The 72,089-nt window shown below is 45.7% G+C and overlaps 1 non-coding gene across 1 annotated transcript; it reads left to right on the top strand.

The window, feature by feature from the left end:
* Positions 1-41,362: 41,362 nt before the first annotated feature.
* Positions 41,363-41,434, top strand: Trnad-guc. The gene has a single exon. It is a non-coding gene; the product is annotated as a tRNA-Asp (tRNA).
* Positions 41,435-72,089: the final 30,655 nt, after the last annotated feature.

The following is a 72,089-nucleotide window of genomic DNA, read 5'->3' on the forward strand; positions in this document are numbered from 1 at the left end:
CACTCCCTGCACCAAGTGCCTATCCGCTGCAGATCTTCCTGCATTTCGCTGCAATTTTCTAATGCTGCAACTTCTCTGCATACTACAGCATCATCCGCGAAAAGCCGCACGGAACTTCCGACACTATCTACTAGGTCATTTATATATATTGTGAAAAGTAATGGTCCCATAACACTCCCCTGTGGCACGCCAGAGGTTACTTTAACGTCTGTAGACGTCTCTCCATTGAGAACAACATGCTGTGTTCTGTTTGCTAAAAACTCTTCAATCCAGCCACATAGCTAGTCTGATATTCCGTATGCTCTTACTTCGTTTTATCAGGCGACAATGTGGAACTGAATCGAGCGCCTTCCGGAAGTCAAGGAAAGTGGCATCTATCTGGGAGCCTGTATCTAATATTTTCTGGGTCTCACGAACAAATAAAGCGAGTCGGGTCTCACACGGTCGCTGTTTCCGGAATCCATGTTGATTCCTACAGAGTAGATTCTGGGTTTCCAGAAACGACATGATACGCGAGGAAAAAACATGTTCTAAAATTCTACATCAGATCGATGTCAGAGATATGGGCCTATAGTTTTGCGCATCTGCTCGACGACCCTTCTTGAAAACTGGAACTACCTGTGCTCTTTTCCAATCATCTGGAACCTTCCGTTCCTCTAGAGACTTGCGGTACACGGCTGTTAGAAGGGGGCAAGTTCTTTCGCGTACTCTGTGTAGAATCGAATTGGTATCCTGTCAGGTCCAGTGGACTTTCCTCTGTGTAAATCATGTCAAGCCTTCTTTAAAATAACAACAAAATAAGACTGTAACATTTGGAGAGGAGGCTACGACCCGCCGCGTGTCCAGTACTGGTTCTCAGCAGCACTGGCTTTCGCTGACTACGTGGGCGCCCTCTGTCGTGGCAACGAAACAGGAATGGCTCACATGACTCAGGTGCAAGGCAGCTCCTGGTACAACCGGAACAGAATTCACGCGTAGCTGCGCGGATAACCAAGAACATCGCAATGTCGTCGCCGTCTCTAGCTACCGTACAGAAAGTCGACTGCGCTCCTACAGTCGCCAGGATACTTTGTACTCGGGCGACTACAGCAACAATTTGTCCAGAACGGTCAATATCAATGGCTTAAACAATAGCCGCTATTGCTAAATGGCTTAACCGGTGTACGATACATAGATTCAGTTCCAGAATGCCTATCTAATGGCTTGCACGGGAACAAATATTTGATTTTCACTATTTAATACGATTACTGACCGAATTTAAACATTTAAAATACAGTCATAATCTACTCATTACGAGGTATAAACTTACATTAAAGGTACAAAACACGACAACTCAGGTACTAAGGTTAGGAAGTATCTCTACGAGCTACGTTCAAGAAGTCTTTCGTCAGTCTTGGAGGTGATTACACGTGTTTCCTTACTAGCGGCGATTATGGATTTCTTTTAAAAATGGATGTTACCATTAAATTTTAAAATGTGACTTGTAAGTACTGCATCTCTTTCCAGTCAGTACAAACTTTAATTTTATTAATATATTATATAGCTAATATGTTTTAGAACAGTTAATTTAATTCTGAAGACGACGCTCTTAGTAGCGTCGAAATCTGGTCAATTTTGACTTAATATTTGGACCGAGGGCTTATTTGTTCTAATATAATTAAATTTTACTATAAAAATAGAATAAAACGTAAAAAAACTTGTAAATGTTGACTGTTGATTTTGGTGAGTCTGTTAGAAGTAAAACAATGGTTTACGAATGGTACAAGCGTTTCCAAGATGACCCTAAAGACGTTAAGATGACGAAGGTTCTGAACGCCCCCGGCACATCAGCAACCGATGAAAACGTGGAAAAAGTGAAATGAATGATCATGAACGATCGCTGAATCACAATCAAAATAGTTGTTGATGATACTGTTGTATCAACTGGCTCATGCCATGCAAGATTTTCGGATGTTGTCGGTATGAAACCTGTGATAGCGAAATGTGTGCCAAAGGTGTTGAATTTTGAGCAAAAAAGAGTGGCGAATGGAAGTTGCTCGCGAGTCGCCAAATGAAGTCAACAACGATGCAGAACTACTGAAACGTGTCATAATAGGTGACGAAACATCGGTGTCCGGGTATGACGTCGAAAGAAGGACCTGTCACCCCAGAGGAGGTATTTTGGATCGCCAAGACCGACATAAATATGAAGATTCTGCTTAGTTTTCTTCGATTTTAACGCCATAGTGCATCATGGGTCCTTGACAAAAGGTCAGACAATCAATAAGGAGTACTATCGACGGGCCTGTCGAGATCTGGTGTGCCAGCCAGCCTGTGGATGGTTTTTAAGGCGGTTTTCCATCTGCCTCGGAGAAAGCGGGCTGGTTCCCCTTATTCCGCCTCAGACTATGCGGCGATTGCTGCGCAAACACTATCTCCACGTACGCGTACACCATAATTACTCTACCACGCAAACATTGGGGTTACACTCATCTGGTCTGAGACGTTCCGGGAGGTGGGGGGGGGGGGGGGGGGAGGGGGGCAGTGGGGGCCGAACCGCACAATAACCCTGAGTTCGGTGTGGGGCGGCGTTGGGTGGGTGGACTGCTGTGACCTGTTTTGGGGTTGTGAACCACTGAGGGCTACGGCGGGACGAAGCCTCTCCATCGTTTCTAGGTCCCCAGTTCCATACATACGTACGTACATACATACATCTACAAGCTTGCGGGAAGCAATCGAAAAAAAAAAAGCGGCGGGATTTGTGTCGAAACAGTTCATGGGTTTTACACCACTATAAAACGTCTATTCACACTTCATTGCTTATTCGTAAATTTTTGACGAAAAACAACATGGTAATGATGCCCCATCCTCCATATTCGCCAGATATGGCCCCGTGTGACTTTTTTATGTTTCCAGACATAAAGAGAACCTTAAAGGGCAGTCGTTTTACAACCTTACGTGAGATTAAAAGCGCATACCTGAAAGAGCTAATTGCTATCCTAAATACCGAGGTTCAGAAGTGTTTAGGGGATTGGAAGAAGCGCTGGCATAGGTGTATAATATCTAACGGGGGCGATTTCGAAGGAGACAACATTAATGTACAGTAATAAATAAAATTACTTCCAAAAAATGAAAATTCTCGAAGCTTTTTAAACACATCTCGTATGTATTGAGGCAATGTAACCCGAGCCGCGCAAAATACCCGCACTATATTCAACCAGCATTTCAAAATGAGATCACTTAGAGCCTTCCAAACAAACTTTATACATAATTTCAAACCTTTACGAAACTCTTTGCTCGTTGGTACCCCCCACAAAATGATGAAAGGAAAAACAAATACGTCGCTTACTAAATTTTCGCTGTTTATGTACTAAAATTTCAGCGCCGGGCATGACTTTTAATGTACGGGGTGATTATAATTAAACTTTCGAAACGCTGGTCAGGATGACGTCTAATTGCAACGGAATATTGTCGGAGCAGGGGCAAAACGTATGGTAGAACAAAAAATAGTGTGAAAACTGATCAGCAGATGGCGCTGTACGTGTCAGAATGCGTAAATGAAAACACGTGTCACGCGCACGGGCCGTTGCAGCTGGTATAAACACGCCGGGTTCACGGCTTTTCCTCCTTTCGCGTCTGCGACGTTCGCCATGACTGTCTCAATGCAGGATTACAGCTGTATCACAAGAATGACGTCAGTGCACACGTCGCTCTGCAGAAGTTGCGGTCACTCGAGGGCTTCAAAATCGGCGTTCATCCGATAACTGCCGTGGGTCTGGAGAAAACAATTCGGAAATTCGAAAAGACGGGTGCTTTTAGTATGCAACCTGGTAGAGGGAGGAAACGAATTGATTCGGCGTCAGTGGAAGCAGTGGCCACAGAAATACAGGAGGAGACGAGTGGTGGTGTGCAAACGTGTAGTGCACCGAACACTGGACATACCCGTGAGCAAGGCACGTAAAATCCTACGAAACATCCTTCTTTGCTATCCATTCAAAATTATCCGTGTGCACAAGTTGCTTACTGTTAATCTCCCAGCAAGAGAGACCTTTGCTTTAGAATTTCTTGCTCTCATGGAAGTGGACAATGATGGGCCGTGGAAGATCTTGTGGACAGACGAAGCCCACTTGCATCTGACAATACACAGAATTGTCGAATATGGGCAACGGAAAATCCACACGCAAATCAGCCAGTACCACTTCAACCTGAAAAGGTCACTGAGTGGTGCGGGTTTACGGCATCACTTAACATACGGCCACATTTTTTCGAAGAGACAGGTGCTTCCGGTCCTGTTACCTCTACCGTCACTGGTAAGCGCTATGAGTGTCTTTTTCCGCAACCACGCCATTCCAGCTCTCCAAACAGCGTGGATGTGTGGATGGGATCATTTTTATGCGAGATGGCGCACCTCTGCACATTGCAAATCCAGTTAAGCAGCTGCTGAAGCGCCATTTCGGAAATGCTAGAATTGTCAGCCGCCATTTCCCTACAGCCTGGCCGTCCCGATCACCTGATCTTACTCTGTGTGACTCTTGGCTGTGGGGCTATTTGAAAGATGTTGTGTTGAGTAATCCGATTACAAACTTAGCTGCATTGAAGGCACGCATTGCGTAACACATTCTGAACGTGGCCTCGGAAACACTTCGGTCAGTTGTGGAGCATGCTGTTTCTCGATTTCAGCTTGTTGCAGAAAACGGTGGACAGCATATTGAACATGTTTTGGGCCAGTCACACGGAAATGAATAATCCGATTTGATTTTGATTGATGCTTTTTATGCCGTTTTTGGCCTCAGGACAATTAAAAACCGATTTTTCCCATCCGATGTGATATGACCTTGCCGTGGTGGATGGGCTTACGTAACTAACAGTATCACACTTGTACACCCATGCACACTGAGCAGTACAGTTTGTATACCGTCAAACGTACACCTTAGGGATTGTTGTATGATTCATTTCTCATTTCTAGTCGACCACTATTAAATTATGATGCTTACAGCGCCACCTGGAACGTCTGAAGATGCGAGCAGCGTCACAGGTTGTGAAGTACGTCTTCATCTCGCTCGGCGTACTGCGAACTGGCGTTTTCGTCCGCTAAATTTGTAGGGATCAACGCCTATGGCGATGGGCAGAATTGTGGTGAAATTTTGTGCCACTGAGAAATCACGAAATCACCTTGCACGTCGCACGAACTTCTGACCTGTGGTATGTTTTTCGCACGTCACGTGTCGACACATTCCCGCTTAGAGTGTCGACGATCCAGAGGTCGACGTCGCAGGGCGCCACGCTTTGGCACCACCACAGGGGAAGACCTCCAGTCAGTACCTTAGAGCCAAATTTACAATTGCGCATCACGGTGGGAGACAATTACGCTCTTTCAATGTGTGTGAAATCTTATGGGACTTAACTGCTGAGGTCATCACTCCCTAAGCTTACACGCAACTTAGCCTAAATTATCCTAAGGACAAACACACACACACCCATGCCCGAGGGAGGACTCGAACCTCCGCCGGGACCAGCCTCACGGTCAATGACTGCAGCGCCCCAGACCGCTCGGCTAATTCCGCGCGGCTACGCTGTTTCAAAAAAGTGATCCTTTGCTTCTACTGCACGGTGTAGATAACTACAACATAGGTGCCACAACAATGGAGAGGTATCTGTGGGGAAGCGAGACTAACGTGTGGTTTCCGCACAGTGGCAGCAGGCCTCTCAGTAGCCGCAGGGGCAACGGCCTGGATGGTTAACTGATATGGCCGCGACATTATAAACTGCTTAGCTGTGATGGTACTGGGAATGGTTGAATGTAATGGGAAACTACAGCCACTACTTTTCCACGGACATGCAGGTCTACTGTATGACTCACTGATTATGGGATCCAAAAAAATGGTTCAAATGGCTCTGAGCACTATGGGACTCAACTGCTGAGGTCATTAGTCCCCTAGAACTTAGAACTACTTAAAAATGGTTCAAATGGCTCTGAGCACTATGGGACTCAACTGCTGGGGTTATCAGTCCCCTAGAACTTAGAACTACTTAAACCTAACTAACCTAAGGATATCAGACACATCCATGCCCGAGGCAGGATTCGAACCTGCGACCGTAGCAGTCGCACGGTTCCGGACTGCGCGCCTAGAACCACGAGACCACCGCGGCCGGCTAGAACTACTTAAACCTAACTAAGATAAGGACATCACAAACATCCATGCCCGAGGCAGGATTCGAACCTGCGACCGTTCCGGTCCTGCGGTTCCAGACTGCAGCGCCTTTAACCGCACGGCCACTTCGGCCGGCCAATTATGGGATCCTTTTGGGTGAAATATTCCAGAAGTAAACTAGCGCCCCATTCGAGTCAGCAACTGGGGACTACTCGAGAGAATGCCGTCATCAGCAAAAAGTTATTGGTAGTGTACGAGTACATGTAATTCTTATATATACTGCATCATAATTTCGGTATCAATGTTTGTATAGTGCTAGTCCCTGTATTTTATATCTCTTGACTGTTGGTCACCTGGTGTTAGGAAAGTTTGTAGAGTTTAAAACGTCCCAGAATTGTTTATAACAAAGTACAGTGTCTAGTACATAAACCAAACCAGTATGCACATAAAGTGTGCAAGACATTTATGATGCCCTTCAAAAAATACAGGCGAAGCAGGTATGGCATCATAAAATTGGTATTATTCGCTTGGAGATAGACGGATATAATCTGAAAATTATCAACATAATACACCTTCTCTGTTAGCTTATAATCGAAACGGACAATATTCGCCGCCTACGAAATAGCGCTGTCTGATGACAGATAAGAGTAGCAGACAGTACTCACACGTCAGCAAGACAGGTACCGCAAACGGTGACCCACCACCTCCGTCTCTGCTCCTGAAAGCAGAAGGCAAACTGAAGTAATCGGGAGCGCAGATAGCAGCAATGCTAGTGCATTAACACACACTGTCACAACGGTCGACGTATCAAATGAATACGAAATACTGAAGACAATAGATGTAAAAAATTTTAATAAAATGGACATATTGTGTTGTTTATGCCACTTTACGGTCTATGATTTGTCTTATCGTATAGAGCTGCATAGGCTGTTGCAGCGATGCAAGCCGGTGGAAAAGACAGGACACCCATTCCACAAGTCGCAAGATGGCTACGCAGTATGGACCGGGAATGTACACACATCAAAAAAAGTTTTGCATCACCCCGGTTCCCAGAACTCCTGAACATAGACGTTGACTATGGATACTGTACCACAGACATAATTCCTTTGACTATTCAGAGATGTCACTAAACCCGCACAAATCTGTAAACAACCATGCATGAGCAGCGCCTATCAGACGAAAGGGGTCCGACAGCCGATCAGTTCCAGTCATTCCACCAGGAAGGAGGTACACAGCTCGTGTTGTCTGCAGTTCAACCATGCCTAGACGTTCAACGACGCGGTTCGATCGCAGTCCGCATTGTTACTTTGTGCCAGGAAGGGCTCTCAGCAAGGGAAGTGTCCAGGCGTCTCGGAGTGAACCAAAGCGATGTAGTTCAGACATGGAGGAGATACAGAGAGACATGCCTCGCTCAGGCAGTGGATGACCGCTACCTACGGATTATGGCTCGGAGGAACCCTGACAGCAACGCCACCATGTTGAATAATGCTTTTCGTGCAGCCACAGGACGTCGTGTTACGACTCAAACTATGAGCACTATGCTGCATGATGCGCAAGTTCACTCCCGACGTCCATGGCGAGGTCCATCTCTGCAACCACGACACCACGCAGCGCAGTATATAGATGGGCCCAACAACATGCCGAATAAACCGATGAGGATTGGCTTCAAATCGTTCAAATGGCTCTGAGCCCTATGGGACTCAACGTCTGAGGTCATCAGTCCCCTAGAACTTAGGACTACTTAAACCTAACTAACCTACGGACGTCACACACATCCATGCCCGAGGCAGGATTCGAACCTGCGACCGTAGCAGTCACGCGGTTCCGGACTGAAGTGCCTAGAACCGCACGGCCACCGCGGCCGGCTTGAGGATTGGCATCACGTTCTCTTCACCGATGAGTGTCGCACATGCCTTCAACCAGACATTGGTCGGAGACGTGTTTGGAGTCAACCCGGTCAGGCTGAATGCCTTAGACACACTGTCCAACGAGTGCAGCAAGGTGGAGGTTCCCAGCTGTTTTGTGGTGGCATTATGTGGGGCCGACGTGTGCCACTGGTAGCCATGGAAGGTTCCGTAACGGCTGTACGATACGTGAATGCCATCCTCTGACAGATAGTGCAACCATATCAGCAGCATATTGGAGAGGCAACGTCTTCATGGACGACAATTCGCGCCCCCATCGCGCACATCTTGTCAATTACTTCCTTCAGGGTAACGAATCGCTCGACTGGAGTGGCCAGCATGTTCTCCAGACATGAACCATATCGAACATGCCTGGGATAGATTGAAAAGGGCTGTTTATGGACGACGTGACCCACCAACCACTCTGAGGGATCCATGCCGAATCGACATTGAGGACTGGGACAATCTGAGCCAACAGTGGCTTGATGAACTTGTGGATAGTATGCCATGACGAATAAAGGCATGCATCAATGGAAGAGGACTGCTACTGGGTATTAGAGGTATCGTTGTGTACAGCAATCTGGACCACCACCTCTGAAGGTCTCGCTGTATGGTGATACAACATGCAATGCGTGATTTTCATGAGGGTGCAAATGATGTGTTGATCTCTGTTCCAATTTTCTGTACAGGTTACAGAACTCTCGGAATCGAGGTGATGCAAAACTTTTTCTTATGTGTGTATGTACGAAATTATGCTGAGCTCTCCTTGAGCGACGACAGATCGTAGGAAAGACCGAATCATAATTTGCGCCACTAAATATAACGACTAGTATTAATATTTTATGTTTAACTGATTGAGAAACAAATCTCATAAGACTAAAGACTTCATGCATAATGATGTCTACAGGGTGGTCCATTGATCGAGAGCGGTCCAAATATCTCACGAAATAAGCGTCAAACGAAAAAACTACAAAGAACGAAACTCGTCTAGCTTGAAGGGAGAAACCATATGTCGCTATGGTTGGCCCGCTAGATGGCGTTGCCATAGGTCAAACGGATATCAACTGCGTTGTTTTTAAATAGAAACCCCCATTTTTATTACATATTCGTGTAGTACGTAAAGAAATATGAATATTTTAGTTGGACCACTTTTTTCGCTTTGTGATAGATGGCGCTATAATAGTCACAAGCATATGACTCACAATTTTAGACGAACAGTTGGTAACAGCTAGGTTTTTTAAACTAAAATACAGAACGTAGCTACATTTGAACATTTTATTTCTGTTGCTCCAATGTGATCTTATCATTTCTGAGAACGCATGCTGTTACGGCGTGATTACCTGTAAATACCACATTAATGCAATATATGCTCAAAATGATGTCCGTCAACCTCAATGCATTTGGCAATACGTGTAACAACATTCCTCTCAACAGCGAGTAGTTCGCCTTCCGTACTGTTCGCACATGCATTGACAATGCGCTGACCCATCGTGTCAGGCGTTGTCAGTGGATCACGATAGCAAATATCCTTCAACTTTCCCTTCAGAAAGAAATCCGGGGACGTCAGATTCGGTGAACGTGCGGGCCATGGTATAGTGCATCGACGACCAATCCATCTGTCATAAAATATGCTATTCAATACCGCTTCAACCGCACGCGAGCTATGTGCCGGACATACGTCATGTTGGAAGTACATCGCCATTCTGTCATGCAGTGAAATATCTTGTAGTAACATCGGTAGAACATTTCGTAGGAAAACAGCATACATTGCATCATTTAGATTGCCATCGATAAAATGGGCGAGCGGTCTAAGGCGCTGCAGTCATGGACTGTGCGGCCGATCCCGGCGGAGGTTCGAGTCCTCCCTCGGGCATGGGTGTGTGTGTTTGTCCTTAGGATAATTTACGTTAAGTAGTGTGTAATCTTAGGGACTGATGACCTTAGCAGTCAAATCCCATAAGATTTCATACACATTTGAACATTTTCATAAAATGGGGGCCAATTATCCTTCCTCCCATAATGGCGCACCATACATTAACCCGCCAAGGTCGCTGATGTTCCACTTGTCGCAGTCATCGTGGATTTTCCGTTGCCCAATAGTGCATATTATGCCGGTTTACGTTACCACTGTTGTTAAATGACGCTTCGTCGCTAAATAGAATGCGTGCAAAAAAATCAGTCATCGTCCCATAATTTCTCTTGTGCCCAGCGGCAGAACTGTACACGACGCTCAAAGTCGTCGCCATGCAATTCCTGGTGCATAGAAATATGCTACGAGTGCAGTCGATGTTGATGTAGTATTCTCAACACCGACGTTTTTGAGATTCCCGATTCTCGCGCAATTTGTCTGCTACCGATGTGCGGATTAGCCGCCACAGCACCTAAAACACCTACTTGGGCATCATCATTTGTTGCAGGTCGTGGTTGACGTTTCACATGTGGCTGAACACTTCCTGTTTCCTTAAATAACGTAAGCATCCGGCGAACGGTCCGGACACTCGGATGATGTCGTCCAGGATACCGAGCAGCGTACTTAGCACACCGCCATTGGGCATTGTGATCACAATAGCCATACATCAACACGATATCGACCTTTTCCGCAATTGGTAAACGGTCCATTTTAACACGGGTAATGTATCACGAAGCAAATACCGTCCGCACTGGCGGAATGTTACGTGATACCACGTACTTACACATTTGTGACTATTACAGCCCCATCTATCACATAGCGAAAAAAGTGGTCCAACTAAAACATTCATATTTCTTTACGTACTACAGGAATATGTAATAAAAATGGTGGTACGTATTTAAAGAAACGCAGTTGATATCCGTTTGACCTATGTCAGCGCCATCTAGCGGGCCAACCATAGCGCCATCTGGTTTCCCCCTTCGAGCTAGACGAATTTCGTTCTTTGTAGTTTTTCCGTTTGACGCATTTTTTCGTGAGATATTTGGCCCGGTCACCATCAATGGACCACCCTGTATACTGCATGTCTCTCGTGAGGCTCAGCAGGCAATTTTATCTGTTGTTTCAGCACATATTTGCAATTTCGTTTTTGCAACGTGTAAATGGAGACAGCCCAAACAAACAATGCCTGCCAGGTCTTTCATACGATGCCCATCGGCGCTGGAAAGCGTCGCTTTGTTTCCGTTACAAACAAAATTATTTTTTAGGGGCAATTTAACATGTCCATTGGTCAGAGCGGTCCCAGATTAATCTAGTGCGGCTTTCATACACGTCAATCCGTGTTTCCAGCACCAAATTTAATCGTACACTCTCACTGCTCCGGCAAAATGACCAAAGAACTGTTCAGGACATTTCTACAAGAAGCGGTAATCGATCAAATCAGGGGACGGAAACTTCTGCTAGTATTGGATTATTAAAGCACTCCGTCGTCAGGCCACGAGTGGCCTACCGGGACCATCCGACCGCCGTGTCATCCTCAGCGGAGGATGCGGATATGAGGGGTGTGGGGTCAGCACACCGCTCTCCCGGCCGTTATGATGGTATTCTTGACCGAAGCCGCTACTATTCGGTCGAGTAGCTCCTCAATTGGCATCACGAGGCTGAGTGCACCCCGAAAAATGGCAACAGCGCATGGCGGCTGGATGGTCACCCATCCAAGTCACGGTCACGCCCAACAGCGCTTAACGTCGGTGGTCTCACGGGAACCGGTGTATCCACTGCGGTTGCCCCGACTAGATTATTACGTGCCCCACAAATACACTACTGTTCCTCGTGACCTGAACGGGTAAAATAACCTACCGGAAGACAAAATCAAAACTCACATAATTCCACCAAACACAACCTCCATTTGTCGAGCCCTTGATCTTCATTTCTACAGAATGTGCAAGTATATGATTCGTAAAATATCCGATGCTGTTCGAGATTCTTTGGAAGAGATTAGTCTGCAACAATGGAATAATTTTCTTCAGCTGCAGTCCCTCACACATAGTCAGTTGTGTTCTCCACGTTTCTATAGCTCTCACCATCACGGGTAGATTATGACTAAACTCGTTGATGAACCTAGACCCTTTGAAACTTCGACAAAATTCTGTTTCGGACACAAGCTTTCATTCTGTATTATACAGGGTAGAAGAGCAATGTGGGACTCATCAAATGTTCTTGGTGTACGAAAGTAATTTGCTTCACACGCTTCTTCGCATGCAACCATTATTGTGAAGCCTTTGTTCCTGAGTGAATGACACTGTGTGTGTGTGTGTGTGTGTGGTCGTGTTTACACTGATTTTTGAACGTTATGTCCTTAATATTAATCTCATTATTTTGTTTATTATTACTGCTATTAGTTTTATAATGTGTATTATTATTATTGCTCCTCCACATGTGATGCAATTGTTCCTCTAGTTTTCTGTTCTGATCGGATATTCTGTGAAACTACAAATGTACTCTATAGATTTATTATTTGAAAAGAAATGAAGCGAAAGCAGGCTGCCAAGAGGACATTGTTGTAAACTCCAAACGGCCCTTTTCTTGTCATAAACATGTTGTCCCATATAACACTTTAATGCGTCATATAGTAAAAAAAAAATTTAAGAAAATTTGCGTCATTGGGATTTGAACCCCTTTTTTTGTAGCATAATAAACTTTTATTTATAAGTTCGCAATACATTGGTACAGATAAAGATTCCTTTAAGTTTCATGGGTCCAATTTCTGTATTGCTATCAAAGATCTTTTTTCTTTGGATTTTACTCTGCTTGGTTTTACACAATAATTGGTTTCTCAATAATCTTCTTTGTTTGTTTGTTTATTGTAAAGACTGGAAAGTAGCACAGCTCACACCAATATTCAAGAAAGGAAATAGGACTAACCCATTGAATTACAGACCCATATCACTGACCTCAATTTGAAGTAGGATTTTGGAGCATATACTATACTCGAACATTCTGAATCACCTTGAAGAAAATGACTTATTGATACTTAATCAACACGGATTAAGAAAATATCGTTCTTTTGCAACACAGCTAGCTCTTTATTCCCATGAAGTAATGAGTGCTGTCGACAAGGGATCGCAGATCGGGTACATATTCCTAGATTTCCACAAGGCTTTTGATACCGTTCCTCACAAGCGACTATTAATCAAATTGCGTGGATATGGAGTATCGTCTCAGTTGTGTGACTGGATTCGTGATTTCCTCTCAGATAGGTCACAGTTCGTAGTGATAGAAGTAAATCATCGAGTAGAACAGAAGTGATATCTGGCGTTCCGCAAGGTAGTGTCATAGGCCCTCTGCTGTTCCTGATTTATATAAATGATCTAGGTGATAATGTGAGCAGCCCACTTAGATTGTTTGCAGATGTTGTAATTTACCGTCTAGTAAAATCATCAGACGATCAATTCCAATTACAAAATGATCTAGAGAGAATTTCTGTATGGTGTGAAAAATCGCAATTGGCACTAAACAAAGAAAAGTACGAGGTCATCCACGTGAGTACTAAAAGAAATCCGATATATTTTGGGTGAACTGCGCGATCGATGTGGTCCCACAGATTGTCGATTGGGTTTAAGTCCGGGATATTTGGTAGCCAGGGGAGTACGGTGAAATCTTTGAACCACGGACGTAGTGTACGAGCTGTGTGACACGCTGCATTGTCCTGCTGGAAGATGCGGCCGTTCTGAGGAAGAACAAACTGCATGTGGGTGTGGACATCATCTCCAAGCACAGATATATACTGGTGTGGTCCATCTTCCCTTACAGAGTGAGGAGATCACGGAACTAAAGCCACGAAAACATTTCCCAGACCATAATCTGTGCAAGGTCTTTGCTTTCAGAGGTTTCACGTCTCGCACACCGACGGCCATCTATCCGACGGAGCACAAAACGTGACTGATGTGAAAGGGCGACTCGTCGCCACGCAGTGGGCGTTCAGTCGCGATACTGGTGTGCAAATTGCAGCGTTCTTCTGCGGTGAACAGCAGCCAGCAGGGGTGCACGAACCGGGCAACTGCCGCGGAGGCGACGTCCACTGAGGACACACACACTGCTGGTAGCCCCTCGGTTCATCTGGCCAGTCAGTTGCTCGATAGCTGCACGTCTGTTCGCCAGTACCCACCTCCGCACAGACCATTCACCCAGATCATCGTCTACAGGCCATGGTGAACCACATTTGCCTCAGCGCCAGTTTTGGATAGCGCCATTGTATATTAAAAACGCACGGTAGCATGTGAACAGTTTTCAAACTTAGCCATTACGGGAATGCTTACATCCTCGTCTCGAAAGCTAGCCAGATAAATCGCTCCGTTTCCGTCGCATAATGACAAAGCCTGCACTGTTTTCGAAACAAAGGCGGTTGTCACATTAACGTGCCTGGACCGTGTATTATGTTTCTATTCCGAAAAAGTGCGTGTGCAGTAGAGGGTGTACATAAAGTCGGGGAACATTTTCAATTATTTATTGCACAAGAAACAAACATTGCAGATATCATACATATGCCATTTTGAAGAGAAATCCTGAAAGTTTTCTTTCATGTATACGGCCGCAGCGTAGTTTGGTAATTTGCCGACAGTCAGTGCTAGTCGAAAACAGGGCGAGTTCAGGTGCGGAGCGAGCTTTCTGTGTGTTGGACGTCGACAAAAGTGTGGTACAGCTGTTCAGCCGATGTTTAGAACCAAGTACGGTAAGAAGCCACCAACAAGGAAGTCCATTTACCACTGGCACAACAAACTGGTTACGACGGGGTTGCTCGTGCCCGGCAAATAGAAGGGTCATGTGGAATACTGTACGGGCCATTCTTCTTCGCCGACAGCACTGTCACTGGATATTCCTACTTGGACACGCTGCAGCAATGGCTGATGCTTCAAATGCAATCGGACCCTCCGTTCATCTTTCAGTAGGGTGGGGTTCCAGCCCATTTTCACCGTGAAGTTCGTGGGAACCTGAACACGGAGCTGCCGCATCGATGGATCGGCCGTGCTGCAGAAGGCGACAGCTGAAATGGCCACCTCGATCACCAGATCTCTCTCCGTGTGACTTTATCTGTGGGGACACATTAAAGATCTGCTTATGTACCGCCTCTACCACGTGATGTAGCAGAGCTCTGGGAGAGAATACGAGAAGCGACTGCCACAGTCGACGATGCCATGCTGGGACGGGTATGGCGAGAATTCGATAACCGTACTGACAACTGCCGGGTCTCTCATGATTCACATATCGAATGATTGTAAAAGAAACTGAGCCGTGTCACGGCTCAGCTCATTTGATTTACCCGCGAGATTATTTCACTTGTTTTCGCCGCAGCGATAGGGGGCGTGATCGCTGGGCGCAGTGGGTGCTGGTGTGCGAAGCAAGAGTGTTACGAGGAAGGCTCGGTCGGTAGATGGCGACTGGACGGAAGCGGCGGGGAGTCAACTGGTGGCTGCCGATTAAGGACTGCGATGAGTGTGGCTGTTTGCGAGCCTGTGGGGAGGACGGAATGCTCGCTTGCCTAGCGTGGTTCTTCGTGACCAGCTGTTGTCTGTTGGGCCTAGCACTCGAGTGTACCAGGAAACTGCATTGGTGTGGTTCTCGTCACCTGGCTAAGGCCGAAATTTTCATATACTTTTATTATATTTCATGATCATTACTTCATTATGGGGTTGGTACTTGTGGCCAACATTTTGTGATTTGAAATACTTCAGAGAATATCATCATATGTCAGGTGTCTACTGTGAATAATTCTTAATTTGTTTCATAGTATATGGCACGGTATCCACTACCACCCATCATTTTATGAAAGATCTGTCCACATTATTATTACATTAGACTTTGTTAAAATTGGTGCGTTTAAACTGCAAACTTCTTAATTCTACTAATATTGCTTGGGATGAACCCATCTACTTCTTGATATTGCCATATTTGTGCATTAAGTTGTGTTTCTTCTAGAGACTGACTGAATTGATTTTGGAACACGCGGGGGCGAGTATTTAAATGAAAATTTGCTAGATAACGCAACCGTCGTGAAATTGAAAACTTGACAGTGTTTACTCGTATCACCAGTCGTTAATGTTATTTCTGTCTTGTAGCTTACTTAAATTTTTTTAAAGCAGGCAGTAGGGAATTTGTTACACTTGCCAAATTGGATTTTTTTAAAGGTTTCATTTACATGTAGTACAAATCACAAGTTCAATGTTTTCTGGCGTAATTGTTAATATTTGTACATGTTGCACTAGTGTACGATATAATATACCCTTTACTAACAGTACCTTTATGAAATGTTTCAGAGTGTTCTTCTAGAGAATGCTTAAAAAAAATTTAATTGCTAAAATTTCCTTTCAAACTGTTAATTGTATTAACTCGGATGTATAACCAATTATTGTCAAATAATAAATTTGTGTCAACAATGCTTGGACCAAATAAATGTGCCTACACCTTCCCCATCCTGGCTCTGCTACCGTCTGTACACCACAAAAACTTTCGGTGTTTCTCTTCAAACTACATCTGTACAGTGTTTAGTTCCTGTGCAACAAGTAACTGGGAGTGTTCCCGGACTTTATGTACACGTGCTGTGGCAAGTGGCCCTGGGCCCAACAGTGGGTCACTGTCGGCCCGCGGCGACAGATAAGGCGTTCGGCGCCTGGCCTACTACTGATACCGGCGGAGTCGACTGCGGCGGCACGAGCTATCGCTCTCGTTGTTTGCTGGCCTCGCCTACAGCAGTGTGTGTACACAGCGCAGCTGCCGCGGCCGCTGCCATTATCCTCCGGCAGGAAGCCGCTCGCTGCAGGTACAGAGAGCCACTGTGGCGTCCCATCTGGAGGAGGTCGCCCGAGATACGCCGCCGTTTCCTGGCTTCCAGGGCCGGAGGTGGCGTCTCCACTAACGGCCCAACGGAGCTCAGCTTCCGACTCCGAAAGGTTGGAAATTCCGAAGCAAATTCCACATGCGAGTCCCGCTCTGGCTCTGATAGATGGAAATCCTACAGCCAAATGACAAGGCATCTTTATAACCAGAGAGTCAAGCAATCCCCAGAGAAAGAACATCGGTAAGCAGGTCGAAGGCTGCCATCCAGTCACTCACTGATCAGTCTGGTCTTAACGGAAGACAGCAAAAGGAAAGCTGAAATTTTAAATTTAGCATTTGAGAAATCTTTCACGCAGGAGGATCGTACAAACATACCGCCGTTTCAGTCTCGTACAAAAAAATGCTTCAAATGGCTCTGAGCACTATGGGACTCAACTGCTGTGGTCATAAGTCCTCTAGAACTTACAACTACTTAAACCTAACTAACCTAAGGACATCACACACATCCATGCCCGAGGCAGGATTCGAACCTGCGACCGTAGCGGTCACGCGGTTCCAGACTGTAGCGCCTAGAACCGCACGCCCACTCCGGCCGGCTCAGTCTCGTACATATTCCCGTATGGAGGACATAGTGATAGACATCCCTGGGGTTCTGAGGCAGCTGAATGGGTTGAAAATAAATCCTGATGGGATTCCAATTCGGTTTTACAGAGAGTACTCTACTGCATTGGCTCCTTACTTAGTGTTGTGTACATAGCTCCGCGTAGTCAGCGCGCACACAACTTTCCCACTAGAGCGCGCCCCGCTAAGCACAACAGCGCAGGCGCAGCGCTCGTCCGTCTCCGCACTACGAGATGGCGCTGTCTTAGAGGCGGACCAAATTCTGCTTCCGCCGATCCGCGTATTAATATGTAATGCAGCCAATGAGATTGCTGCTAACGTAGAACCTTTTCTCCTCGCAGATCACACTCTCGCAGTGATACATGAACGCGCGAGGTATTATAACGAGTGTACAGACCTCCGATCAGTCAGTCTCCATTAGTCTGTACGAGTCTGCATTTGTCTGTACCAGTCTGCATTAGTCTGTACCAGCCTACAGTCAAGTTTCAGTCTGCGCCTAATAAGATTATCGTATTCCTATACATAGTCATGAAGATAAATGTATAGACTCTTTGTCAAGTAGCAGAGATACGTGAGAATAAGATTAACGTATCAAGACCAAAGGAACTTCAGATTGTCAATTGTAAATAGCATCCAGAATCAAGTTAAGTAATTTTATGCTTGTTATTATTTTAATAAATGTATGTGAAAATTAATCAAGTTCTGTTTAAGTTGGTCACCGTCAATCTGCTACTCTAAGTGTGCAAGTGGCATTTCTATCGTCCGACCTAACGGCAGAAGATAAACACGCCACGATAAGACCACGAGACATATTGCTAACACTCGCCTACTTCGTTAGAGTGACAAGTCAAATAATCTTATGGTGTGTGCACCGAAGGTCTTACAGTACGCACACCACACTTAGCTAGCATTTATCGCGAATCTCTTTCCCAACGTAAAGTCCCGAGCGACTGGAAAAAAGCGCAGGTGACGCCTGTATATAAGAAGGGTAGAAGGACGGATCCTACAAATTACAGACCAATATCCTTAACATCGGTTTGTTGCAGGATTCTTGAACATATTCTCAGTTCGAATATAATGAATTTCCTTGAGACAGAGAAGTTGCTGTCCATGCATCAGCACGGCTTTAGAAAGCATCGCTCCTGCGAAACGCAACTCGCCCTTTTTTCACATGACATCTTGCGAACCATGGATGAAGGGTATCAGACGGATGCCATATTCCTTGACTTTCGGAAACCGTTTGACTCGGTGCCCCACTGCAGACTCCTAACTAAGGTACGAGCATATGGGATTGGTTCCCAAGTACGTGAGTGGCTCGAAGACTTCTTAAGTAATAGAACCCAGTACGTTGTCCTCGATGGTGAGTGTTCATCGGAGGTGAGGGTATCATCTGTAGTGACCCCAGGGAAGTGTGGTAGGTCCGCTGTTGTTTTCTATCTACATAAATGATATTGGATAGGGTGGATAGCAATGTGCGGCTGTTTGCTGATGATGCTGTGGTGTACGGGAAGGTGTCGTCGTTGAGTGACTGTAGGAGGACACAAGATGACTTGGACAGGATTTGAGATTGGTGTGAAGAATGGCAGCTAACTCTAAATATAGATAAATGTAAAATAATGCAGATCAATAGGAAAAATAATCCCGTAATGTTTGAATACTCCATTAGTAGCGCTTGACACAGTCATGTCGATTAAATATTTGGGCGTAACATTGTAGAGCGATATGAAGTGGGACAAGCATGTAATGGTAATTGTGGGGAAGGCGGATAGTCGTCTTCGGTTCATTGGTAGAATTTTGGGAAGATGTGGTTCATCTGTAAAGGAGACCGCTTATAAAACACTAATACGACCTATTCTTGAGTACTGCTCGAGCGTTTGGGATCTCTATCAGGTCGGATTGAGGGAGGACATAGAAGCAATTCAGAGGCGGGCTGCTAGATTTGTTACTGGTAGGTTTGATCATCACGCGAGTGTTACGGAAATGCTTCAGGAACTCGGGTGGGAGTCTCTAGAGGAAAGCAGGCGTTCTTTTCGTAAATCGCTACTGAGGAAATTTAGAGAACCAGCATTTGAGGCTGACTGCAGTACAATTTTACTGTCGCCAACTTATATTTCGTGGAAAGACCACAAAGATAAGATAAGAGAGATTAGGGCTCGTACAGAGGCATATAGGCAGTCATTTTTCCCTCGTTCTGTTTGGGAGAGGAACAGGGAGAGAAGATGCTAGTTGTGGTACGAGGTACCCTCCGCCACGCACCGTATGGTGGATTGCGGAGTATGTATGTAGATGTAGATGTAGATGTAGATTCTACTGTCGCAGGTTCGAATCCTGCCTCGGGCATGGATGTGTGTGATGGATGTCCTTAGGTTAGTTAGGTTTAATTAGTTCTAAGTTCTAGGGGACTGATGACCATAGATGTTAAGTCCCATAGTGCTCAGAGCCATTTTGAGGTACCCTCCGCCACGCACCGTATGGTGGATTGCGGAGTACGTATGTAGATGTAGATGTAGAAGTGTAACTTCACAGAACGCATTCAGACATTCGTAAACAAATCAACCAGCACTATCCACAAAACTGCCCGGAGCTCTACAGCAAGCTACCGCTGCATGCAGTGATGCCACTTTCACGTCGATCGCCGGCCGCGGTGGTCGTGCGGTTCTAGGCGCTCCAGTCCGGAGCCGCGCTGCTGCTACGGTCGCAGGTTCGAATCCTGCCTCGGGCATGGATGTGTGTGATGTTCTTAGGTTAGTTAGGTTTAATTAGTTCTAAGTTCTAGGGGACTGATGACCACAGCAGTTGAGTCCCATAGTGCTCAGAGCCATTCACGTCGATCACAGACCACGCAGCAAGTTTCTGGACGCACAGAGTTTGGTGCACGCCGAACAAACAAACCCCGCGACCTGCACAGAGGGGTCTGCTCCTCAGACTATACCTCTCCACCCACATGATTACTCCGCAATTCACAGTTTTGTGCCTGGCAGAAGAGTCATCGAACCACCTTCGAGCTATTTCTCTACCGTTCTCGAACAGCGCGAGTGAAAAAAATGCGAGCTCTGATGTATCTTATTTTGATCATTTCTCCCTAAGAAGGACGGCGCCAACAAAATATTTTCACACTCTGAGGAGGAAGTTGGTGATGGAAATTTCGTGAAAACATCCTCAAGCAGAGAAAAATGCCTTTGTTTTAATTATTGTTACCGCAATTCCCTCCCGTACCTCACTATAATACAAAACGTGCTGCCCTTCTTTCAGCTTTTTCGACGTCTTGGGTCGATCCTAGCTGACGCGTATCCCACACCACACGTCACCAGAAGAGGATGGACAACAGCAGTTTAGGCAGTCTCCTTAGCAGACCAGTTACATTTTCTAAGTGTTTTGCCACTAAATCGCAGCCTTTGCTTTGTGTCCCATTATCTATGTAATGGTTCCAATTTAAGTTATTCGTAGTTGTGATCGCCAAGCAGCTACCTGAGTTTACAGCCTCTACTCACAGGGGTCTCCGCCACTACGCCAACTGATGTTGTACTTGTAATCCTCGGAATCTTTCCAGTGTACATTACGCTACGACCTGACGAAAGCCCAAGAAATCTTAGGCCACAGCGTAACAATCAAGACCCAACTACGGAATTGGATAGCGAGAATATGGCAGAACGACCGAGACAACAGTGAAACAAGTCGGAGGGTCTACCAATTATTCCAGTGCATTCCAGAACGACTAGCGCGTGGCCATGTAAACCCTAGTACATTACCTGAAAGGGCACGTCCTATATCCAGTTTCCAATGTATAGGTTAACGGGAAAGAAAATCGGGCCTGTCAGTGTGCTCAGAAGGAAACTCCCGATCACATTACCTTTAACTGTGACTCCTATATTGAAATTAAGGAACCAATAGATATTACCCAACTACTATACTAATTCATAAGAAAAAACGAATAGCGGACAAAATAGACAACGTTGCTAGCACCATTTCCCGGCATAAAAAATATAATTTGGCAGGGTGCCACAATCACACAACCCTTCCCATTCTCCACCAACACGAATCACCGTGAATAACGAAGTGGTAACGAATGGATCTAGTACTGTGGAAGATGTGAATGCGAATGCTGCGTCACAGAATGCGCGTATGCAACCAAGATCAGAGTGACACACAGGGCAGAAGCCGCAGTACCACACCTGCCACACGTCGGCGCAGCTTGCAGTTCCACTCCGGCGACGGTGATGACCGGATGGGCATCGAAGAGAGGTGCATAACACGTCAACGATAACAGTACCGATGTTCTTTCGAGAGTGTTTTCAAACACACACACAGACACACACACAGTCACACACACACACACACACACACACACACACACACACACACACACACACAGTAGTAATTAAAATAACAAAAGCCTAAAAAGGTATACAGGGTGTCCCATTTTAGTCTATACCGGCCGATATCTCTGGTGTAGCACAATTCTACAAAAAAAAAAAAAAGTTTCTACTAAACTTTGTAAGTTTGAAGGGGCTCATGGAATGGTTACCTCGAAATGAGCTTGGACCCTTTTTTCAATGTCAAACAAAGATCAAGTTCATTTTTCCAAATGGTAAGCCGTACTTTTTATTCTATATTCGTATTCTATGTGAAAAAAATGCATTGCTTGTAGGGACCATTTTCGTCGGAAAACCAATAGTTTCTCGCCAGGGGGCACTTCATTGTAACTTTCCCAGGTTACCAGTATCTCGAGAACGAAGCGAGAGCGGGAAAAAATTTGAATGAAAATCTTGCATGGTTCCTGAACCCTGTCGTGAACTTGAAATGGCCTCGAAATTCTTCAGTAGGGATTAACCTGAAAGGAAAAACCGTCGGCACTAGCAGAACTCAATGTGCACCACTTGGAGGGTGCCGAAGCAAAGACGAGCGTTGTGCTTGTGTTGGCACAATCAGAGAAGAGAAGGGTGGAGCTTTGAGGCTAACTAATAAGCGTCATTGTGGGAAATCTGAAATCATGACTGGGGTTCAGAGAAATTTTACCTTCGGAGACTCTGAAAATTTCTCGGCTGTGCTCACTAAGTATGATTCTTGACTGGCGAGGCGGCTTTCCAGGCAATCACCCATCAGTCATTGAATGATATCGAGACCAGTTTACGACAGAGAGTGCGAATGTGCATTTGGGCAAAATGGGCAGTTGATCGAGCATCTGAGATCGTAAACTTCGAGTGAGAACCGTGTTAACCCTTTTTAGGGTCAATGATGTGCGAAGTCCGCTGGGCAACCTCCACGTGGTGCACATTGGGTTTCGCTAATGCCGACATTTGCTTTCGAGTTAATCCCTACTGTAGAATTTCAAGGTCAATTCAAGTTCAAGAAAATTTCACTAGTAGACAGAGTTCAGAAACCACACAAGATTTTCGTTGAAAATTTTTCCCGCTCTCGCTTCGTTCTCGAGATACTGGCAACCTGGGAAAGTTACAATGAAGTGCTCCCTGGCGACAAACACTTGGTTTTTCGAAAAACATGTTCCCTACAAACAATGCGCGTTTTTCAAGTAGAATATGAATATGGAATAAAAAGTACGGGTTACCATTGGCAAAAATGAACTTGACCTTGATTTGACCCTGAAAACATGATTCAAGGTCATTTCGAGGTAACCATTTCATGATCCCTTTCAAACCTTACAACTTTTACTTGAAACTTTTTTTGCAGAATTGGGCCACTCCAGAGATATCGTCTGGTATAGATTAAATTGGGACACCCTGTAGAGTGGTAGCATACTCTCATGCCATTCCAGAGCATACTCATATTTACATATAAATGCAACAATATTGGTTACTGATTACTATTATCAATACCATTATTATTATTATTATTATTAGTAGTAGTAGCATTTTAATATTAATATTATTATTCCTATTTTTATGATGAGACATAAACATATAACAAAGTCAAAAAATATTAAAAAACGACCTATTATATATACAGAGAAAGGATAAGTCTGAAGGAAGCGATAAATACAAGAATAAGTCTTACACCATTTTCCTGAACCCGACAGTTCAATGTCGGTGACTCGGGTGGCGAGCACCAAACTACAGTAGTATAAACTAAAACTACTCTTGTAGTAATTTTTACTTCTTCAGTCTGGACTACTTTAGTAAATTACTTCTGCAGTAATATACTCTTTTATTAACTGTTGGAGAGCGGAATATCTACTTACTTCTTTAGTAGTAACTAAAGTAGTATCGCCTTTTAACTAAATAAGTAAGCAATTTCTGCACACTGCTCGCACGTGCATTACGTTCCCTATAGGAAAATATTGATTGTCGGCAGACATTATTACATCACCTTTTGCGTAATTTATGCTCATCGCTATAATTTTAGAATCTCCTCGTAGAAAGGATTATTAAACTGAATTATTAAAATTGGAAAATCTAAATGCTATTGTACTAATTAATGGTAAGATCTGTGTATTATTAAAAAGAAACATTCCCTTAATGGATGGATCTATTGTTAACCCCGCCATCTACAGCTACCGACGTTCGTTGTTGGTTGGTGACGCTTATTAATTTAACTGCCAGTTTGAGGTACGAGCTACCAGCAACATGGAGGTAGCCAAGAAACGTTCAAACAACATAACAGAAAATGAAAAATAGCGGTTTCACGAAATACCGAAAAAGTACGTAACTACTACTGAATCTAAAAAGCACGAGCCGGCCGCGGTGGCCGAGTGGTTCTAGGCGCTTTAGTCCGGAACCGCGCGACTGCTACGGTCGCAGGTTCGAATCCTGCCTCGGGCACAGATGTGTGTGATGTCATTAGGTTAGTTAGATTTAATTAGTTCTGAGTTCTAGGGGACTGATGACCTCAGATGTAAAGTCCCATAGTGCTCAGAACCATTTGAACCATTTTTAAAAAGCACGATGTCAACAAGCAAAAAAGGAAAAAGGATGCTTGGGAAAAAATACACGCTGAATACAATTCAGAGGCTCTTATACAAAGATCACAAGAGCAGCTTAAAGTAATCTGGAAGGAAATGAAAACGAAAGCAAAGAAAATGGAAGTTAGAAGTATACGAGAACAATATCAAACTGGCGGTGGAGTAGGTGAGACGAAGATCGACGATATAAGCCGAATGGTTGCTGATATGATCCCACAAGTTTTCGAGGGAATAGATGGAGCTAACGACAATGACACATCTGAAGATAATGTGATTCTTTCAAGCAACTGCGATGATGATAGCTACTCTGAAGGTAGCAATGAAATTGCTGAATGTGGAACTTCATCCCATAGTCATGAACCTTGGCCTGCATTCTCTGGCTGGAGCTTACAAGAATATGCACACAGGAAAAGAGGTAGAGAACATGCGGTTGTAGTGAAGAACCGAGAGTTGCTGAAAAAAATCAGACGCGGTTCATTCCTTAAAAATGCGTTTAATACTAGAGGAACAAAATGCAAAAATCTTATTAATAGAAAGACAAAGAGATATCGTGGAAGACGAGCTTAACCTTAAAATGGAAATTATGAATAAGTTCAAGAGCGTAATGGAGCAATCTTCAGGTTCCAGTTCTTCAACCAACGTGCTCGAGAAATTTGGGTTTTTTTGAATGAATAAGAAAATGTTCATATGTACAAAACATCTTTTATTTCCTTGATATTTTTTTCAGATGGTTGATAGTTCTTGTTTCTTGTATGGGACAATATTTGTGTTTATCGTTTCAGCATCGGTACTAATTTTTGTTAATACCACATTATAACATTTATCTGAATTTGCAAAATTATAAAGGAAGTCTTGTTTTTAGAAATAATCGAGACATTGTATGACTTTGTATACTCAGTTACGAAATATAATTAGAATGTTAATCCCCTAGTAAAAAAAGAGGAAGAAAGGAAAAAAAGGACATAACCCTAAAGTTACACATAAATAAAATGAGTGACTTTTCACTGCAGTAGTGACAATCCGGTGGCTTATTTATTCATTTAAGAAGGAAAAGGTTTTACACTAACTTTTAATTTTACTAGAAAACTAGGTACAATTTTAATTAAAGTAATTAAGTATAATAGACCTTCTGGTAGCTTGGCCTGCAGCATCTGCTTCTGGTTGAAATGCATATTGTTCGTTGTCATTCACCTCCACAGCATCAGGGTGCAACACATCTCTGACTTCTATTACAAAACTATGCAGAACTGCTGCAGCCACAATAACACTCCCACAGTTGTTTGGTTTAAATCGCATTGTTTTAGTGAGAATTAAGAAACGTTTCTTCCAAACACCGAACGCACGCTCTTTTACACATCTGGTAGCAAGTTGGGCTCTGTTGTAGTGCCATTCGGCTCCTCAGTGGACTCGGAACACAAGCGTCATAAGATGCTTGGAGAGAGCATATCCACACTCTACTCGTACAACAAGCAACCCATCATACTGTCCACTTTCAGATTCTGCACCAACTCTACTATATTCTCCCAAATGCGTGCATCATGCGTGGAACACGGACAGCGACTTACCACGTTCAAAATCTTCATATTGGCATCACAGATGATTTGTGTATTGATAGAAAAAAAATTCTTGCGATTTCTATATAGTTCTGCTTGTGCTCCAGAAGGACAAAGTATTGGTATATGTACACAATCTATGACCCCTATGGTCGGCCGCTGTGGCCGAGCGGTTCTACGCGCTTCAGTCCGGAACCGCGCTGCTGCTGCTGCTACAATCGTAGGTTCGAATCCTGCCTCGGGCATGGACGTGTGTGATGTCCTTAGGTTAGTTAGGTTTAAGTAGTTCTAAGTTCTAGGGGACTGATGACCTCAGATGTTAAGAGCAATAATGCTTAGAGCCATTTGAACCATTTTTATGACTCCTATGACATTTAGGAATCCAACAGCTCGATAGAATTCTTTGGTATATACAGTGACTTTAAGACAATTAAACTGTTTATCGCACTGTTAAGTAGTACGACGTATATTAATGAGATCCCCTGCTACGATTTGATAAGTACCTGTGCGAAAGATTCGCACTCCACAAAAACGTTTCAGCCTAGGAGACAAGGCACGGTTCCTGTCACAATTATGCTGCAGTAACGGCTCTAGCATAGCAAGCAGCAACTCAAAAGATTCGTTACGAAACCCAAACCGCTCTTTGATGTCACTGTCGGTAGATATCACAAATAGGTCCCTTTTCTCCGTTAACTCTCATTCTTGAGCTGTTCACCTCTCCGTCCATCTCCATACATTCTTAGTAGTCCAGGTAATCCAGGGACTTCGTCCCTTAAAACACAGAACTCAAAGATCGCACCATACTCTCTCACTTTACTCCTACTACTGCTTAGAAGTAAAGTTGGGCCTTATTTCCTCCTTAAGTTACTAATGCAGTAGCATACTCTTCAATGGGACTCTCCACCAGTAATGGAGTAAATAAATTTACTTCGGAAGCAAATGAAAAATATACTCCTGGAGTAATTTACTCTTTTAGTTCAGTACTATCGACTGGAAGTCGCCGATTTCCTTCTCTTTTAGCAACTTACTACCTTAGTTTCACTTACTCCTGGCTGGTGCTCGCCACCCAAGATAAAAACGTCGAATTGAAACAACCAGCACAATCCCCACTCCAGATTCTTTAAGGCATCGAACCCCCACATATAAAGCAGCTGCAAACATGTGATTGTTTCACAAATGAGTTAATGTGTTACGTATTTGATGCTAACCAAGTTTAGGAAAGATTTTAAATTATGTTTAAAGTTTGTTGTACGTCACGAACTGCTCTCATTATCAAACACCGGATGAGTATGGTTGGGTAATTTGAGCTCTGCTTTAAGCAAAAACTAATTTTTCACGCTTCTCAGTGTTTGACGTCATATCTCTTGAACTGCGTGTCGTGCAATGATATAATGTTGCAGGCAAATTCAGTGGCATCTGTGGACACTGCCTGCAAAATGCGAGTTAGCAGCAAAGAAATAATAAATTAAAACGTCATGCGTGATGATACAGTTTTACTGAACCAACTGCGAAAATGTAGTAAGTAATATTTGTGATGAAGTCTCAAAATTGGTCTTTAGGCTCACATCACACCACTGGAAAAGCAAATGGCATGGCTCGGCATTTTCCTTTCAAACATTCCGTTAAAGAGGGTAGAACTGGTTATATAGGCAATAACAGGTGCAAAATGTATCTGCTGACCACAAACAGGACAACCAACATACAATTTATACAATGATTTTAACTAAATCAGTCGTTCGTTTTCCGCGAGATTTTGGGGTGAACTTCTCACAAGCAGCAGCAATTGTCGAGGTGGTTTAGACAAGGAGCATGCTAGTCACGTGCCAGTTCTACTAAGTGTAAATTCTAAACACAACATCGGTTCGCTACTTTTCATAAGAAACACTTGCTGAGGTAAATGGAAATGTCGTGTGGCTAGGGCCTCCCGTCGGGTAGACCGTTCGCCTGGTGCAGGTCTTTCGATTTGACGCCACTTCGGCGACCTGCGCGTCGGTGGGGATGGAATGATGATGATTAGGACAACACAACACCCAGTCCCTGAGCGAAGAAAATTTCCGGCCCAGCCGGGAATCGAACCCGGGCCCTTACGATTGACAGTCTGTCACGCTGACCACCTTTTTTTAACTTTTTTTTATTTTTTTTTTCGTTTTTTTTTAATAGTTTTTTTTTTTTAATGTGTGGACCGGTGGGGGCTCGGGGGGCAAAGTGGGCAGGGGTCGAAACCTGAGGCCTGGTCACAGTGTCCCCCTCTCCACCACCGAGCCTGTGGTGCTTAGGGAAGTGGGAGAAACAGGAATCAACAGTAGTGGAAGGCGTTGTTATTTATTTATTTGCATGTGTTTATGTAATATTCACTAATAGCATGAAATTATGGGAACACATATGTGAAAGAGAAAAGAAATATAAATTCTAGGTAAAGAAAAAGAAAGGGAAAAGGAAAAGCAAAAAGAAATAAAATCCGCGCAATCTGCGACACGCTCTCCCATCCGCGGAGGTCGGAAGTAGAATAGATCGTAGGCGGTTGTAACTCAGACACCGCCGGGGGAGGAGGGGTGGGTGCCCTCTGTGCCAGGCACCCCCCAACTCAGTGGAGGTCTAACAAAGACCGCTCGAAGATAGTTAGCAAATAATGTTCGGTAACGTGGCGTGTTTTCGAGAGCTGCATGGGCTGTTCGTAAATAGGTCCAGAAGTCGAGGCGGGATTTAGGTCCCTCATTAAAGAGATAAGAGACCGCCCACCCTTTGACCCACGTAATAGCATGACATTTGGCGGCGGGAAAATGTCGGTCCTCCGGGTATAGAAACATTCGAGGCTCGACTGTGTCTGATGGCACCCGGAGATAGCAGGCAATGATTTGCTGCACGAAGCGCCATACATCTTGCGATGAGGCGCATGTCAGACGGTGTTCATCAGTGTCCAGTTGCTGGCAAAGGAGACAAAGAGGGGATTCTGACAAGCCAATGTTGTGCAGGCGCTGCTTCGTGGCAAATTTCCTGTTGGCTATGTGATACCACAGTGCCCGGACGTTCGTAAGGAGGAAGGGCTGGTGGACGGTAGTCCACACTATGGGCCACTGGATGGAGGGGTGTTTGGTCTCCATCACATTCCGGGGAACACAGCGCAGCAACAGGCTGTAAAAATCCTTAGTCCTAGGTGGGCGTGTATCTGGGAGACTGGTATGTATGTAACTATAGTCGACGAAAAAGGTCGAAAGATGGGACAAATGAGGCACGATATGGCCGACAGACACTGGTGGTGATGTGGAAGCAGGTAGGAGGACCTCAAGCAAGCTGCGTGTTAGAGATGTACCCTGGCCCATCCACTGTTTTCTCATGGTACTCATGTACAAGGCTGCAGCTCGCATACGGACATTGACGAGCCCGACGCCACCATACCGTGTGGGCAGGGTAAGTGTCTCATAACGGACTTTAAACATTGAACCAGCCGTGAGGTAATAGCCAAAAGCCGCCTGAAGGTTGCGCCCAATTGCAGTTGGCAGAGGGAGAACTTTTTTTTTTTTTTTTTTTTTTTTTTTTTTTTTTAAAAAAAATCTTTATTTCATCAATATTATGTTACAATGTAACCTACTACCTAATTAAATTAGTAGGTCCTAAGTTATTACTAATTAACTAATTTGTATCTGCAGCTACTTAATATATATTAACACTACAGGTTTTTCTTCCTACATTCCATCACCACTATGGGGGTTAATCTATCATACTTTATGTTAGTTGTTGTTGTTATGACTACACTACCTGCAGCGTTACATGCGTGCCAGAATAGATACAAACCTACTTGTTTGGCCATTCCCACTGAGCTAATCCCAGTGGGAGTGCCCCTGGCACTGGGCGGGCCATTGATACTTTCGCTGCAGTTCTATACTATTTTGAATATCCTAGATTGATCTTATAACTAATCTTATATCTAGTGTCATAGTCGGTGCGTGTCAAGTCCGTGGTGATGTACTACCCCCCAGCCTATTCCAAAAAACCTGGCGGATTCCAGCCGTGAGGCGGCTGGCCAAGTCCACGTTCTGGCGGAACAGGGGGGCGTACTTGACAAGTCCGGTTTAGTTCATTTATCGATTGTTATCGAGATATTCTGTGAGGACTTTGCTTGATATTTTATTTGTTAGGTGGTTCAGGATATTGAATGTGGTTTCGTGCCTGAGCAAGTGGTACGTGTCGTTGTTAGGCAGTTGTTCTCTAAATTGTTGTGCAACATCGTCGAAGAGAGGACACTCGTACACCACATGGTCCGGAGTGCCTAGCTCTGCTCCACAGTCGCACGCTGGTGTTGCCCTTTTCCCAAACCGACAAAGATATGTCGGATAGGGTCCGTGCCCGGTAAGGAAGTGCAGCAATCCCCTAGTTGGTTTGATATAAGCGAGTTCTAGCCTTTCCTTTATGTTCGGAAGCAGTTCATGTGTTCTGCGGCCAGTTTCGTCGCTGTCCCAAAGATTTTGCCATAATTCCATGCCCCTTCTTTTGATACTTGGTTTGTCCCCTATATATATCCCCATAATTTCCTCAGTCTTTTCCCCTCGATTTCTCTTTATCCAGTACCAGGTGGCCTGTTCTCTTATTTTTATGTCCAGTGGACATAACCCCATTAGTACTAAAAGTGCCCCTCCTGGGGTTGTTCTGTATGCGCCTACTGAGCGTAGGAGCATATTTCGCTGCACTCTCCTTATGGCCACGGCAGGCATGACCCTCGTGAGCCTGTGTGCCCAGACCGCTGACCCGTAGCCTACTATAGATGTAAGAATGCTATTGTGGTATAATTTTATGAGGTCAGGTGGGAGGTGAAATCTTTTATGTCCTATACCTATTAGGTTGTTTAGTACAGTGAGTGCTCTCTGTGTTGCTGTGTCTATATGTGATGTATAGTTCCACCTCTCATCGACGATGACACCAAGGTACCGGGCTTCGCGGCGCCTGATAACTGGTTGACCATTTATTCTAACGGTGGGATTTCTAGTGAGTTGGCCTTTAAGCAGCAGGTAAGTTGATTTATTGGGTGCGATAGTCATTTTGGTTTTGTGACACCATGTGGTTAGTATTGTAATGGCTCTTTCTATTTTTGGTTCCAGATCTTCGCGGCTGCGGCCGCCGACCAGCAGGAGGAGGTCGTCAGCGTAGGCTATGACCTCTAGCACATCTTCACTGCTCTTTAGTTCTTCCAAGAGTGGCTCCATGTTTATATCCCAAAAGAGTGGCCCCAGGACCGATCCCTGAGGACACCCCTTGGTGATTTTCTTGCTGACTTTGCCGCTAGGGGCCGATAGCCAGACCTCCCTGTCTTCACAATAGCTCCTCAGACAGCCATATAGCGGCCCTGGGCATTCTTTCTCCCGCAAGCAGGAGAAGAGCGAAGGCCACCACAGGTTGTCGAAGGCGCCACTGATGTCCACCATGATGCCGACTACATACTTGTGCGGGGCAGAGCCACAGACATCCGCGGCCAGGGCGATTGCGTCAGACGCCGACCGCCCCGCCCGAAAACCGAACTGCCTGTCACTCATCCCGCACAAGACTCGGTGTGCAGCCAACCTGTCTGCCAGCAGCCTCTCAAAGAGCTTGCCCAACAAGTCCAGCAGACATATGGGTCTGTACGACTTGGCTTCTTTGGGGTCTTTGTCCGGGCCTTTCTTAATTATCACTACGTTAGCCTTCTTCCATATCGAGGGGAAGGTCCGAAGCCGTAAACACTCGTTGTACAGCTGAGTGAGAGGTGCCACCAGCTGGGGGGCGAGGTACTGTATCACCTCCGCGGTTATACCGTCTGGACCAGGAGCTTTGCCTCTTTTGAGTGCTTTTATTTGGGAGTTTACCTCTTCTTCAGAGAAGGGGTAGACGACACGATTGTTTTCGTAGACCCGTTGGTTCTCTCTTCTTATTCTAAGTTGTTCTTCTGTATCGTCTTCCTCTCTGTCGTCAGGTAGTAGGGCACGGAGTAGGACCCCCGCAGTTTCCTGCCAGGTCTCCGTCATCCGGTCCCCACTCCTGACGGTAGATAACACCATAGGTGATTTAATTTTTTCCCTTACTATTTTATAGGGTAGTCCCCAAGGGTCTGTAGCCAATTGGCTTTGCACATATTTCTCCCAGCTCCTCATCCTTACAGCCTTGAGTTCTTGTTGAAACTGTTCTTTGGCTTCTCGGTATATTTGTAGCCATCGCTGCTTTTCTTGCCAGACGGCACACCGCTGGTAATACCTCCTCGCCCTCCGTACTGCTTGGCGCATTTGCCCCAGTTCGGCTGACCATGGTGAAGGGGAGGCCGCGACGGCCCTCCTCCTGGTTGGTACAGCTGCCTTGACTGCCTTAGTTATTGCACTAGTGAGATCTCTGGCGTATTCTTCTATATTGACATCACCCTCCAGCAACGCAGGGATGTCACACTCCCTAGCCAGCCGGTCCCAATCGGTTTTGTTGTAGTTAAGTTGTGTTTCCCACCCTATGTCCCAGTGGCACTCGCTGTCTCCAATGATAAATGTTATGAGATTATGGTCACTTGTGGTAATCCGGTCCCAAACTGTCCAATTAGATATTTTTGTTGCGAGGTTTGGCGTTACTAGAGTAACGTCAATGTTTGTACCGTGTCCACCCCCCCCCCAGTGTAGGTGGGAGGGTTTCCCTGTTTGTTAGCGACCATGAGTTGTAGTGACATAATGGTGTCGACAGCTTGTTCTCCTCGATCGTCTTGAGTACCACTGAACCACAGGGGGGATTTAGCATTAATGTCCGCAGTCACAAGGATTTTGTGTCCCCGCAACGCCGTGGCTATTTGCACGAGCTTGTCCAAGAATTCATCTATTGGTCTTCCGTACTGGAAGTACATATTGACCAGGTATAGTATTCCTGTTGGTGAGTGGAGCTCCACGACGTTGCAGTGGTCATCCAAGAATTGCGCTAGCACTGTGGCTCTCAATGCTTTGTTAGTAATTATGACTGCGGCTCTTGGTTCTCCTGGATTGTATATTTGTTGCCAGGTGGCTGCGGTGAACGGGATCCGTCCAGCCTGGGAGTATGGCTCCTGTATGCAGACTACATCTAGACTCTTCTCCTCCACCACTTTCCGGAGTTCCTGCAAGACCAGTTTACTATTATGTGCGTTTATCTGACCTACTCTTAATTGGCTCACGTGGGAAGTATGTATGTATATGAGATTCTGGCCAGTTTCTGCGCCAGTCGTGAGCAATTCTACCGTTAGTTATGACGGATTGATTATATAATTCATTGAGGTCAAACTTTTCGTTGCGCCTTTCGAACACTTTCTGAACCAGGTCTCGCAGGGCTCCGAAATCTGTGGGGAGATTCATTGTCTTGAGCTGTATTCTGTCTACAGCCTCCATCACTGGGAAGGTAATGTCTCTGCCGTATTCATGGCCGACACGCACCACATGCCTCAGGGCTGTTGTGAGGGTGGCCGGCTCTTCAAGTCTAGACAGCTGTAAGGCATGCTCCAGATTGGGATAAATCCTGACAGGATCTATTCCTGGTCCTCGTACTATGGATGGGCTTATTGGTGTGCCTATATTTGTGGGTACACTGGTGCTGCTTATTTTATTAACTTGTACTTGATCTTCATGACTTTTGGTATTAAAATCGTCTGTCTCTAACAATCTCCCTACCACAGGATGCCCGAGTGGTCGTACTTGATCTTTTTGCGACCTTTGTCCCCGTTTCAGAGGGGAGGGTGCTTCTTCCTGATCACAAGGATCCGTCTGAATACCGACATCTTTCATTGTGACTGTCAGGTGTTGTGGCCTCGTGATTTTCTGTATAAATTCTTTGAATTTATTGGCCCTTAAAGCATCCCTCAACCTCTTGCTGGGAGACTTTCTTTTGGGCTTCCTGTTCCCATTGGGGGACTCAGCCATAATCGATTCTTGCTATGAGTCTCTGCTCAAGCATCCTGTAGGTAGGGCAATTTCTGCCGGTAGTGTTGCATGACTTTTTGCCTCTTTTAGTACAAGGTATGCAGATTCCAGTTTTGCTGCAATTTTTCCTTGAGTGATCTTCTGACCCGCACTTGGAGCAAGCCGGCCTCCTCTCACAATGCTTATGTACGTGATCCAGGTCGCCACAGTTGTGGCATCTTGGGACCACTAGGTAATCTCGCACGTTAATTGCATGAAAACCTATATATACTCTCCCCATAGTGGTGATTCTTCGCCACATCTTTCCTGAGACTTCGGCAACGTGATGTACGACATCACGCTCCCGGGGCCCTGTTTTAAATCTCAATTTAAAGTCATTTCTGAAGCTTTCCCATTCCAAATCATCAAAGTTTTGATTATAAAGCGTCTCGTAGATGTCTGACTCTGTTAATGCTACAGGTATGTCATAAAGGATCACCAGCGGGTTGCGTTTCTTTGGTGGCTCACATTTAACTGCATTGTTCAGTTTCACATGCTTTAAGATCTTATCCCTGTCTTCCTCAGTTGCTACATCAACTACAACCACATTCTTTGTTGCTTTGACTTTATTGATCTTAATTTTATCTTTAGCAGGATCAATTGTGGTAGTGAAAATTTCTTGTACCTTTTTGATTGTTTGCCCGGGCAGGGGTCTTAAGAAGACCGCCGTATCCGGCCTTTTAGTAACCTTGGCTATTGTCTCTTTCGTGGTCTGGGGTTTTGGCGGCGCAAGAGGTTCTGGCGGACGTCGTTGCGGATGACGTGTAACAGGCGACGGAAATTCGTTGCCGCCGTGCGTGTGACCGTGGGGGTAAAGGTAATGCCCAGGTACCGGAAAGTCCGCACAAGCGGCAGTGGTGCCACTTCACCCTCCTGGAGGCCTCGTCCAATGTGCATTGCAGAAGATTTGGCGACATTCATGGCACTGCCAGCGGCAGCCCCATAACGGGTAATCAATTCGAGGACATCCCGAATCTCAGAGCCGGAGCGAATGAGGAGGAGGAGGTCATCAGCATATGCCCGACAGCGAAAAGTGTGTTGGCGTAGGGTGAGGCCAGAGAGCTTGGTCGTCAAGCCCCCAATAAGGGGCTCAAGGGCAATAGCATACAGAAGGGTAGAGAGAGGGCACCCCTGCCGTATCGAACGGCAGATAGGTACCGGCCCTGCGATACGTCCACTGACTTGGACACGTGAACTGGCACTGTCGTAAAGACGCCGGATGACGTCGAGAAACGGAGGGGGGATGCCCATTCGGGCTGCCACCGAAAACAGGAAACGATGACGCACTTTATCGAAGGCGCTGTCGAAGTCTATAGCGACGACCGCTGCCCGGAGCCTGCAGGCCGCCGCTATCGCAATTAAGTCGCGGCATTCCCCTGTGGCAGTCTGTATGTTAATCTGTCCGCCAGGCGTCGTTTGTTCTGGCGAGAGGATATGAGGGAGTGTAGTTCGGAGCCGCATTGCCAGTAAGCGCGCGAAAATCTTGTAATCGGCATTGAGGAGGGTGAGCGGTCTGTAACTCGTGACCATCGAACCACGGGCTGGTTTGTGGACTGGTATAATGATGCCCTCAGCAAAGGCGGGTGGGATTGCTTGGTCAGATGTTATCAGTTCTTGATACATAGTCGTCCACCGTGGGGCCATGAGGTCCCGAAAGGTACGGTAAAACTCAATCGGTAAGCCGTCAATGCCGGGCGATCTGTTGACTGCACCCTTGGCGATTGCGTTGTTGACTTCGTCTAGCGTGACCGCCACTGTCAAAGCATCCGCCTCCGTGTGGGGGAGGGTGCGCGTGACGTAATTCAAAATGGAGTCGTTTGCTGCAGTTTCAGCGTCGTCATCACTATAAGTACGACGGTAGTGCTCGACGAATGCGCGGACGATGTCATTCTGAGTGGTCACCTGCGTTCCATGAGGCGTTGTCAGAGTGCTGATGATCTGCCGACAACGCCTTCGGTTGTCGGACACTATATCATGCATGGAAGGAATTTCTAAATCCGCGTGATCGTGGCGCCGCGTCCGTATCACGACCCCTTGCAGTTTCCGGCGTGCCAGCGCAATTATCTTCGCCTTACTTCTTTGCCGTTCCAACTGGTTGTCCGGGGTTGGCGGTTGAGCTTCCAGATCTCGGAGAATCGCGTAATAGAAGTCAACAGTGGTGCGATGCCAGTCGGCCATGTCCTTCCCGTATCTCATCAGTGTCCTCCGGATCGCCGGCTTGGCGCAGTCCAACCACCATGTCAATGTCGAGCGGTAGCGGGGAAGGCGTCGTTCGCAGGCTGTCCACGTTTCAGTGACTTGTTGGCGACACGCCAGGTCATGCAAGTGTGAGGTATTGAGTTTCCATGGCGCACGGCTGCGCCAGACTGATTGCGGCGGAAGGAGGACCGTACAGATGTAAGCGCAATGGTCGGAAAAGGCCAGCGGCCAGCGTTCGGCGCCCCGTATCGCAGATCTAAGAGTTTGTGAGACATATATCCTGTCTAGTCGGCTTGCGGAATGACTTGTAAGAAAGGTATGGCCAGAAAGGTCGCCGTGGTGAACTTCCCAGGTATCGTGAAGCAGGAGGTCTCGCACCACTATACGTAGCTCCTGGCATGTAGTATAGTGGGGAATCTGATCTTTAGGATGCAGAACGCTGTTAAAGTCACCTCCTAGGAGGCAATGGTCATAACGCCCTAAAAACAGCGGAGCGATTTCCTCGGAATAAAACTGGGCTCTTTCATGCCGTCGGTCGGTGCCTGAGGGAGCGTAGACATTAATGATGCGTGTCCCCATGGCAGTGAGTGCCATGCCCCGAGCTGATGGAAGGAAGGCGACATCGGTCACAGAAATCCCGTGGCGGACGTAGATGGCCACCCCGCGGCCCATAGGATCACTCGCGGAGGCGTGGGCGGTATAGCCATTAATATCCGGGAGACTAGCCAAGTGAACTTCCTGCAGAAGGGCGAAATCAATATCCGAAGCCCAGAACATCTCCTGCATAAGGCGGATTTTCACCCTGGAACGGATGTTGTTGGTGTTGATGGTTGCTATCCGGCAGGCCTGGTGTCGGATTGCTGGAGGCTGGTCCACTCCGCCGTCCGCGCAAGGGTGTGGGCGTCGCAGCGGAACGTTATCCCGCTGGGCCGCAGGGGAGTCTGGGGAGAGTATGATTAGTGGTGCGGCCGTGACGGCGCAGGGTCCCGTAACGGCTCCTGCTCCGTGACCTCCTCCTCGTGCCACGCCGTGGAAGCGGAAACTGGTGTATCGTCCATTTTGTCTTCAGAAGATGTTGTAATTGTGCGTGGTGTCGTGTCGCCTGTGAGACGTTCATGATTTAGGTCAGCGTCAGCACGGGGCGCAGGCACACCGATAGATGTCTCCGCGCTCATTACGTCTTCGTCAGCAGTAGCGGGTTCTGAGGCTTCGTGCTGGTCGACGGGTACGTCCTCCTCGACTTGTAACGTCTCCTCTTGGCCGGAAACGGTGCGACGTCTTCGCTTGCGACGTTTCGGGGAACGTTGTTTCCTTGTGCGACCCTCCGTGTCCGACGACGGAAGGGAGTCACGTCGTTCTGGCAGAAAGGCCGCTGTAGGAACGATGAGCGAGTCGATCTCCATCGTGTTTCCGAGATCAGGGTCAGCGTCTGGTTGCGTCGGCATCTTCGGAGCAGCGTCAATGGCCGGCCGAGGCGGCGGGTCGTCCGAGGCGCTCTCCGTCGGTGTCTGGTCGGGCTCGTTGGTGGCGTCGTTTGTGGTGACCGGGCGACGTTGCAAAGTGGTAGGAGAAGCCAGAGCAGCGGCATAGGTCACCGGTAGCACTGTAGGTTGCGACGTGGGTGGTTCTTCGGCAGCTGGAAGTTGCGTAATACGCCGTTGTAGGCATTCGGATCTAAGGTGGCCTTCTTTGCCGCACCCGGAACAGGTCCGAGGCTGGCCGTCGTATATAATTACGACACGGCATCCGCCGATCTGTAAGTAGGACGGGACGTGGCTTCGGATATCTATGGTGACCTGTCGGACCCCGTTTAGGACAGGATACGTCCGAAACTGTGTCCACTTCTCCGCAGTGTGGCCGTGGACTGTGCCGTATGGGCGTAGTGCCGCGACGACTTCCTCAGCTGGAAGTTCGAATGGCAATTCGAAAATGCGTATCGTTCGCATACCTAAGCCTGCGTGGTCGACGGTTACCTCCCCCACATTGCCATCAGCGTGACAGAAGCGGAGCCCCTGTTTGGTCTTACGTAGTATGCGTTCGCACGCCGCGTCGTTAATGATTTTCACATAGACCGTGCTGCTCACGATGGACAAATGTATGCCTATAATATCGGTCGCCGGGATCTTCACTTCCTCTCGCAGAAAACGCTCCACCTCAAGTGCTTTGGGTCGGGCATAATCGTTGCAGAAAGTAAATCGGAGTGTTGATTTACGGTAACTGTTCGCCATGGATCGTACAAGGTAAGCCGGCACTTAAGCAACGGCCGTCAGAAAGTAAACAAGGCGAGCTCGCGCGCCGCACGAAGTCAACACGTACGCGTCCGCTCTGTTGCCCTGCCGAAGGCAGACTTCACTCAGCTACCGGGGTGGACGACTCGCTGAGGTAACAAAAACTCCCTTTACACTGATGGTCCGAGGTACGCATGTTGAGAACTGCACCGAGAATGTTTGAACATGCAATCGATCATGAAGTTTCTTTCGTGCTATGGATTATCTTCCAGTCAGATGAGTGAAGTTATTGATCTTTACCACAACTAAATCTAGTGACTATTTGTAGATTTTGTAGCTCTCCTGTACAATAAATAAATATATATCAGACATCTTAACAAAAGAACAGCAAATAGTGAAATATGGAAAATAAACAATAGAAACCATTAAAAACTCATGAATCTTAGGCGCTAGAACATTCTGAAAGGCAGATTCGGATTTTGCAGACCAAAGTACATGCCAATTAATATACCCCGTTCCCAGTGCAAAATAGCTATTGAGTAGTGGAATTATATAAAACGTTGAAAATCAGTTTTCTGTTGCCCCTGGGAGCCATTAGCCTGCAACTGGCATTGTGCTTCGGGCTATCCGTTTGGTAATATAGATAAGTTGACATGCTCAACAATTGGAACAGCCATCTTTATTCTCAGTTAACGTTTCTTTGCTTAGATCTTCTCGAGGGCAGAGTTGAACAGGATAGGGGACAACCCATCTCCTTGCCTGAGTCCTGTCGCAATTTCAAATTCCTCAGTTACGCGATTTCCCATCTCCACCTTTGCATGTGTTTCGTTCAGACAGATCTTTATCAGATTGATGGGTTTCTCTGCTATGCCAAACTCCCTTGAACAGTTGAGCAGGCTCTTGCGATGTATGCAATCGTAGGCCTTCTTAAAATCAACGAATAAAATATGCAAATCTTTACCATATTCACCCAGTTCTCAGTGATCTGCCGGAGACTGAAGATGTGATCTACAGTTTACCACCCAGGCCGGAAACCTCCCTGGCATTCCCCAATCACTGATTCTACCACTGGCTGAATTCTGTGTATGAGGCAATTGGACAGGATCTTATAGCAGACGTTAAGCAGGGCGATTCCTCGATAGTTGTCACATGTCAGTTTGTCGCACTTCTTACGTATTGGACAAATCATAGCTGTTTTCCATCCTCCTGGTAGTTCTTCTTTGGTCCATATTGCCTGTATCAGTCGGTGTATTTTTTTCTGCAAGGTTCTCTCCTCCTGCCAGGATCATGTCAGCCTGTATTTCATCTTCACCTGGACTCTTATTCTGTTTAAGATGTCTGATTCTGGTTTTTATCTCATCCAGGGTAGGTGGGAGATAGTCTGCATCGGCTGTAATTGGGTACTGGAAATCAAACTGCAGTTCGGGTTCATCACAATTTAACAGCTGTCGAAAGTAATCACCATCAGATTATAAAATATCGTTAGAAAGTATAACACATCCCATGTTGTACAATCAAGTACTGAATCATAAGTTTTAATGACTCAATACTTGATTGTAGAATGTGACGTGTTACATTCTGTAACGATATTCCATAGTGTGAAGATGATTGCTAGCACCATCGAGACTGGTCATATCATTTTACGAGTACAAATGCGCGATCTCGACAAATAAAGGCTACGTTGTAGATAACGTTGACAGCCCTGCAGCCTGAGCGGTCGAGGGGCCTTGCCATCTCTCAGGGACTGAGGTGTGTGCTCAAGTACGATGAGAACTTCCGGGAGCTCCAAAGCCGCTGCGGTAGCCATGAAGGGCCACACAGTGGTTTCAGAATAGATAAGAGGAGCTCAGACAGTGCAAAGTGACGATGCAAAATGACAACAACAAAGACTTATGTAATTATTTATTTTTCTTTCGCGCTGTTTATAGTGAAATAAATAGCATTAGAACTGAGACGTCAAAGAGATAGAAGTTTTTAGTTCAATTTTGTGTCAAATGAAGAGCAAAAAAAAAGTAGAAGGATATAGCTAAGATTCTAGCCGAGGAAGATAAAACGTTGAAAGCGAATAGATGGGCTAGGTGGGGAGAGGGTGAAAGCCCCTTAAAAAATTAGAGAAGGAAAAATAAAAGAACGAAATAAGAGGAGTGGGTAAAACTACTCAATTTGATCTTATTCATGGACCTACTTTATTTTGTGGTGCGAGGTTTAATTTTTCTTTAATGAAAGTTTCTTCTTCTTCCAGTTTGGGTAACGGATGGCTAACTGTAGCTTTCGTTGCTTGTAACAATGCAACTACAGAAGGAATGCCGCTGTTTATAAATAGCCCCGGGTATGCCCCACTAGGGAACGTTGGCGCAATTTGCTGAAGCATCTTCTGCAACAGAGCAGAGTGATGGGCGTTTTGTAACTGCAAACACCCCAGAAGCGACTTTGAGGCGACTTGTAGAGGTCCGTAAGCTCGGAAGTGAGTCTTTTACGCGTCCTTTGACGCACTGTTCGGTTACTCTGTGTGTGACGCAGCGTACTGCTGACACTGAAGAGTAATCATAATGACGCATAAGACCACTTGGAGTTGTAATTACTCCAGTGAAGTCGACAAAAATACTACTAAGTGTAAAATTGCGAGAAAAGCTTATCAGGAAAACGAGTTACAGTTATTTCTTCAAAAGGACACTCAACATTTTTACACACTGCTGAATACGAAGAATACAGGAAACTCGGACATGAAACTAGAGTTACATTACTTCACCGGCCGACGCTTCATCTGCGCTGTAACGAAGTAAGAAACAGGAAACTCCAAAAGAACGTTTGATGAGCAATCAACATTAAGTTATGCGAAACGTAAAGCAGAAGAAATTGCTCTACTCCTGTTAAACAACTGCGAAACCTTTTACTCCGAGAAACCGCCTGCCTTACATCACTAGCCTGAACGAGATGTCTTTTCTCGGGGACACGCTGATAACGGGCAGCCACAGTGAGTAGTGATAGCACGTACGGCACCCCTATAATCTGTGTAAAGCTACGTCAGCACCTTTTGCACAACAAATACACCTCAGCTGCGCAGCGGATCTGCACGAGTGGCGGAAGACGGCGAGAACGCGATCTTTGCTGTCGTAGCACCGCACCCGTTTCTTAAGTTTCACAGTCCTCGGTAGTATAGTGGTTAGTATCCCCGCCTGTCACGCGGGAGACCCGGGTTCGATTCCCGGCCGGGGAGAAATTTTTACCACCGAGTAAAATATCAGCCGGCTGTCTAAACAGCAGAGAAAATGTTAGACTTTCCGTTGAACAGAAGACTATTTCGTTGAAGGAATCTGTTAGCGGCCACTTAGATTCAACTCAATCAATGAATTTCGGACATGGAAATTTTTGAACTACGTATTACGAATACCGTAAAAAATATCCTGTTTCACAGACGTACGTTAAAACTGGTTCTGTAACGAACTTTATATTACGTCTTCAAGTTTGCTTCTGCCGTTTTACAATAGATGGCAGTAGTGCTGGTGCAGGGGGTACGTCGTAAGTGTCATGCGATAAGCTTAGGCATTTGTAAACATAATGCCATCAAAATATTAGTCTATTTGTGGCTGCGTCATTTGTCAACTTACGAGCTCAGTTCTCGTCATTTGCGGGAAGTTTTATTTTTCTTCTTTAACATGAAGGAATCTGCGGATGAGGCTCATAAAATGCTGGATAAGACCTATGGTGGGGCACCTATTAGTGAAAGAACGAGCAGAGAATGGTTTCAACGCTTCAAGAACGGTGAGTTCGACGTCGAAGAGAAAGAGAGAAGGTTCAAATGGCTCTGAGCACTATGGGACTTAACTGCTGAGGTTATCAGTGCCCTAGAGCTTAGAACTACTTAAACCTAACTAACCTAAGGACATCACACACATCCATGCCCGGGGCAGGATTCTAACCTGCGACCGTAGCGGTCGCGCGGTTCCAGACTGTAGCGCCTAGAACCGCTCGGTCACTCCGGCCGGCAAAGAGAGAAGGTTATAGAATCTACTGAAACCCACGGAAACAATCACTGGAGGTCGTCATCCAAAGCAGTTGATGCGTTTAAGCCACCCATTTAACACAAACGGGCAGAATATAGCGATAGACATGAAAAAGTGATTTTGCAGCATGGAATGCTCGATCCCATGTCGCAAAGCCTGTCAAAAGAATATCTGGAAACGTCGAAATGGGAAGTCCTGCCCCACCCGCCGTATTCTCAAGCATAGCTCCCTTTCAAATGTTCAAATGTCTGTGAAATCTTATGGGACTTAACTGCTAAGGTAATCAGTCCCTAAGCTTACACACTACTTAACCTATATTATCCTAAGGACAAACACACACACCCATGCCCGCGGGAGGACTCGAACCTCCGCCGGGACCAGTCGCACAGTCCACGACTGCAGCGCCTGAGACCGCTCGGCTAATCCCGCGCGGCCAATGCTCTCTCTGACTACCGCCTTTTTCAAGCAATGGCACAGGGCCTGGCTGACCAGCACTCCCGGTCATATGAACGAATGCACAATTCCGTAGTGGGATTCGTATTATGTCTGCTAGGTGAATACATCGGTGACCAACACTTTGAATCGTAAATGTTTCGTAAGTTTTTCACAACCAAGCCTTCAACGGCGGAAGCAACGTTGAGGACCTAACAGATGAGTCTTTCTGTTGTCCTAGGGCTATTTCTGCTCTTTTAAGATATTTGTCAGAGGAGAATATGTTTTATTAAAAGATCTTGGTTATTGCTATTACAACATTTTTGCACCCTGGGTGCAATCGCTTCCCTGAAGACGGACTCAGAAAGAAGGCCAAAATGTCGGATCAGAAGATATTGAAAGACTGGTGCTGAGTCAACAATCAACGACATTGCTGCGGAAACCTGTGGAGTCATTTTATTTGTGCTTTGAATTCTCAAATTAATTTCATCTTTTAAATAATTCGCTGTACTCAAGATGACTTTATACTGTTACTTAAATTAGAAACCATTAAACTGTTTCGGAAGATTATGCGATTGGTCTATGCGCAATCGGCATCCTGGAAGACCAGGTGATTTTAGTAAAGGATTTTCTTCCTGCAACTTTTGATACCAACGTTTGATTACAAGGCAACAGTTACTGGCTATGGTCCTACGCAGGTATTTCATTTTCTAGATGCACACCATACTTGCTCACCGATCCGCCATTTTGGAAAGGTGGCTCATGTGAATGTAGAAACCCCACATGCGTCGATTTTGCAGAGGTTTTCATATAGTCCAGCTCTGCAAATGTAACAGCTTTCTCGTATAGACGACGAGCCCACTTCACCGAGAAATATGTGATACATGTCCCTGATGATCTCGTAATTCCAATATGCTACTATCAGGCTACTCGGACAGATATTCCGCAGGCAAGTAGCTTGTCCAAAACTGCGACAGCGCAGCGGTCGGAGGTTTTCCGCAGACGAGTACGCAGAACACTTCGCGCCTACAAGGCGCTCCACGAATGTTGCGACTTAGCGGACTCTCTGAAGGTCTCTCGTGTCTTCTTTTTTCCTTGTCGTCGGTCCTTATGGGCAACCTGCTTCTTCTTCCTCCAGCCTTGAAACACCATATATTGCAAAAGGCTCTTTCCAAACATAGATGTCTGAAATTTCCTTCAAGCGAAAGATGTCTGCAGTTTTGTTTTTCGGTTTATAACGTTCCATCAAGAGTGATATCATCAGTGGTATTAAGCGAAAGTGCACGACTCAATGAAAGCAAAACGAGCCTGTTGTAAAGAAAGAACGCAGTTGAAACTACGCCCACCTAATGTTTTTTCGGTTTCCTTATGTAGTGTGTGGCGTATACAATAGCATCTTTATATGAAAAGTGTAAAAAAAAATTAATTACGAAATTTAATTCATGGTGTGTTCCAAATATCTAAAATGAATAAATACATGTGTACACTGGAAAATGTCAGAGTACAGAATTGTTAAGTTATAACACTAACACATACAGCCACAAGACCCCTGCTCATTTTTTGTCATACACTGAGACACCTGCGCTCCAAGCGGACAGAAAACTATACTTCTGAATACGAAATCGGAGGAGTACAAATAGCATACTATATATTGATTTGTAACATAGTTTCTACAATAGGGAGTATATATAGTGCCATAACAAACGGTGATAACTAAAAACTTACACCACACTTGTCTTTCTTTAGTTCCCTAAAGGCCCTGGTTAATTTGAAACAGTACATCACTGGACAATTTATTTACGATTTTCTTTTAACCTACAGGTATTCAATTAAGGCTGTCGTTTTCTTGTAAGAATCAAAAAGCAATAGACCACACCCTTTGCAGAGACGTCGTATATCTACCTAAGAACGTGAGGTTTTCTTCAGCACACTTTCAGTCATATCAGTGAATGTGATAAGTGATGAACTTGTGTGGAATGTAGTACCTGTGGTGTCACCGCCAGACACCACACTTGCTAGGTGGTAGCTTAAATCGGCCGCGGTCCATTTAGTACATGTCGGACCCGCGTGTCGCCACTGTGCGATCGCAGACCTAGCGCCACCACAAGGCAGGTCTCGAGAGACGATATAGCACTCGCTCCAGTTGTACGAGGAGATTGCTAGCGACCATATGGACGAAGCCTTCCTCTCATTTGCCGAGAGACAGTTAGAATAGCCTTCTGCTAAGTCCATGGCTACGACCTAGCAAGGCGCCATTAGCCTTACCTACTTTGAGAGTTATAGTATAAATGTCTCAAGAAGAATGCTGTAGTCATCAAATAATAAAGTTAAGTATAAAGCAGCTACGTACTTTTCTTGCTACCATTCAATAGTTATCCTGTTCCAGAATTGACGCCCGTCGGCGTGAGTGTGTACGCGTGCCTTTCTATCGGCTACCCGTCACTGTGGACTGGCTGCCTTGTCAGTCCACTTCAGTACCTACATTATTTAACGTACCAAATAAGCCACATCAACTGCAGCTCAAGAAAAAACCGCACAGACGTGATAGTAAAACGCCAAAAGCAATAAAACTGTTTCGCAATGCACAATAAATCAGTTCCACAATTGTTGCTACTCCTGAGCGACAAACGACAAGAATATTTACCACATTCACTTCTGACATAAATGTAATTACATTTACAAAAAAAATATTTGTGCCAGGATGAGATTTTCACTCTGCAGCGGAGTGTGCGCTGATATGAAACTTCCTGGCAGATTAAAACTGTGTTCCCGACCGAGACTCGAACTCGGGACCTTTGCCTTTCGCGGGCAAGTGCTCTACCATCTTTTTTTTTGTTTTTTTCCTTTTTTTTACTTTTTTTTTACTTTTTTCCCTTTCTTTTATTTTTTTCTACCCCCCTTTTTTTAATAAAATGGAACTAAAAAAACAAGTGCCACCGCCACTTTTCATCCTACAAAAAAAAAAAAAAAAAAAAAAAATCTGGTCCACTTCAGGCGTTGGCTCCTGACTAAACCTACCCCAGAGAGCTGCCTATATACCAGGGGGAATATGGGAAATTAAGGTTAGGGCTATCCTTACAAACAAAACAAAATCTACATTTTTCTGAAGTTTATTTTAATTTTTTTTTTGTTTTATATTTATTTATTTATTATATTTTATTTTATTTTATTTTTTTTGTGTAATTGATCAGAGGCCTTCTGCGCCCCGCTGGTAATATGTTGAGTCACGTCTTCTCGAAATTGATGTGTTCCGTTCAATTGTTCAGAAATGTTCATTGGTTCAAACAGGAAACCTTCTCCTCTCTTGGCTTAACACATTCCAGCTGCGAGGCGGCTCGTGGAAAGCACTCCCAAGGAAGTTCGAGAAAAATTGTCTGTATTTTGGGTGACGGACAACGACATAATGACGGTCATTGAGGTATGTCCAAAAATCGAGTACAGAGTCTACAGTTTGTCCAAATAAGTAGTGAATGGCATGTCCGCGAATCCAATTCACAGCATTGGTCTTTGTCCGAGGAAAATAGTCACGTTCCGGAAATAATAATGAAAGGGGAGTAATCCGATCCGGAATGTCCCGCGTTAGAAAAGCCACAATACGTCGAACCAAGTGCCAAACCTCCGCCGCCGGTCCGCAAACAAACCGATGTTCATCATTGTCTGGCACTCCACACGTGGAGCATAGAGGTGATTGGGCGAGGTGGATACGATGAAGGCGAAATTGGTTGATTTGCTTACCATTGACAGTTAGGTACCAGACAGATTGAACATTCGTGTCAAGGTAACAGGCGAACACCGCGCGCCATACATGACGCCAGTCAACCTGTGGGAACTTTAGTTCAATCGGGTTAGGTGGACGACCTAATTGGAGAACATTGTATACTGCCTTTGTCTTGAGTAAAAGCTGTCTTGGTAAGGTGAGGCGTAGATAACTGAGTTCCAGAAAGAAGTACCGTATATAATGGAACTGGGCCGGAACATCCGAGATCATCACTGGGGCTGACAGTGAGACCGGCGAGTATGCCGACAGGAGGAGACCAGTGAGGCTCGTGGGGCAACGTGTCCATACCGTCATCAGGGAGCTGACAAATAGGGCGCGAGCTCTATCCGGCACGTGAAACAGACCTATCCCACCTCGTTCACGGGGAAGAGTAAGGGTTGCATAGTTAACTTTGAACAACAGCCCTGAGCTGACGAAAGATGCCATCGCTGCCAACATGCGACGTGCCACAGTAAGCGGGAAAGGTAGAACTTGCGCTACATGGGGAACTCGGGATGCGATATATGTATTGATATATCGAGCTCGTTGGAGAATATCTAGGGATCGAAGGCGATGGTCCATAAGACCTGCTCTGATCATTAAAAGGAGGCGTCGGCAGTTGATGGTGGCTGAACGCCGGAGATCAGATGAAAAATCTATTCCCAAACAACGAATGGTATCAACGGTGGTGAGAGGTGTAACGCACTCCACGGGAAGTCCCGTGCCAATGAACATAACTTGTGGCTTACGTACGTTTAAAGAGCTACCCGACGCCTCACCATAAGTCGCTACCCACGTCAAAACAGCTCGAACTTCGTCGGCATTACGTAAACAGATGACGACATCGTCAGCATAGGCCGTGCAACAGAATCGGAAGCGATCTATGGACAAGCCTACCAAACGTTGTCTTAGTCCACATAGCAAGGATTCCAAGGAAAAGGCGTACAAAATTGCTGATAGAGGGCAACCTTGACGTACGGATCGACCTATTATTATCGGTGGAGTGAGTCTGCCATTGTACAGAATCCTGGATGAGGCACCCCGCAGAAGGCGCATCACTACCGTGATAACGGCGACCGGGAAACCCATATGGTGGAGAACGGCCGTAAGGAACGAATGGTCAACCCTATCAAAAGCTTGACTGAAGTCCAAAGACGCAAGTGCCCCAGAGAGGCGTTGTGCCTGGGTAACGGCGATCATATCCCTGTAGCGGCATAAAGCCGTGCGAATATTGTTGTCGCCTCCCAAAGATGCTTGGTCTGGCGACACAACATATCGGGCAACGTTTTTAAGTCGTGCTGCCAAAAGGCGAGTGAAGATTTTCATATCACTGTTAAGGAGGGTGAGGGGCCGATAATCACTGATATTGTTGCCACCGTGCGGTTTATGTACAGGAATAATAATTCCTTCCATGAAAGCGTCCGGCACAGGTACTTCCGGAGACATCAGTTCCCGACAGATGGAGGTGAAGGTGGACTCTAACAAATCACGGAAGGTGCGATAAAATTCGAGGGGAAGACCGTCGGGGCCCGGGGAGCGATTGATGGTTCCTGCCCGGATCGCATCGCGGACTTCCTCGTCAGTCACCTCCGACATCAATTCAAACGCCGCATCTCCTGGGATACCACCGAAGTTGAGCTGTGAGACTTCCTCGATCAACTCTGGGGAATGTGGAACTGCGGCGTAGAGCTGCCGGTAGTGTGCGTGAAGCACATTCCCTATGGCAGATTGGGTTACGTAGCGACGCCCTTCTTGATCCGTTAGGACGTGAATCAATTTTCGGCGTCGATTTTGTCGTTCTTGGATGATATGGTACATCGACGGATGTTCATGAGGCATGCGATCAGCAGTACGAGATCGTACTATCGCCCCTTCCAAATGCCGTCGCATGAGATTGGAGATTTGGGCCTTAGCTTGGTTCATCCTTGTATGGCGCTCAGGGGAGGCTGGCATCGTGGAGCATTCTCGTAGGATCCTGTAGTAAAAGTCCATAGTGCTCTTCCTCCAGGCGACAACATCTTTGCCATACCGGATTAAAGTTTTTCGAAGAGCAGGTTTTGCACACTGGATCCACCAGGATATGGTAGACGGATACGTGGGTCGGCGTCTATTACATGTGATCCAAGTGTCTTCTAATAGAAATCGACAGTCAGGTGAATTAAGAAGTGCCGTGTTCAGTTTCCATAAACCACGTCCGTGCCATACTGCCTGTCTTGTGAGAACAACATCACAGAAGTAAGCCTCATGGTCTGAGAAAGCAACAGGCCAGATTTCAGCCTGTCGAGTGTGTTGAATTAGGGATCGCGAGATGTAGATGCGATCCAGTCGGCTAGATGAGTGCGCAGTGTGGTACGTAAAGCCCAAAAGATCACCGTGAACTTGTCTCCACGTGTCGACAAATTGTAGCCGCGTGACGACTGTTTCCAGAGCTGCGCATGGTGAGTGACGCGGCAATTGATCCTGAGGTCGCTGGATGCAGTTGAAGTCTCCACCCATGATCCAGTCATCGTGTGGTCCCATAAAAAGGGGTGTGACTTCATTCGCGAAGAAGGCATTGCGTTCACGACGGTAGCTGGAGCCCGACGGCGCATAAATATTGATGATGCGTACACTAAAGAGAGTAAGGGCCATACCTCTGCCGCTGGGGAGGTACAGGACATCTTCGGCAGGAAGACCTTCGCGTAAGATGATGGCAACACCACTACCGGTGTCCGAAACGGGAGAAAGATGCACCGTGAAGCCATGTGGTGGTGAAAAATCGGCGACATGCACTTCCTGAAAAAGCGCAATATCTATGTCCGCATCATAAATCATATCGCGGAGCAGCGCTAGTTTGTGGGGCGCACGAATGGTCGCGAGGTTAATCGTTGCGACACGATAATGCTGGTGTTGGAGTCCCACAGGCACAGGCGGGGCTTCTTCTTCAGGAGCGAGAGGTCGTCGATCTTGCCGGTCCGCTGAAGAGGCTGCTATTGTGGAGAGTTTGCGGGCGCGGGCGCAACCGATGGGGGTGCCCCATCATCAGCAGCATCCACCCCAGTCCCTTCGATCTCCACGTCGTCTGCCCAGGAGACTGATGCTGCGGTAGGGCATCGGCTGTGCACGGCATCCACGTGGAGAAGAGACGTAGTTTTCGTCTCATCGGATAGGCTCTCTTCAACGTCGACCTGTGGGGGCGACGGCGTCAGTAATGAGGGGTGTTCGTTGCCAGTGGTCGCTTGTGGCGGGTCTGTCGCATCAGCCTTTCGGTCATCAGAGATCGGTTTGTCGTCCATCTTCGGGTCTGCATCCCGGGTATCCATCCGTAGAATGGATTCATCAGGGGGTGTACGGCTACGTTTCTTTCTCTTTCGTGTCGACCCTTGTTTTCGAACAAGTCGTTCAGAGTCCGATGGCGGGTGGCTTTCGTCTGACTCCGGACCAGTCTGAAGGAAAGCAGAAGTAGGTACCACTCCCGGATCAACGTCCATCTCAGTAGCATTTTCAGTCACAGTGCTGCGATGATTCGGCAGGTTAGGATCTGGCGTCTGGGGCACCTCAGAAGGAATCTCAGGAGCGGTTGCATCTACCTGATCAGACGACGTCAACGGAGCAGGAAGACTCTGTGTAGACGTGCTACCTTCCTGGGCAACCTTGGCGTATGTGACAGGGATCTGAGTCATCACCGCTGGGGACGCTTCCTCGCCGACCGGCGTCTGGATCAGGCGGCGTCGCATGCAGGCGGATCTGACGTGGCCTTCTTGTCCACAACCCGCACATGTTCGGGGTTGGCCGTCGTACATGACAATGGCTCGCACCCCGCCAATGGTCAAGTATGATGGAATATGCTTTTTCAGTTCAATTTTGACCTGACGCACACCATTAAGGACATGGTAGGTCGTGAAGGTTTGCCATTTTTCCTCTACGTAACCGATGACGTTACCGTATGGTTGTAACGCTGAGACAACTTCGTCCTTCGGCACTTCAAAAGGTAGTTCAAACACCCTAATCGTGCGTTGACCGTACTCTGCGAGTTCAAGTGTTACAGCTCCGACGTGACCATCAGAGTATTTGAACTTAAGTCCATTGGCATGGCGGCGAATAACATCTTCACACACCTCGGTGTTTGTCATTTTAATATGAACGACACTACTCGTGATCGAAAAATGGATTCCGATAACGTGGTTAGGATCTAAACGAACTTCTTCACGTATGAACGTTTCAACTTCATGTGCACGAGGTCGCGCATGTTCAGCTGGGAAGGAAACTTTAAGGGTCGCACGGCGGTAAGCGCTCGACATGTTGTTCACGGTGGACGGACGCAAGCCTGAAAGCTACGACGCGGAAGTAAACAACGCCTGCAGCGGGGCACTGGCCGGCGCACGGGGCCGTCCGCACGCTGCCACGGCTGAGAGCCGACTGACCCTCTGAGCTACCGAAGCACGACTCACGCCCGCTACTCACAGCTTTACTTCTCCCAGTAAATATTTGTGTATTAGAAAGCCGAGCGAAGTATAGGAATCTGTGAATCATTACACTCAATACAATATCGTTACGTGTCAAGGAGAGAGCTTACCATAATAAGAAACGGGCAACAACAGCAAATGCGCTTCTCATGCAGGAAACTTACGTTTACATACTCTTGCTTTCGGCGGATTGAGCTGCAAATACATACATTCGACAGTATTTCTTCAGGAATAAGTTATAGTTTATACCACTGAATGAGAGACATTCAGTTGTTTTTACATTTATTTCGCGATCATTCACGTCTCTCGATAATTTACTAATTCCTGGAACGAAAAAGTATAATAACTATATCGTAGAAAAAAACTGAAAACGAACATTAATCTTACGGTTGCCTTTCTCGCCGCTAGGGGTGCTAATGTCTTACTCACTGTCAGACGGTAACAGTTTTCACAGCAGTGAATGACGCAACTGTATGCGCTAGACTGGTAATATCGTTAGCAGTATGTGGTGTCTCAAAGTTCCTTGAAAACAGAGCAAAAAGGCTATGGGAGACAGACTTGTTCGCCAGAGACGTTGGTACAGTACACATGTCGATCATATCATCTAATTTACTCCGTGTACTCATAAACAAATACACTTATACGTAGACAAGGTGGTCAATCTTTTATCTCAGAATGAAAATAAAAATTAGTTCTCATTCCCTGATTCTGAACACTGTTTTCGGAGGAGGGAGTTTCCTTTGCTTATATAGCAACTGCCGCGAGTGGAAATCCCCCTCCAAAACCCCGTATCTGGAAGCAAGTTCTCCGACCTACTCAGTTCGCCTGCGGTTCGTCCGACAATTCCCTGGCACTTATAGTATCACATTTTCTTGTCTAATCTGAAAGTTTAGCGCTTCTATCTCAACCCATTAACAGTAGTAATTAAACATATCGGTAGTGCGCTACTGGTTGACCAACGATTATTTGTGTATTTCATCGTAAATATACGACGGGCGTTCTATATGTAGTGCAACACGTTATTTCTCTGGCCCAGTTTCAGTCAAAATGCGACCTTCAACATCTGTAACGAAGATGCGTTCCAAGCAGAGACCTATCATTGAGTTTCTTTTAGCGGAAAACCGGAGCATACAGATATTTATAGGCGTCTTAAGAATCTCTACGGAGACCTGGGAGTGAAACAAAAGCACAGCGAGTCGCTAGGCGGGGCGTCTGTCACCATGGCAACAAGGTCGCGAAAACCTATCCCGAGCCCGCATCTCGTGGTCGTGCGGTAGCGTTCTCGCTTCCCCCGCCCGGGTTCCCGGGTTCGATTCCCGGCGGGGTCAGGGATTTTCTCTGCCTCGTGATGGCTGGGTGTTGTGTGATGTCCTTAGGTTAGTTAGGTTTAAGTAGTTCTAAGTTCTAGGGGACTGAAGACCTAAGATGTTAAGTCCCATAGTGCTCAGAGCCATTTGAACCATTTGAACCTATCCCGACTCCCGCGTGCCGGCCGGCTACACAGAGCTGTGCCTCCTACAGTGTTGGAACGTGCGGACACTCTCACTCGCTGTGATGGACGGATCACAGTCAGACGCCTCGCTGCACAACTGGACGTCTCTGTGGGTGATGCTGACACACTGGTCCACCAGCTGGGGTCCTCAAAGGTGTCTGCCCAATGTGTCTCTCGCTGCCTAACAGAAAGACTGTAAACAGCAACGATGGACCGTCAGTGCGGAATTGATTGCGCGTTGCTCGGACGATCGTGGCAAACATCGTCACAGGCAATGGGACATGGATTCATCATTTCGAACCACAAACAACACGGCAGTCCGTGGACCCGGATGCTGTGGCCGAGAGGTTCTAGGCGCTTCAGTCCGGAACCGCGCTGCTGGTACGGTCGCTGGTTCGAATCCTGCCTCGGGCCTGGCTGTGTGTGTTGTCCTTAGGTAAGATAGGTTTAAGTACACTACTGCCTACAGGAAAATTAAAGAGACCTTTGGAGATAAGAGAACCACATGTATGAACATCAAGAGCTCAGATGGAAACCCAGTTCTAAGCAAAGAAGGGAAAGCAGAAAGGTGGAAGGAGTATATAGAGGGTCTATACAAGGGCGATGCACTTGAGGACAATATTATGGAAATGGAAGAGGATGTAGATGAAGATGAAATGGGAGATACGATACTGCGTGAAGAGTTTGACAGAGCACTGAAGGACCTGAGTCGAAACAAGGCCCCCGGAGTAGACAACATTCCATTGGAACTACTGACGGCCTTGGGAAAGCCAGTCCTGACAAAACTCTACCATCTGGTGAGCAAGATGTATGAAACAGGCAAAATACCCTCAGACTTCAAGAAGAATATAATAATTCCAATCACAAAGAAAGCAGGTGTTGACAGATGTGAAAATTACCGAACAATCAGTTTAATAAGCCACAGCTGCAAAGTACTAACACGAATTCTTTACAGACGAATGGAAAAACTAGTAGAAGCCGACCTCGGGGAAGATCAGTTTGGATTCCGTAGAAATACTGGAACACGTGAGGCAATACTGACCTTACGACTTATCTTAGAAGAAAGATTAAGAAAAGGCAAACCTACGTTTCTAGCATTTGTAGACTTAGAGAAAGCTTTTGCCAATGTTGACTGGAATACTCTCTTTCAAATTCTAAAAGTGGCAGGGGTAAAATACAGGGAGCGAAAGGCTATTTACAACTTGTACAGAAACCAGATGGCAGTTATAAGAGTTGAGGGACATGAAAGGGAACCAGTGGTTGGGAAGGGAGTAAGACAGGGTTGTAGCCTCTCCCCGATGTTATTCAATCTCTATATTGAGCAAGCAGTAAAGGAAACAAAAGAAAAATTTGGAGTAGGTATTAAAATCCATGGAGAAGAAATAAAAACTTTGAGGTTCGCCGATGACATTGTAATTCTGTCAGAGACAGCAAAGGACTTGGAAGAGCAGTTGAACGGAATGGATGGTGTCTTGAAGGGAGGATATAAGATGAACATCAACAAAAGCAAAACGAGGATAATGGAATGTAGTCGAGTTAAGTCGGGTGATGCTGAGGGAATTAAATTAGGAAATGAGAGACTTAAAGTAGTAAAGGAGTTTTGCTATTTGGGGAGCAAAATAACTGATGATGGACGAAGTAGAGAGGATATAAAATGTAGACTGGCAATGGCAAGGAAAGCGTTTCTGAAGAAGAGAAATTTGTTAACATCGAGTATAGATTTAAGTGTCAGGAAGTTATTTCTGAAAGTATTCGTATGGAGTGTAGCCATGTATGGAAGTGAAACATGGACGGTAAATAGTTTGGACAAGAAGAGAATAGAAGCTTTTGAAATGTGGTGCTACAGAAGAATGCTGAAGATTAGATGGGTAGATCACGTAACTAATGAGGAAGTATTGAATAGGATTGGGGAGAAGAGAAGTTTGTGGCACAACTTGACCAGAAGAAGGGATCGGTTGGTAGGACATGTTCTGAGGCATCAAGGGATCACCAATTTAGTATTGGAGGGCAGCGTGGAGGGTAAAAATCATAGGGGGAGACCAAGAGATGAATACACAAAGCAGATTCAGAAGGATGTAGGTTGCAGTAGGTACTGGGAGATGAAGAATCTTGCACAGGATAGAGTAGCATGGAGAGCTGCATCAAACCAGTCTCAGGACTGAAGATCACAACAACAACAACAACAACTGGCCATTAAAATTGCTACACCAAGATAAAATACAGATGATAAACGGATATTAATTGGACACATATATTATACTACAATTGACATGTGATTACATTCTCACGCTATTTGGGTGTATAGATCCTGAGAAATCGGTACCCAGAACAACCACCTCTGGCCGCAACAACGGCCTTGATACGCCTGGGCATTGACTCAAACAGAGCGTGGATGGTGTGTACAGGCACAGCTGCCCATGCAGCTTCAACACGATACCACAGTTCATCCAGAGTAGTGACTGGCGTACTGTGTCGAGCCAGTTGCTCGGCCACCATTGACCAGACGTTTTCAATTCGTGACAGATCTGGAGAATGTGCTGGCCAGGGCAGCACTCGAACATTTTCTGTATCCAGAAAGGCCCGTACAGGACCTGCAACATGCAGTCGTGCATTATCCTCATGAAATGTAGCGTTTCGCAGGGATCAAATGAAGGGTAGAGCCACGGGTCGTAACACATCTGAAATGTAACGTCCACTGTTTAAAGTGCCGTCAATGCAAACAAGAGGTGATAGAGACGTGTAACCAATGGCACCCCATACCATCCCGCCACGTGATACGCCAGTATGGCGATGACTAATACACGCTTCCAATGTGGGTTCACCGCGATGTCGCCAAACACGGATGCGACCATCGTGATGCTGTAAACAGAACCTGGATCCATCCGAAAAAATGACGTTTTCCCATTCGTGCACACAGGTTCGCAGTTGAGTACACTATCGCAGCCGCTCCTGCCTGTGATGCAGCGTCAAGGGTAACCGCAGCTATGGTCTCCGAGCTGATAGTCCATGCTGCTGCAAACGTCGTCGAACTGTTCGTGCAGATGGTTGTTGTCTTGCAAACGTCCCCATCTGTTGACTCAGGGATCGAGACGTGGCTGCACGATCCGTTAGAGCCATGAGGATAAGATGCGTGTCATGTCGACTGCTAGTGATACGAGGCCGCTGGGATCGAGCACGGCGTTCCGTGTTACCCTCCTGAACCCACCGATTCCATATTCTGCTAACAGTCACTGGATCTCGACCAACGCGAGCAGCAATTTCGCGATACGATAAACCGCAATCGCAACAGGCTACAATCCGACCTTTATCAAAGTCGGAAACATGATGGTACGCATTTCTCCTCCTTACAAGAGGCATCACAACAACGTTTGACCAGGCAAAGCCGGTCAACTGCTGATTGTGTATGAGAAATCGGTTGGAAAATTTCCTCATGTCAGCACGTTGTAGGTGTTGCCACCGGCGCCAACCTTGTGTGAATGCTCTGAAAAGCTAATCATTTGCATATCACAGAATCTTCTTCCTGTTGGTTAAATTTCGCGTCTGTGGCATGTAATCTTCGTGGTGTAGCAATTTTAATGACCAGTAGTGTAGTTCTAAGTTTAGGGGACTGACGACCTGACATGTTAAGTCCCATAGTGCTCGGAGCCACTTGAACCATTTGAGCAATCCATGGAGAGGCGTCATACCCTTCGAACCACAAACAACACGGCAATCCATGGAGGTGTGCTACACCATTTCCCATCAGAAGAAAAAGTAGAAAGCCGGCCCCTCAGCTGGAAAAGTCATGGCGACGGTCTTCTGGAACTCTGAAGCAGTTATTTTGTTTGCTGTCCTACCTCACGGTGCAACGTGCTACCCACAGGAATCTGAAGAAAGTTTTCCAGCGAACTTTTCCTTCTCCATGACTACCCAAGGCCTCAATACGAGTCTACGCAGTCGAGAGGAACGCACAAAACTTCACACTATTCTACCTCATCCACTGCACATCCCAGATCTCGCACTTTCCACACTTCCAACTGTTTGGTCCGATGAAGGACGCACTCTGCGGGTAGAAGTACGTGAATGATGGGGGAGCAAGACATTGGCTCTGACGTCGACCATTACACTGGTCCCATGCGGGTGTATACAGGCCTTCGTACAGATGGTGAATGCTGTCCTGGGTTACGTTATGCCACGTCTGCTCGACCTTCCCATGTAGTTCCCTAAGAGTTGGTAAGAATTGGTCGACGAGTCCAACGAGTCCACTTCTCGTCCATTCATACACCACAGGTGCTCGATTGGAGACAAGTCAGAAGGGAAAGCTGGTGCAAGTCTTGCGGAGCACGTTGAGTTTCACGAGCAGTGTGTCCTGTTGGAACAACACACCAACTTCTCGTTGCAAGAACGGCAAGAGGACGGGTCTAGCTCTGAACGTACCGAGCGTTGGTTAAAGTCTCCTCCAGAAACACCAATGGTGAAAGAGAGTTGCAGTTTACGCCCCCCCCCCCCCCCCCCCCACACACACACAGACCATAAGGCCTGGTGTGGGGTGGGTCCAATGCACTCTACGAGACTGCAGTCACCAGGTCAATGTTGTTCGTGCAAACGACTATCACGGCCACCCCGGTCGGCATGATGCATAATGCAGCAAGACGTTGACTCCCACGCTGACCATTATACAGGTACCATGTGGGCATACAGGCCCTCTTACAGATGGCGAATAGTGTCCTGCAATACGTCATGCCACACCTGCTCGGCATCTTCGCTTAGTTTTGTAGTGCTGTGGTAGCTGCGCAATCTACCACTGCTGCTCTTTAGAACACCACAACCCCGGCGGGCGTCTGTGCTGGGTGGACGTCCAGAACCTCGTCTGCGGAGAATGTTCACGTAACTGATGATACACTTCGTTTAGCGTATGGCATTTAACTACATTTCAGTATTGGATCACGTTATTCTACATTATATAACATTAGATATATTCACAGACAAACATCTAGTCCTTGTATATATTCAATGGATTTTTGGGATGCCACGCGGAATTCTTCAAAGTCCCCACTGAACGCTCTGGCACTGCATTCTTCTCTGATGTGTTGGATGGTCTGCTTAGGCGCGCCGCAGGCACATGCTGGCGACGACAGCAGTCCCCATTTGAAGAGTGAGTCAGCACATCTTCCATGACGAGTTCTCTGTCAGTTCAGAGTTGACCAGATTTTGCGGGGCTGATCAAACCCAGGGACTGCCTCAGTAAGACAAGGCAATAGGTGGCAAGTGGTTGTGCCATTTTGGCGCCATTTTCTTTCCAAGAGTTAACGTCAACCCTAGTGAGGCAGTCGAGAGCAAGAGGAGGATGTCTTGAACGAAGCCTGTTGATACTCAGATCAGGTATATCGACGTGTACCAGTAGTTCAGGGTTTGCTTCGATCTTGTTGCATTCCCTGACCAAGGCAGCTTCTCGTCGTACTTTTGGGGGTGGTATATGACTCAGGACAGGTAGCCATATGTTAGGTGTAGACCTAACAGTTCTTATAATAATGCGCATGAAGTTCAACGCCGGCCGCGGTGGTCTCGCGGTTCTAGGCGCGCAGTCCGGAACCGTGCGACTGCTACGGTCGCAGGTTCGAATCCTGCCTCGGGCATGGATGTGTGTGATGTCCTTAGGTTAGTTAGGTTTAAGCAGTTCTAAGTTCTAGGGGACTGATAACCGCAGCAGTTGAGTCCCATAGTGCTCAGAGCCATTTGAAGTTCAACACCGATTTTTTTCACATGGCTACTGTTTAGCCACACTAGTGCACAGTACTGTGCCGTAGACTACTACTGTCTTTTTGTTTTTTAAGGCCGTATGTTCTTTCAGTTGCTTCAGGATAAATATCTGTTCTATACAACCTCTTCCCTTCCTGAATCCCGCTTTGTAGTCGCCAACTGTACTTTATTCCTGTTCTTCTACTCTCTTCAGCAATAGTTTTGGCAGCACCTTGTATCCGACCTCTAGTAGCGATATTCCTCTGTAGTTGTATGCATCTCTCTTGTCCCCCTTCTTATGTATTGGTACAACAATTGTATTCTTCCATCCTTCTGGCAGCTTGTTTGTTCTCCAGATCTGGTGAATTATGTTGCTCATGTTGTCTATTGCTTTGTTGCCTCCCAACTTTATCATCTCGGCTGCTATACCATCTTCTCCAGTTACCTTATTATTCTTTAGATCGCTTATGGCATGTGCGACTTCATCCCTTCCCCTTTTATTATTTCAAAGAAATGGCACATAAATCTTTTAATCTTTTAAAGTAAATGAAGCATTCTACTTCATTGCTGCCTCACTTCGTAAAACTATTTCGAGACTAGGACTGGCGCCGTTATGCAATACAACGTATGTCTGGGGATGATGGCGTGAGACTACCGTACAGACCAGATTGGGGCCAAGTCTTGCACACCGCACGTACAGCCGTACCTCAAGACACACATCGTGGTTTCAGCAGTCCTCTACCAGTACTTATGCCACGTGTTTGCTGCTCGTGTCTTTCGGCATTGTTTTTAAATAGCACTGATCGCTTTTACCATTTTCTACAATAACACGATTTTTCAGATCAATGCAGATTTCACGAATAATTTTGCAGCAACTAAGAAATGACGGAAAACGAAAAAAAATGACGAAAAATTTTGCTCTTTTCAATGATTTATTAAATTGCAAAATTTTATCACTGCTGCTATGGCTAATTGTATTTCCTTTTTCATTCGTTTATAAGGAAATTTTTTTTTAAAAAAAGAAGCGCATTTTATGACTGAGAGGAAACACGTAACGAAAAATACCAGTTATTTAGAACTAAAGTAGCGGTATCAGTTTTAATCGGTGTGATTTTTGCCATTCCTATCGTGCAGTCATGATTCTTCAGCAAATTTATCGTAGACATGCTCTTGCGTTGTGCGCCCCCGTCACATGTGTGGCGGCCCTCTTTACGGTACATGGAGCTGCGGCGTGCAAGGACGTCCGCACTCACACACGAGTGCGTCCGTGCGTGCCGATGCGATGGCCGACCGGCCTCGCGCGCTGTCGGCGCGTGGGTCGTGCGTGACGCGGTGCGTGCCGCACGCAGCCGGTGTCGTCAGCGCACAGCCGGTCTGCCGGCCCGGCGGTCAGAGCAGCCGAGGAGGTGGCGCGGAGGCGACGGCAACGCAGCCTGCCCGCGAGCTCTGCTGTGGCGCCGCTCTTGGACCGCGTTTCAAAGGTGCAGCGGGCGCCGATCCGAGGGGTGACGTTAGGGGCAGAAATATACCGACCGCGAGTGCCACTGGTTGTAATGTATCGAGTATCTGTCTCTTCACGATGTTTGCGTACGCTAGGAAATAATCGGCCAACGACCTATACTAATTACGTACATACCTCTTCGCATTCCTCATATTCCTCAGTCAACTACGTCTTTATAAAGTGATTATTAAGATCCGTAAGAGATCACCGCCTCCTTCCCGTCACCCAGTGTGGCTTTCGGCCATCCTTCTCTTCCGACGATCTTCTCCTTCACCTCACTCATCTCCTTTCCGAACAGCTTAATTCCCGTCGCTCCGCCATCTTCCTCTCCCTTGACCTCGAACGCGCTTATGACCGCGTCTGGCATTCCGGTCTCCTCTTCAAGCTCCAAACCTTTGCCCTTCCCATTAACTACGTCCGTCTGATCGGTTCCTTTCTCTCCCGCCGTCCTTCCTATGTCACCATCCATAACACCGATTCCTACACCTTTTTCCCCTCCGCCGGTGTGCCCCAAGGCTCCGTCCTCTCCCCCCTTCTGTACCTTTTGTACACGGCGGACATGCCGCCGCCGTCGCCCCCCGTCCACCTCCTCCAGTTTGCCGATGACACCGCCTTCCTCGCCCTTGCCCCCACCCTGCAACGCTCCCAACGTCTTCTCCAATCCCATCTTGACCGGTTCACCGCTTGGTGCAACCAGTGGTTGCTCAAGGTCAATCCCTCCAAAACCCAGGCGATCATTGTAGGCAAAACCACCCATTCCTTCCGCCTCCTCGATTTCTATCTCACCGTCTATGGCCGTCCTATCGCCCTCACTCCCACCCTTAAGTACCTTGGCGTCACCCTCGACCGTCGCCTCTCCTGGACTCCCCATCTCCAGACGATCCAAGCCAAGGCACGTTCCCGACTCCGTCTCCTCAAGCTCCTTTCCGGCCGCACGTGGGGTCTGGACCCCTCCACAATCCTCCACACCTATAAATCCCTCATCCGCCCAATCCTTTGTTACGCCCATCCAGCGTGGATCTCCGCCCCCCCTACCTTCTATAAATCCCTCCACATCCTCGAACGCCATGCTCTCCGCCTTGCCTATCGCATCCATCTCCCCTCCCCCACGCGGATCCTGTATGATCTCATCCCCTTCCCCCACCTCCTCCTTTTCCTTGAAAGGATACGTATCCTGTACACCTCACGTAAACTTGATCCTCCTCACCCGCTCGTTTCCCCGATCCTCTCCCACCCCCGCCCGCTGCCGCGCCTGTATTCCCACGTCCCACCCGGTCTCCATCTCTCCACCCTCCTTACCCTCTCCCAAGGTGGCTTCCGCCAGCTCCCCCTCCCTGATGATGTCCTCGTCCCCTCCATCTACCCCTCTTATCAACTTTGATCCTCCCCCCCCACCTCCTATGTCCTCTCCTTTAGGCACCCTCCCTCCCTCCCTTCCCTTCCCTCCTCTTTCCTTTCCCCCCTCCCTCCTCCCCTCTCCACCGGGCTTCCCTCCCCCTTCCTCCCTCCCCCTCTCTCCTTTGCCCATGGCATCTCTGCTCCCCCCTCTCCCATTCCCCTTCCCATTCCTCCTCCTCCACCTCCTCTCTTGGCAGGTCCCCGGACTCGTACACGCTCAGTGAACATTCGCGCGCCGGGGATCATCGCCGTCAGTGTTTCGTGTGTGTGCCTTCGTTTGTGTGTAGTGTTGTTCGCCGTCACGCCCCCACCGTTCACGTGCCGTCGCCATCATCCATGTTCTGTGCATCGTGTCGCCCAGTGTTAGTGATGTTTCTCGTCTAGCGTGACCGGCTACATGTTTTATCGATTTTTAGTGTCTACATTTTTTGCCCACCGTTTTTACTGTCTACTCTGTGCCACCTTTATGTACTACTTGTTGTAACACTCAAGGCTGAAGAGCGGCGTATTGTGCTGCTGCCAGCCCGCCTTTGTATAAGGTGTTAAAATCACAATAAAGAAAAAAAAAAAAAATCCGTAAGAGCACTGGGCACAATCTCTAAGTTTTAATGGTGTATGTATTCTATTTTTCCGTCTTACTTCTGAAGATATTTAAGGAATGGTGTGAACTGTAACTCAAAACAATTTTAACTAACCTTTAATCTAATTGTTGAAAACATATAGTGGACACAGCTGTGACGGTTTGAGATTTCTTTACTTGTAAATATGAATTTCCGTATTCTTGTATTCAATTCTATGTACATTGTAACTATTTGTTATTGATAGCTAAATCGATTTGGTACTTGGACGACCAAATAAGAATAAAACAGCCCAATATTTGTGACAAGGAAGAATATTAACTTTGTCCTCCACTGAGGATGACACGGCGGTCGGATGGCCCCGGTAGGCCACTCGTGGCCTGAAGACGGAGTGTGAGTGCTTCACTCGCAGCAATTAAAGTTGTCTTCTTAGGTTCCTACCAAGTCAGACACCCGGAAATCCCACATATTCGGAAACAAACAGCGAAACATTTGTCACAAGGAAGAATATGAATGTCATCGCTCTTCGTTTCACTCGCAGCAGTTTAAGCTCTTATCTTAGGTCCCTGCCTAGCCACACATTCGCAATCACAAGGAATGCCCTAGAATGGGTTAACAACGCCAAGCTGTAAAAAAAAAAAAAAAAAAAAAAAAAAAAAAATAATAATAATAATAATAATAATAATAATAGCGGTCTGAGGCACCTCGCCACTGTTCGCACGCCCCCCCCCCCCCCCCCCCGTTCGAGTTTTCCCTCGAGCATGGGCCTGTGTTGTTCTTAGCCGGAGTTGATTTATGTTAGATTAAGTAGTACATAAGCCTAGGGACCGATGACCTCAGTCAGCAGTCTGATCCCATAGAAACGCACAAAAAAAAAAAAAAAAAAAACCGTACAGCCGTATAGTGGGGTGCGCCCCTACGACCTTGAACTCCACAATCCACGTTACCCATTACGCTACGCTGCGGTTGAGGTATTTTCAGCTATGATCTCGGTTATCATACTTTCTCTCGAAGGCTTACATCGTTGATGCATCATTAACTGACATTTCATAAGTGTGACGTATTTGTCATAAATCTTCAATGTAGCGTTGCTCCCAAACGGCATACTTGAATTTATAATACGAAACAGCAAAATATACCAAAACCTATGGGAGTCTCGTGCATCGAAGCGAAGATATTACACCAGTACGGATAATAGTTTCTGACCATAATTGAAGTGCTATAATCACAGCCTAACATAAGAGTCGCGACACTGTAACATATAGACATTTTATTAATAATGTCGTTTTACCACACTAACAAAAAACTGTTATTAAATACCAGATGACCTGACCTTTTACAAAAGCAGAGTTTTGTTTGCTACACTTTCAGTCAAATAACTGAACTTGAACATAGGAAACCCACATTGGGTGCAATAGCTAGACTATGTGTTCAAAAGTATCCGGACACCCCCCAAAACATATATTTTTCATATTAGACATTGTGCTGCCACCTATTGCTTGGTGCTCCATATCAGCGACCTCAGTCGTCATTAGACATCATGGGATGTTTTGGAACGCCGACTTCGTGCCAGGCCTCACCGACCGACATCGATACCTGTGTTCAGTGGAGCACTCCGTGAAGAATGGGCTGCCATTCCCCAAGACACCTTCCAGCACCTGATTGAACGTATGCCTGCGAGAGTGGAAGCTGTCAACAAGGCTAAGGGTGGGCCAATACCATATTGAATTCCAGAATTACCGATGGAGGGCGCCACGAACTTGTAAGTAATTTTCAGCGAGGTGTCGGGATACTTTTGATCACATAGTGTACACTCTTTGACATAAAACTCGACCGGCGGCCGGCCGCTTCAGAGGCTAAGTCCACGCCGATCGCGACATGGGACAATAAAACTGGCCAACTCGCTAATTCTCTAAGTCCGGTTATCTGCACAATCTGGCAACACTGCAGACTGCAGCACTTCCTGGAGGAAAATTTGTCCCATGACAGAGAAACACTAGGCTGATTACGCCTGTGGTCTAGCGGTAGCGTGCGTTGTTCGTAATGTCAGTGGATCGAGAGCAGCTGGCATGTATTTTTATAGCCTCTTCTGTCTGAATGCTGAAGACGTGAATGTAATGGTAGCGCAGATTCAATCTATTTCGCTTTCTGACACACCGATATCAAAATTTTATCCAGTAACGATTTTGCGGCAGATTTCCTGCAGACTGTCCTCCTCTGGACGCCGTATGCGGCAAAGCTCCGGGATCCATTTGCTGGCTACCGGCAGCGGCCGTGGCGACAGCAGCGGCGCTGCACTCCCCCGTTCTTTATCGAAAGCGCCGGCTCCCGCTCATCGCTTTTGATGATTTAAAACGCTTTATTATTAAATGTTGCTCCACAGAAAATTTCTACGATTTCCATTCACGCTCAAAAGCAACGGAGACAGACGCCCTGATCAGTGGGCGGGTATTATATTACATTAATCGGCAAGAGCTGAGTATGGCCCGAAATTAATTTCATAGACTGGGACGAAATTAAACCACCTCGCTACATTCGATGAATTTATAAATGCTTCATACCTCGTTTCTTTTCCTTTCAAACTCATTTATTTGTGCAACTTTTGGTCAATGTTCGGACGTTTTCGTCAGGCCGGGGTGAGCGTCTGTGGTGTAAAGTGTATTACAGTTCTTGTTTCATTCCTTATGGAAACTCTATGCGATAAACTGTGTGAATACCTTGCAATGCATGCTCTGTAGCAGTGCAGGAACACTGCACATTTGGAGTTCCATGTATGGGTTCATGAAGTATTTAATGTTGATCGGAAGTGATAGTTAAGGTCATCAGAATTAGGCCAGAAAAATTTGTCGTTTTGGAGGTTTCAGAGAACGGAAAGGAATTGCTAACGCCGGTGTTAGAAAACGTCTACAGTTAAATGCTATTGCAAAAATTTAGAAGAGGGGAACTATATTAATCAACATGTGCACTTCATAAACAACCTTCTGACATGTTAGACCTATATGACGAACAAAACTCAAATTTATATCGTTGACAGTCGCTTTGAATCTTTTCAGGATCTATTTTACAGTGAAGCACCTTGGCATTTGCAAAGCAGACATCCATGATATTAACTTAATTTACTGAGTCGAATCGGACGACGACTGATGTTTAAAGGCATTCTTCAGATTTCGTACAAAGAATTTTTACTAGCCATTTGCAACTCCATTAATTAAAATGGAAAATAAAAGGTTGTAGTCAGCGGCTTCCACCGAGATTGGAACTGCTATGTCATACAGTACAAACACCGCAACGCACAAGGGAACCTCTTTTTTTTTAATTTTGCTTTTTTTCTTTTACTTTTTTTGACGACTACCCCTTTTTTCTCTTATTTTAAAGCCCCTTAGGAAAATGGCAATAAAAATAGAAACTAAGTGCCACCGCCACTTTTCATCTTATAACAAAAAAAAAAAATCTGGTCCACTTGAGGCGTTGGCTCCTGACTAAACCTACCCCAAGAGCTGCCTATATACCAGGGGAAATATGGGAATTCAAGGTTAGGGCTATCATTACAAACAAAACAAAATCTTCCTTTTTCTGAATTTTATTTTTATTTTGATTTTTGTTTTGTTTATTTTTGTTGTGTAATTGATCAGACGCCTTCTGCGCCCCGCTGGTAATACGTTGAGTCACGTCTTCTCGAAATTGGTGTGTTCCGTTCAGTAGTTCAGAAATGTTCATTGGTTCAAACTGGAAACCTTCTTCACTCTTGGCTTAACACATTCCAGCTGCGAGGCGGGTCGTGGAAAGCACTCCCAAGGAAGTTCGAGAAAAATTGTCTGTATTTTGGGTGGCGGACAACGACATAATGACGGTCGTTGAGGTATGTCCAAAAATCGAGTACAGAGTCTACAGTTTGTCCAACTAGGTAGTGAATGGCATGTCCGCGAATCCAATTCACAGCATTGGTCTTTGTCCGAGGAAAATAGTCACGTCCCGGAATTAATAATGAAAGGGGAGTATTCCATAACGTTCATAATCATCAAAAAATACAAACGAAGTAAAAATACATCTGAAGCTTATTCGAATTGAATATAATGTAAGATACCAAACGCTTTGCACCTCGATGTCGAATTTGTCCACGTGCAATCTTTTGCAGCATACAAAAAGAATGTCATGGTTACCACGAGAATGAAGAAATATGTTGGTACGGATGGAAGCAAGAAGAGACGCAGTCAACAAATATTCGATTCCTCATGGCATTCATTTCATTTGAGACGTAAGAAGAGTTAAAGCGGGATATTACTTTCGTTAACACGAAAGATATGCCGCACATATTGATAACGAGGAAGTCTGCATCTTCATACGTTTCCTCCTTGAAATCTGTATGCTCTCTTATATACTAAGTAGCCTGATCATTGTTTCAGTAATGTTACCCTCTTGTTTGACCCCGTAACGATGAACAGATTCCAAATGCATGTCTCTGCATGAAAGTAGCTGTTCGAACCCTTCCTGGGTTGCTTTTTGTGTTTTATTGCTTGGAATTCCTGAAGCAGACCACTGTGCCTTCTCCCCTTGTGGGTTAGGTCTCAAAACTAAACCGCTTTTTATCCAATGGCATAATTTATTCAGGCAGCATCAGCACAAGACTGTCAAACAAAGCCTTCCATTTACAGTTGCAACACTCTAACCAGCACTGACCGAAGTGTAATCCACGGTCATGGTCCGAAATTAGCAGCTGTCTGCTACTGTGGCAAAGTCCGTACTACACTTTCGATTCCGCAGCACCATTTTATCTGGTAACACTGTGTAGTTGCAGAGTTGTGCCAGCATGTCTGTCCTCACACTGTCAACTTTATGTATCTCACTTCTCCTGTAGCGTTGATCACAAGGAGCAGAAGTAAATGAGTGTATTCTGCATGACGTAACATTCAGTATTCCCTTCTTTCATAGCCACTCTTCATGTGCATCGATACCAAATAGGAATGTGAAAACTCTTGCGAGTGAGAGAATGACAATAACAATCGTAACAAGAACAATCAAATAATGAATAATGTTTATTCCAACGCAGAACGAGAATGGCTTTAAATATAAAAATCTATATCTATATCCATATCTATTGATCTTTGAGTTGACACAATGCAAATATATTCTTAGCATTTAGTTACGGAATTTAGTTCGGGATGTTCGCAGAGAAAAGGAAAAGTCGGTACTTCTCGCTAGTGTAATATAATGTGAACCAGCAACTACCCTTTCCTTAGAACACGACTCAAGCAGGTCCCCAAGTAGGTACCAAGGCACTGCTGCATTCTGTTCCCTGACATTGCTCTGATGACGGTTAATGCAGATAGTTCCGATTATGAAATACAAGACGTATTGCAGGTTAGTTCCTAGGATAGTAACATTAAATTTGCGTTGTAGACGGCACATGAACGTGACGACTATCCATATTACTCATCAATATAAAAAGACAATATTACGGGAATTTAGCAGGACTACTCAACATGAATTCTGAAATTGGTTGACTGACCGCACAGGTGCTAAACGTCGTCAAGAGTATACGATGGCCTAATCGCATTAGGAATATGAAGATCGTCTTCGACAGCTCGCAACTTTCACATTGCTATCTCCACCCTACTCCAGACAGCCCTCGGTGGAGTTGCACTAAGTTGCCGTTGCAATGTAAGGCCTTCAAACCGACAACAGACCACATATTGAAAAATACAAGCGAGTTCTCTTGCAGAGTAAGCTTATTGTAACTAATCTAAAAATTATTGGACAGGAACATTGTCCGATTCAAAAAAAGCTGTCCAGCAGGTCCTCTAATCGCTCCTTGGTACAGTCGTTTGACTATTGAAAATGGTTCCAACAAGTCACCACTAGAAAACACTGCTCTGTACCGCAATAACTCAAGATGTAAAGTAATACCACGGTACTACAAATATCAGGGAGCACCTTATCACAGATAAGACTGTCCTTAAGGCTTGTAAGCTCACATTTATTACAATAAATGACATACCTGAAATGTTGCCACTCTCATTATTACGTCAGATTGGTAATGCACGTAGTAAGCTCGTCGTATTCATGATTTCCTCTTCAAAGTAACATACCGTACTTATTATTTAACACAAAATGACATTAAAAATTTAAGTTATTCACGAGCAGCTAGTTGATAATATGTATGAACTTCAAATGACACGACGAACCGTCTTGTTTCGCATATGGATTCAAACCCAGCTCATGCAGACTATGCAAAGATTTCGTTACTGACGGAAACTAACAGTCATTCCTGATTAAGCATACAGAGAGTGATATACCTCGATTTTAGACAGTATCAGTTAGCAAATATCAACTTTAAATTGCATAACGCAAACATGTTTAACAGACGCGAATTCCTACCCATCATCTATTGTCCCTGTTAACGAACTACGAGAGATGTTAAATATTGTTTCTTCACAAGTAACTTACTTGAAATGCCGTGAGGTAAAGCTTTGTGTTGGACACGGATTCGAACCCAGAACCTAATCGGATTGCTATCGAAGCACAGTCAAATGTGACATATCGGATTTTCGCGGCAGTAGCTAGATGTTTTAACTGAAATGACGAGACGAAACATTAATTTTTTCGTTCCCAGGACTCCTACCCGGCACCTATCGCTGTTATATTCTAGAGAAAACGAACGTTAAATATGGGTTTGTTGCGCCAGCAGTGATATGTGAGCATGTTTGAACTAGAAATAATATGACGAAGAGTTCAGCGCTCACTGGGAATAGAGCCCCACACATATCGTTGTTGACTACACACAAAGAGACGTCAGCTACCGAATTTTTCTCCACCAGCTGCTCAGAATAACATCTTGAACTTACAGTCATCTCGCAAATAGTTCTGTGTCTGACTGGGAGTTAAAAACGTCAGATATCGTTAGTGTTGACAACGAATGAAAATACATTAAAAATCAAAATTCTTATCCACGAGCAGATAGGTGTTCTCATGCTAGGGCTCGATAATACATAATTAAATCTTTAGTGCCGGGCCAGGATTCGATCCCATTCACGCGTAATATGTGGAGATGTTGAGGGATCTGCAGTTTTGAACAAACAACAAATTGTAGCCGAGCTGTATTGTCACGAAGGGATCAAATTCCGCGTTAAGGGCGGTCTGAGTTGCATTCCCAGTTCAGAACCAATCTTATCGACATACAGAAGCTCAGATAAAAGATGGAATAAGTGTCCTGTGACCATACATAGCGTTTGTTTCGTCACTTGAAATAAATAACTAGTATAAAAAAGGTTACTGGTGATAGAGTTTCTACATGTCGCCACTCCAGACTTTATTGTGGTTCAACCTACCGTCTACTTGGTAGAGAAGGAAAATCATCTTTAATGTGAATTTTCAGACCACACTGCCATTACACCTTCTTCACTTGGTGTAGCCAGGAGAGAATGGACTCTGTCTCTCCCTATCTAAAATCATTGACAGAAGTGGGAATCCAACCCAGACCATAGGTATAACAACCTACCATCCGTCCAACAGACCACGAAATCCTCTTCTCTCATTTTCCTATCGTAACGCCGCTGCGCCACACTGGATGAGAATTCTGACACACAGGCGTCCTGTAGTAATTTGCACCATGTTCAGTAAATTCATTTACTTGGTTGACCGAATCACCATGAACTAGCTGCCTCGGCTACCCAGTGCATACATTCCACTCTATATTTTGTAATCACCGAAATAAAATCACGTAACTGGCACCTACACAGAACTGCCAACAGTGTAGGATGCAGAAGTTTAAATAGGAAGTGTTCTTTCCACTTGAGCTATTCTATTGCGCTATCTGTTTGTAGAAAACGTCGTTCAGTAAAAAAAAGAAAAGCTGTAACTGTTTGTCTCTCAGAAGTCAAGACCTGGCCATATGCATAATCTCACAGTGCTGTGGAATCAAAAAGTTCTGGAGGAATAGTTGTCGAGCTCTGGAGCTGTTGTAGCTACGTGTCAGCTAGGTAAAACGCGAGACCAGATAATATTATATAGTAGATTCGCTTGAATTACATTCATAGCTTCAGCACCGAGAGGAAAGGGGCAATAAAAATTTTGTCGATATGTGCTTTCGGCCGCCAGACGTCATATTAGCTGGTCTCGCGTTTTACCTTAAGACTACGGTCGTATTCCAGCAGCGGTATGAATTAAATGATAGTAATAATAACAGTAATAATCGAATTTTCCGGCAACTTCACACTTCACAGTGGATTTTCTCGAACTAAGAAATTTGCTGAATTTGTGAAAAATCAAAAAGGGCTTCACATCCAGCCTATGATGTCTAGAAGAGTCTTTACATCCTGCTGACATGAGAATAGCATAATCTCTGCGTCAGAAGCATGCTTCTACTTAACCATTTAATAGACTCGCATTTTTTCCACCGTGATTAATTTTGTAAGCTAAGCACACCATCCGTTACAGCACACTCCAGGGGCTGCGAAAAGTGGCCACAATGGTCTGGTGGAGCGAACTATCACAGGTGCAATTTAAAGTTGATATTTGCTAACTGATACTGTCTAAAATCGAGGTATATCACTCTCTGTATGCTTAATCAGGAATGACTGTTAGTTTCCGTCAGTAACGAAATCTTTGCATAGTCTGCATGAGCTGGGTTTGAATCCATATGCGAAACAAGACGGTTCGTCGTGTCATTTGAAGTTCATACATATTATCAACTAGCTGCTCGTGAATAACTTAAATTTTTAATGTCATTTTGTGTTAAATAATAAGTACGGTATGTTACTTTGAAGAGGAAATCATGAATACGACGAGCTTACTACGTGCATTACCAATCTGACGTAATAATGAGAGTGGCAACATTTCAGGTATGTCATTTATTGTAATAAATGTGAGCTTACAAGCCTTAAGGACAGTCTTATCTGTGATAAGGTGCTCCCTGATATTTGTAGTACCGTGGTATTACTTTACATCTTGAGTTATTGCGGTACAGAGCAGTGTTTTCTAGTGGTGACTTGTTGGAACCATTTTCAATAGTCAAACGACTGTACCAAGGAGCGATTAGAGGACCTGCTGGACAGCTTTTTTTGAATCGGACAATGTTCCTGTCCAATAATTTTTAGATTAGTTACAATAAGCTTACTCTGCAAGAGAACTCGCTTGTATTTTTCAATATGTGGTCTGTTGTCGGTTTGAAGGCCTTACATTGCAACGGCAACTTAGTGCAACTCCACCGAGGGCTGTCTGGAGTAGGGTGGAGATAGCAATGTGAAAGTTGCGAGCTGTCGAAGACGATCTTCATATTCCTAATGCGATTAGGCCATCGTATACTCTTGACGACGTTTAGCACCTGTGCGGTCAGTCAACCAATTTCAGAATTCATGTTGAGTAGTCCTGCTAAATTCCCGTAATATTGTCTTTTTATATTGATGAGTAATATGGATAGTCGTCACGTTCATGTGCCGTCTACAACGCAAATTTAATGTTACTATCCTAGGAACTAACCTGCAATACGTCTTGTATTTCATAATCGGAACTATCTGCATTAACCGTCATCAGAGCAATGTCAGGGAACAGAATGCAGCAGTGCCTTGGTACCTACTTGGGGACCTGCTTGAGTCGTGTTCTAAGGAAAGGGTAGTTGCTGGTTCACATTATATTACACTAGCGAGAAGTACCGACTTTTCCTTTTCTCTGCGAACATCCCGAACTAAATTCCGTAACTAAATGCTAAGAATATATTTGCATTGTGTCAACTCAAAGATCAATAGATATGGATATAGATATAGATTTTTATATTTAAAGCCATTCTCGTTCTGCGTTGGAATAAACATTATTCATTATTTGATTGTTCTTGTTACGATTGTTATTGTCATTCTCTCACTCGCAAGAGTTTTCACATTCCTATTTGGTATCGATGCACATGAAGAGTGGCTATGAAAGAAGGGAATACTGAATGTTACGTCATGCAGAATACACTCATTTACTTCTGCTCCTTGTGATCAACGCTACAGGAGAAGTGAGATACATAAAGTTGACAGTGTGAGGACAGACATGCTGGCACAACTCTGCAACTACACAGTGTTACCAGATAAAATGGTGCTGCGGAATCGAAAGTGTAGTACGGACTTTGCCACAGTAGCAGACAGCTGCTAATTTCGGACCATGACCGTGGATTACACTTCGGTCAGTGCTGGTTAGAGTGTTGCAACTGTAAATGGAAGGCTTTGTTTGACAGTCTTGTGCTGATGCTGCCTGAATAAATTATGCCATTGGATAAAAAGCGGTTTAGTTTTGAGACCTAACCCACAAGGGGAGAAGGCACAGTGGTCTGCTTCAGGAATTCCAAGCAATAAAACACAAAAAGCAACCCAGGAAGGGTTCGAACAGCTACTTTCATGCAGAGACATGCATTTGGAATCTGTTCATCGTTACGGGGTCAAACAAGAGGGTAACATTACTGAAACAATGATCAGGCTACTTAGTATATAAGAGAGCATACAGATTTCAAGGAGGAAACGTATGAAGATGCAGACTTCCTCGTTATCAATATGTGCGGCATATCTTTCGTGTTAACG

Source organism: Schistocerca americana, chromosome 9, assembly GCF_021461395.2.
Source record: "Schistocerca americana isolate TAMUIC-IGC-003095 chromosome 9, iqSchAmer2.1, whole genome shotgun sequence".
In the NCBI taxonomy this organism is placed as follows: domain Eukaryota; kingdom Metazoa; phylum Arthropoda; class Insecta; order Orthoptera; family Acrididae; genus Schistocerca; species Schistocerca americana.